The sequence below is a fragment of the Halichoerus grypus genome, chromosome 4 (assembly GCF_964656455.1).
Source record: "Halichoerus grypus chromosome 4, mHalGry1.hap1.1, whole genome shotgun sequence".
Taxonomy (NCBI): domain Eukaryota; kingdom Metazoa; phylum Chordata; class Mammalia; order Carnivora; family Phocidae; genus Halichoerus; species Halichoerus grypus.
Genome location: NC_135715.1, coordinates 50,801,912 through 50,874,000, shown reverse-complemented (window position 1 = coordinate 50,874,000; position 72,089 = coordinate 50,801,912). Strand labels below are relative to the sequence as shown.

Sequence of the window (72,089 nt, the reverse complement as noted above, 5' to 3'; positions counted from 1 at the left end):
TAACACTGCAAGTACTTGGCATGCTTTGATACCTCTTTTGTGTTGAACCTCTTCCTCTGATCTTGTTAAGATTGTCTAGAATTTTAGTGCTAGATACTATGGATATACATTTTTTTCTTTTCTTTGGTCATAACCCTTTCCTCTTTTTTTTTTTTTTTTTCCAAGACAGCAATACATATCATAGAGTGTATAATGATTCTTAGTTTTCAAATCTGATGTAACATCTCCTAGAATCTTTTCTTCAGCTATTTAACTATTTTTCCCCAAATATGGGTCTTTGTGTGGCAAACTTGTAAGGTCACAGATGCATGAGAATTTTTTTTTTTTTTTTTTTACCTCTTCATAGCTACATAATGAGTTGGCTGTATATTTTAAAGAATTTAAATTCTTTAAAATATTATTCCATCATTTTCTTACATCCTGTATTATGGCTGAGAAATCTGATGTCAATTTTGGTGTTTCTTTCATTTTTCCCCAGCTTTATTAAGATATAATTGGAAAAAATATAATTTGACATACAACATTGTGTAAGTTTAAGGTGTACAATGTGTTGATTTGGTGCACTTATATATTGCAAAATGATTATCACCATAGTTCTAGCTAACACCTCCATCACATCACATAATTACTATCCTTTTTTGCTGTGAGAACATGTAAGATCTATACTCTTAGCAATTTTCAAGTATATAATATGATATTATTACTGTAATCACCATGCTGGATGCTAGATCCCCAGAACTTATTCATCTTATAACTGGAAGTTTGTAACATTTACTGACATTTCCCTCCTCCACCCCCTACTCCCTGCCCCCAGCCATTGGTAGCCACCATTCTACTCTCTGTTTCTATGAGTTTGACCTTTTTAGATTCCATACATAAGTGATATCATACACTATATGTATTTCTCTGCCTGACTTATTTAACTTAGCATGATGCCCTCAAAATCTATCCATTGGGACCATGGAGGGAATCCACAGCAGGATTTTCTTTTCTCTCATAGCTGAATTATATTTCATTATGTATTACATAGCACATCTTCTTCATCTATTCATCTGTTGATGGACACTTAGGTTGTTTCCATATCTTGGCTATTGGGAATAATTTTAGAATAAACATGGGAGTGCTGATATCTTCCATATCCTGCTTTTATTTCCTTTGGATAAATACCCAGAGTGGGGTTGCTGGATCAAATGGTAGTTTAACTTTTTATTTTTCGAGGAATCTCCATACTGTTTTCCATAGTGCCTGTACTAATTAACATTCCCACCAACAGTGCACGAGGGTTCCTTTTTCTCCATGTCCTCCCCAACACTTGTGATTTCTTTTTAAATGATAACCATTTTAATAGATATGAGGTGCTATCTGATTGTGCTTGATTCTTGTTTTTTTAGAGGTGATCTTCCCCCCCCGAAAGCTTATAGAATTTTCTTTTTAATACTCTTAGATTTCTCTAAAATGTGAATTTTTTCTTATCCTACCGTTTGCTCTATGAGTTCTTTCAATCTGAGTTATTTTGGGAAAGTTTGTCTCCAGTATTCCCAAGATGTTTTCTCTTTTTCATTTGGAGTCCTCATTTTTTAATTCCTATTACCTATATATTGGTACCTCTACTTTTAACCTCCGTATCTCTTAGTTTTTGTTTTATGTTTTTATCTCTGCATTTTGACTGTTGCCTTCTCAATATGAACTTCCAGTTTACATGTTCACAATTCCTTCTTTAGTTCCAAAAGTCTAGTTTTATTTCATTATCTTGTTTGTTATTACAGTTTTCATACTTTTATGTATAATATTTCTTTTTTTTTCTTTTTTAAAGATTTTATTTATTTATTTATTTGAGAGAAAGAGAGAGAGACAGAGAAACAGCATGAGAGGGGAGAGGGTCAGAGGGAGAAGCAGGCTCCCCGCTGAGCCAGGAGCCCGATGTGGGACTCGATCCCAGGACTCCGGGATCATGACCTGAGCCGAAGGCAGTTGCTTAACCAACTGAGCCACCCAGGCACCCTAATATTTCTTTTTTAAAAAATGAATTCATATTCTTATTTCAAGTGGCTAATATCTTCCTTTATCTCCTTAATATATTCGTTGAGCTTCTCTCAAATTAGATCTAATAATTCTGCTTCAATATATAGTCCAACTCATTGAATTTTTTTTTGATGTAGTTGTACTCTTTGAGGGTCCAGGAGAGTGTATTGAAAAGGGACTGAAGGTTGGGCTCGAATCTGTCAGGTCTTCAAATTTAAAAAGAAGGGAGGGAGCCCGCCTGTAAGGAGAGTCCAAGCTCCACAAGCCACTTATGACCACCTCTGCTTTGCTGTCATGGCACCAGGCAACAGCTGTGGTCACTGTTTCACTTTAAAACTTTAGGGAAATGCCACACTGGGAAAAGGTAGCCCTAACAGCTTGTTATCCACCAGCTCTGGGGCTTTGGAAGGCAAGCTGTGGAAGAATTAAGGCTGTGGGTAGATGGTCAGTTAATGCCTCTTTTCCTCAACTGCTCACTTTAGTGGAGCATATGTACATGTCCCTTATTTTCCCTCCTGGACGACTGAACTTGCAGTGTGGACCATTTCCATTGATTTCTAGAGAGAAGAGAGAAGCAAAGAAATATATCAAGGCAGTTGTGGGAAGACAAAGGTGTAGAATTTAAAAATCTTCCTACCGATCTATACTTTACTTCTATCTCTGCCTACTCCCAGCTCCAGGCTACACCACTTACATTCCCACCTACCCTCTGACACCAACCTCAAGTCATACTTCCATCTTTCCAGAATTTTCTCATGTTCTGTAGTTTCTGAAATCCACTTTCCCCTCTTGCTTCTATAGATTCTTTGCAATTGTTTTTGCTGGAGGGATCCAGCAGCACATTCTAGTTTGACATCCTGGCTGCCCATTCATATTTATTATAATGGCTATTATTTGGATATATTTCCACCATCTTCTTTTATGCTTTTGATGGTGATTATTTTTTTATATTCTTTCTCTCTCCCTTTTCCTTTTCCTTCCTTCCTTCCTTCCTTCCTTCCTTCCTTCCTTCCTTCTCTCTTTGGATTGAGTAATTAAACATTTTTTCATCTTCCTCTCTTTATTTTCTGGAACTTAGACATTCTACCTATATTCCTTTATTGATGTAGTAATTAGAGTTAGTTTTGACTGAGTGACAAAACCTTAAATGGATAGAAATGGCTTAAAGTCCAGGTAGAATGTTAATGGATTGGATAAATAAATAGTGTTAAGATATTTTTCTCAAAATGACCTGTTGACTCAGTGAACTCTCAATCCATAGTTCAGCAGATGCTTATGATGAAACTGCCAAGATGAATCTATGATTTTTATGAAAATACAAAAGATCTAGCAAAATAATCTTGAAAAATAGAACAAAATTGGATTCACACAGATGATTTCAAGACATTATACAACTATAATAAGAAAGTTTAGTATTTATGTAAGGATAATATTATATTGTTATAGGATAGACAGGTCAATGAAATAGAACAGAAACCGAAAACAGACCCACATATATATGGTCAACTGATTTTTAGTAAAGGCACTGATGCAATTCATTTGGAGAAAGGTAAGTGTTTTTTTAAAAGATGTTGGAATGACTGGATATTTGTATGAAAAAATGAACCTTAACCCCTCCTCACATGATCCACAAAAATTAATTCATGATGGATCACATACTTAAAACTTAAAGAATCATAAAGCTTCCCAAAGAAAACAGGAAAATATCTTTGTGAACTTGGAGTAGGCAAAGAATTCTGGATAGTGCACAAAAATATACTGATTTTGACTTCATCACAATTAAAAATTTCTATTCATTAGACTGCCTATATTTGGAAAAATATTCATATTTACAATATACAAAGACCTATTAATTAACAATAGAAAGAGAAACTAATCAATAAAAATGGACAAAATAAATAGCGATTTCACAAAAGAAGATATATTAATAGCTAATAAGCACATGACATCATTAGTCATCAAGGAAATGAAAATTAAAACCTCCACTAGAGTGGCAAAATTTCTTTCGAAAGCTGATAATATCAAGTATTGGAGCATCTGGAATTCTCCTACATTGCTGGTAGCCCTGTAATGATTTCATCTCCTTGGAAAACTGGCAGTTATACATTCATAAGCTTACACTTACATATGACACAAGAAATTCCATTCCTATGTATTTACCAAAAAGAAAGCATGCATTCCCAAAAATCTTACACAAGATGGTTCATAGCAGCCTTATTACAATAATCCCAAACCAGAATGTCCATCAGCGGGAGAATATTAACCCAAACGTCCATCAATAGGAGAACAGATAAATAAGTTTTTTGTGTCTTCATATAATGTGATACTACTCAGCAGTAAAAAGGACATGCTGCTGATAAACGACACAGATGAATTTCAAAAACATTATGTTGAGCAAAAGACTCTAAACACAAAAGAATAATTCACATAATTCCATTATATGAAGTTTCAGGAATGGGCAAAACTAATCATAGAGTTATAAGAATCAGAAGAGTGGTTACCTCCAGAGGAGGGAAATTGAGAAGGGGCGTGAGGGAGCTTTCTCCAGTGAGGGAAATAGTCTGAGTGATGATTATGTGGTTGTATACAATTGTCACAGTCCATTGCACTAAATGTTTAAGATGCATGCATTTTATTGCATATAAATCATACCTTAATTCCACTCACTCACAATATTTTCAGAAGAGTCCAAGTAGGTGCTCAGAGATTGAAATGTTATAAGATACCAGGGACCCAGACTGTATTTTTTTCCTTTACATGCAGCAAGGTAGTTTGTTTTTATGTATTTTATATGGCATGTGTTTGGAGTTAACTGTATATTTACTGTTTTCTTTCCTCATCATATTCTTCTTCCATCTAAGATATTTCATCCAAGATAATGTTTTTTTCTTGACTGAAGTATCTTAAGATTTGTTTTAGTGAGAGTCTGTTGTGGCACATTCTTTTTTCTTTTTTCTTTTTTTTCCTCTGAAAATTTCACCTTTATCTTGAATGATATTTTTGCTGGATACACAGTCCTGGGTTGCTTGTTATTTCCATTTAAGTGCATTGCTGTATCATCCCCTTGTCTTCTGGCTGCTGTTGAGAAGTCAGCATCTCTGTCTCATAGTTGTTCCTTTGTAGGCAACATGGCTCTTCGCTCATCTCTGTTTTTGGTGTTCTGCAAGCTCACTATGATGTGTCCAGGTATGGATTTTTTTTTTTTTAATTTAACCTGCTGCTTGAGATTCCTTAGATACCCTGAATCTGTGATGTCTTTCATGAACTCTGGAAAATTCTTATTTTTCTTGATTATTTTCTCCTCCTTATTCACTGTCGTTTCTTCTGCAACTCTGATTGGACGTATGACAGACCCTTCACTCTATCTGCTCTGGCTTTTAATGTCACTTAACGCATTTCCCAACTTTTTGTCTCTCTGGGCTGAAATTCAGATAATTTCTAAAGATTTCTTCATTATTAGTTATGTTATTAGCTATGTCTAATCTGCTGTTAAAGCTATCCACTGAGTTTTAATTTCAAATATAACTTCTAGGAGCACCTGAGTGGCGCAGTTAAGCGTCTGACTCTTGGTTTTGGCTCAGGTCATGGTCTCAGGGTCGTGAGATGGAGCCCCTCATCGGGCTCTGCGCTCAGTGGGAAGTCTCCTTAAGACTCTCTCTCCCTTGGCCTCTCCTCTCTCTCTACAATAAATAAAGAAAAAATTTTTAAAAAATTTAAATATAATTTCTAAGATTTCTACATGCATGTTTTCCCAAATAAGTTTGGTCACTTAGTTTCCTCTCCCTTATACATATTTTAAATCTCTCTTTTATTTTTTTAAACATGTATTTTTATTTTGTAGTCTGATTATTCTAGCATTTCAGGTTTTTCCATGACTGATTCTGTCAAATAATTGTTTCTGTAGGCTCTTTGCATAGACTGCCTTATTTCCTTGTGCATTTTATGATTTTTTTTTTTTTTTTTTTTGCCATGATATCCTATTTCTTAGAACTTTGTCAGTTGGAATTCTTTAAGACCTGAGTTGAGGTTATTTCAAAATAGAGAATCCTTGGTTTGTTTTTATCAGGCATCAGAGACCACTTTAGAACCACATTAGAACCACTTTAAACTAAAGTCTTGGCTTAAGGTTCAGTGAACTTGGACTGAAAAGCTGTGTGAGGATCAGTTGCTGGTTAGGAATTCTCAAGACTTTTCTTTTCTTCTCTACTTCATGTCAAGGTTTAAAACAGGCAAAGTCCTCTGCTGTACCCTAAGCAGGGAGGTGATTTACCTTGAGTCTGTCCCTACATGGAGATTATAGCCCTTTGGGATCCCAGCTTTATAAGTGGGGACTCACATCAGACTCTTATCCATAACTGGAGAGGTCTGAAGGTCCTTATCTCCTGTGCCTTTCGATTCCCAAGGCCGTGAAAACTGAAGCTTAACTTCACCAAAGTAAGCAAATGTCCTCAGGTGGAAGCTGCTTGCATGCTCCATTGACTTCCTTGGGCTCCATCTTCAGTTAGTTTTTGGCCTCTGAAAACTTACAACTTTCTTGCCAGTTTATCCTCACATTTACATAGATTTAAAAAAATACATATCTAGCATCTTTAGTTGTTTTTGCCGAAAAGATGGCTTGAGATAGCTAGTCTGTGTAGAAACAGGAGTCCTGTATTTGTTTTATCTCATTGTTATAAGATGTCTGTTTTATGTATAAATTTTAAAAAATGCACATGATAGAGTAATATAATTGTGTTTAGTTTAATTTATAAATGAATAAATAAATGTAAACTTACCAGGAGTGTGTGCTCAGAATGCTTATGGCTGGGTGTGCAATAAAGAAAGTTTGGGGAACTCATCTTAGGGTCACAACATGGGCCATTCCCTTCTTCTCAATACCTGGGGAGGTGACCACAGCAGAAGGGAGCCTTGCAAGGCCTTCATTGTCTTGGGGATCTCCAGGCTTTTCTCTTGCTTTCCTATTATGGAGCAGAGTCTAGGAAAATTATGTAAATATGACTGGTTATTTATAATTTCCTCAAAGAGTCTTGAAAGCTTCCTAGGGAGGTATGTCCACCTCTTCATTGAGGGTGGTTGGCTGGTTGGTGGACATCACCCTATGGATCAATAGCACACAGGCCTGCAATGCTGACTACGGATGACTTGGATGATTGGCTCTCTAGATAAAGCCAGCAGCTCAGGCAGCTGTGTGCCCCCACCCGCCCCCATTGCACTGCTCTGGCTGGTCTTACTTGAGACAAACCTCTTTCACTCTAAAAAAGGTTTTTATATTGGAGATGATGCTTTTGACAGAGAGATACTTGCTTTCTTTTGACTGATAGGACCTTGGCAAAGAAAGTCCATTTTTCTAGTTGCTGGCTAATGTCCTGACTGGGAAGAGCAATAACTTCATTAATGAATTATCTCTTACTTACAAGACAAATTTGACTCATTTGTTTCCTTAAAAAGATGGTGTCATTGATTAAAGATGGCCATTAGTGACCACTAATAAATGTATCTGTTCACCCTTCAAAGATATTTGACGTTTGCATTTTATGCTAGGAAGCAAAACAGTTCTTTGGCTAACCTATATGTCTCCAAGTTAGCTTAAGGTCTCAGAGTTCTAAATAATAATCATTAAAGGAGAAATTATTTAAATATACCTGAGTTTAGTGAATAGATCTGGAGATATTCATTTGTAACCTTTAAATTGGGAGCAGTGCTAACTTTTGGCTAAATTACATGAGGAATCTCCTGGCAGTGATCATGTTATTAGGGTACAATTCACAAGCATGGTGATATCCCAGATAATGAGTCTGAGTATAACAAAGTACTTAGCAAAAGCTTCAAAGCTAAAATGGAATATATCACACCAATTGTGGAACCTAAAACCAAAGTCAAATGCTAATTTTTACAAAAAGGCATCAAAGTTTCATTTTTTTAAAAGTCAACTGAACGAGGCTGGATTGAAATTCAAGCCTATGTATTATTAAAATAATTGAATTGGGATATCAAACTATCAGACTGAACTCGAATCAGAACTCCATACGTTCTCGATGGTAGATAACAGGTGCCTCCTTTATAAGCTAAATTGGACTTTTTGAGAGGGAATGGCAGTTACGCTATCAGCCAACAAAATGATAGGCCTCACAGGATTAGCCTTCAGAGGGAAGGTACAGATGTGCCGAGAATGACAAGGTGCTCCCTGGCCCTCCTGAAGTGAGCAGGAGCTGACGGTTTTCCTTTGGCACAGCATATATGTGTCCATTGGATCTTTCTACAAGGTATCTTTGGCTGAATTGAGGTTTGGTCATTGCAGCCAGGTTAGGACTGACCGTATGGGGGCACCAAATCGGCTGGACTGACTGTTCATAGGCCACTTATTTGGGGGCATAGAGTTACATCCTACTAGTTGTGCTTTTCATGAATGGGTGAGGAAACATTGGCAGATGACGTGGTTCCTGAACCCCCACCAGCTGTGATGTCTTTTCTGGGTGAGCCTGATTGCTTTTGGCTCTGTCCAGTGCAGTGTTTTCCATTAAATCAATCTTTCCTCTGTGGGGGTATTTATTATGTGTCATTTTGAAAATAAAAGGGACGCGGAGCAATCATCCAGCAAAACCATAAAACATTTTATTATCTGAGACGGTGAGGGGACAGGTTTGACGTACAACACTGGGAGCCGCGATGGCCGAACAATGTGGTACTAAAGCGTGATTTAATGAGGCTTGGAGGATTGAGTTCAGTCAGAAAAGTTCCACTGTGTCTTGGGCATAGGAGGAGCAGGCTGGCATGGGCACCTCACTGAGCAGCATCTCACCAGACAGGCTTCAGCCAGAAGCCCCCATTTGTCCTGCTGTCCCAGACAACCATTGTCAGGGCAACTTTAGCGATGAAAACTTCTGACTGATTTAGTGGACCCCAAACTTGGCAGAGCTTCCCAGTGGCTTCTGTTTTACAGGCCAGCAGTTAATCCAACAAAAGCCTGAATTCATTTCCCTCTATATCCATTGATTGCCAACCGAGAGCTGGATGTTGTCAACTTGCTTTTAAAAAAAAATTCCGTTTCACTGGAATTCAAGTCCTTTGCCCTCTGATAAATGGCAGTGTGCAGTCTTGGGCAACATTTTTGTTTTCCACTTTTCCAGAGGAAAAACTCATTAGTAGATGGTGGCTGGTCATCAAGTCAATCATTGTCTTTGGATTTAATCATACACATCTTTCTGATCCAGCTGAATAAACCTACCTGTTATACTTCATTATAAAGTTGGCACAACCTCAGCCTTTGAGTTATGAACATAAGACGTTCATGGACAAGTTCAAGCATCATTTTATCTTCTTCATTGAAGTGGAGGTGTTTGCTGAATATTTATCGAGTAACTATGGCACGCTTGGTCCCCTGGGATTGAATAAAGCTGTGGAAGAGTTAAAAGCCTAGTTCCTGTCCTGAAGGGGCTGATGATCTAGAAGGTGAGATGTGGCACACACATAGAAAAACAACACCACTTTATTACATAAGCTACGGGCTTTTGTCGAGGCAGCCTTGGCTTAGTTTAATATGGTGGTACTCCACAGGATAGTGCACCACAGGATGATCTGAGAAGCTTTCAAAAAGGATGAATGTTCAGGTACTTAGTCTGTTGGGGCAGCTATAATAAGAATATCATAGGCTGGGCTTAAACAATAATCATTTATTCCTCACAGCTCTGGAGGCAGAGAATTCCATGCTCAAGGTGCTGGCAGTTCTCCTATGTTGTGAGAGCCTACTTCTTGGTTTGCAGATGGCTAGCTTCCCATTGTATCCTCACATGACAGAGAAGGGAGGGAAGGAGGGAGAGAGACAGAGAAAGAGAGAGTCAGAGAGCGAGAGGAAGAGAAATCTTCTGTTTATTCCTCTAAGGGCACTGATCCCACTCATGAGGGCTCCACCCTCCTGACCCAGTTACCTTCCAAAGGCCCCAGCTCCTAACACTCATTGCATTGAGGATAGGATTTTAGCATATGAATTTTAGGGGGACATCAACTTTCAGTCCATAATAGGTCCTTATACCAGAGACCCTGATTCAATGAATCTATGGAGGGTCTAGGCTTTGGTACAGAGTAAAGCTCCCCAGGTGATTCTAATGTTCTGCTAGGGCTGAGAACTGCTGGGCTAGGAGACAGATGACTAGGCGTTTTTGTTTGTTTGTTTTTTAATTAACATTTACATTCTACTCGGGATTTTGTCCCTCTCCAGATAAATAGAAGCTTTCTCTTCTCTTCTCCAATAGCTCCTCATACACATCAAATGATAGCCTCACTACCTCCCTGTAATAATCTTTCCACGAATCTCTTCATCCCACCTCGTTGCCCCTCTGGGGGTAGGGACAGAGTGCTAGCCGTTGTTTTCCTCCTAGAGCTTGGCACAGAAAAGATGCTCCACAAACATTTGTTGGATGAAAGAGTGAAGGAATGAGCTGGCTGACCTTGAACAAGATACATAAACTCTCTGCTTAGGAGTCTTTGTCTCCATCATAAAGATGGAGGAAAGGAGGAATTATGCTATCATTCTGTGGGGCTAAATTAGATGTGGATGCCTTCCTCTGATGACTTTGGAGCCCTTTTAAAATAAAGGTGCAATACAAATTCTAGGCATTCTCATGGACAATTGACCCTGGAGTAATACCTTTGTTCTCCCATTTTGTGTCAAGACACGAGTGAATTTTGATGAGATTATAGCAGAGCTGATGTTGGCACAATGAGTCTACTAATGTCATCTAAATGAGATGGCTGACTTTTAAAGTAGTTCAGAACACAAATAGGGCCCAGAGTCTGAGAAGGAAATAAAAGTCCAAGAGGGCTTGGACGAAGTCAAGGCCTTGGTAATGACCGACGGATGGGGGCAGGGGGTCAGGGGTCTCCCCACAGTCCTCAGTCCCAGGGCATGGTTGACCTCTAAGTGACTCTTTCATTAAAATTCTCTTTTCAAACCCTGTTTGCAAATCCATTTATTTATTTGGGAATGGGGTTTAGGTGTAAGAAGGTCAGTATTTTTTTTTAAAGATTTTATTTTTAACTAATCTCTACAGCCAACGTGGGGCTCAAACTTACAACCCTGAGATCAGGGGTCACACGCTCTTCTGAATGAGCCAGCCAGGCGCCCCACGAATCTAGTATTTCTAAGAGAATGTTTAGGATACTAGTATTTCTAAGGGACCAGTGGTTAGAACTCATTTACAGTGACAAATTAACTATTGATGTCTTTTCTTTTTATGAATTAGTTTAAATATGCTGACAAGTACCTTCCTCATTTTTTCCTGCCCGCAACCTTCATTGTAATAAAAATTAGCACTCAAAGCTCTAAGCCGCGTATTCTAGATTACGGGAAGGCTTCTGCTTCTCAGAAAACATTCAGGCTATTTAGGTGACGTAAATTTTGTGCTAAGCATTTCTGAAATCCAGGCTCATTTGTTTACTTGGGGTTTAGAGCCTAGAGAAGAGCCTCCTGCAATGTTCTGACCTCTGCTCTCTGAAGCCGAGGCCAAGTGCTGACTTCCCTCCACCACTGATGAGAAGGAGCAGACCTCCTGCCTTATATTTCATGAGCAGATTTTCTCCTTTGAGATCAAAATGCCTTTAAAAAAAATTTCAGGTGGGAAAACTAAGGCCCAAGGACATCAGAGGCCACCCTTTATGTTGTTCTGTCTCTCTGAAGTGGGTCTTTTCCCAGGGTGCCTCTCGCCTATTTATTTTGGAAAAAACATGAGTTCAGACTGCCATTAGGGAAATTGGTATCATTTAAAGGTGAATTAAATATTCCCCTCTTCTAAACTGCTGTGGGGAGAGAACAAAGGAAGTGTCACATGATGGCGGTTAACACAAAGATGCTTTTTTTTCTAGTGTAAATGGTAACCGGGTAATAAGAAAGGCAGTTTTGTCAAGACAGCGGGGCATAACCAGTGACAGTAATTTCAAGGACTTTGAGTGAGCTGTGTGGTTAGGCTCGGTTGTCGGTCCCTGAAGTGTCAGGCTGGAGTCAGTTCCTAACATCACTGAGCTTCAACTTCTACCTTTAGAGCAGGGCGATTCTGCATGTCAAATCCTGAATTTAAATGAACGTGAAGCTCTGTTGGAGAAACCTCATTCCTGTTTGCAGCCACAGCTGGGCGGCCACCAGAGAGTTTTCAGGCTAGACATGTTTTTCCCCAACATCTGTCAGCTTAGCTAAATCAGAGCTCCAAATGAACAGTGTAATACCCAAGATCATTATCTGGATCTGTGGCACTCTTTCCCTCTTCTCCCCGGAGGGTTTAGGATTCAAAATGAAAAACAACATTTGTAAGGGATCAGGGAAGGGAGGATTTTCATCTTTATTATTATTACTACTAATAATACATTTTCATTAATATGGTTTTAATAGTATGAAACAAGAGAAATGAAACATGCCCCCTCCAAGTCAACACATTCCCCAGTGCCTTTTGCATGGGGTACTGTATCTTCGACTCATTCAATCCAAGGTAAGCCTATTAATTAAGCTTCCGTCTACAGGTGTCGTCTACACAGATGTAATTTTCCACTCTAAGCTAACTGAAAACTTGCAGATGGGTTCTGGGTTTAGCACTTTTTTCACAACATGGAAAAGATGCGGTCTGTGTTCCAGGTAGAAGGAGAGAGTTAATCTACTAATCAAGCCAACAAATATTTATTGAGTGCCTACTTGATACTCAGCTAGGTGCTAGTGCTAGAAGGGATGCATGATGAGAAAACTTACACCTTTAATGAGGAAACATGACTCACATTACAAGCAGCATGGCACTGTGGACAGAGCACAGCATCTGGAATCAGGCAGACCTGGTTTAGAAATCCAGTTCCACAGCTTAAAAGTGCCATGACCTTGAAAATTTTATTTCATATTGTAGGCACCTGGTTTCTTTTTATTAAAACAGGATATTAATACCTTTAAGATTATTGTAAGCATTAGCAATAAATTTGTAAAGTGTCTGTCCCATCAGAGACAATCCAAAAATATTACAAGGTGGAATATTTTACATACATATTATAATTCAGTTATAGTTATGCAAATCCTCAGAGTTGGGAGAGAATAGTGCAAGCCAGAATAGATGGGTAAAGGCTGAGCGTAACTAAGGTAGCACTTAGAAATGACAGAATCAAGGACTCTTACTAGAAGGAATCTTACCAGCTAACTTACCAATCAGACACAGAGGCTCAGATAAGTTGACTTGCTCAGACTAGTAAATAAATTGAGAGTAGAGCCCAGATTGGACTTGACATGTGACCCTGCTTTTGGAGATGGTGCTATGTGATATGATGGTTCCCAAACCTGACGGAGCGCTAGGATATCTTGTGAGCTTTTTAAAAAAGATAGGCTTTCAAGAGAGTCTGCTTCATGAGGGATGAAGAGAGGCCCAGGAAGGTGTTTCCGCAGTGCGTCCCCGCTTGCAGACCAGCTCCCTGGTGAGCATAAGGAGCACTGAGCTGGGAGCTGTCACCCAGTTCTTTCTCTCTCCTGCTGTGGGAAAGCTAACCTGGGCATTCTTGGTCTTCTCATATGTCTCTTTCTCTCTGTCTTTTTATTTATTTTAGAGAGAGAGCACAGCGGGGGGGCGGGGGCGGTGTGGCGGGGGAGAGGAAGATGGACAAGCAGACTTTGCGCTCAGCATGGAACCCCATGTGGGGCTCGATCCCAGGATTCTGAGATCATGACCAGAGTGGAAATCAAGAGCCAGATGCTCAACCAACTAAGGCACCCAGGCACCCCTCATCTGTCTCTTGAAGGGGTAGCACTGGTTGAAATTCTGGGCACCCCCATTGCTCATAATCACTCTGTTATACCAGTTCAGCTCAGGCTGGGGCTGAAGTTGGGCTAGGGTCTGGCCAGGAGGTGAGGGGAGGGCTAACAGGAATTGTGGCAGGAAGGCAGGGCCATGAGATGAACCTGGCTGGGGAGTCCGTTCCTGAGGGAAGGAGAGAGAGGCCTGGTCACATGGCTAGAAAAGGGTTCCAGAATGGAGGGCTCCATGGGGGGACATCACTTTATAGAGGAGCACTTGCCTAAATTGTATTCTGTGGAACATGAGCCCTTTGAGATGCCCTAAAAGAGATCTCTGGGTACATAAGTTTGGGAGATGCTACATACCGCATCATGGAGAATTCATAATGCACACTGAGAGCTCTGAGGAATCTGATTAACTTCACTTAGACTGGAATGTTCCAAATTTATTTGATCACAGGGCACTTCAAAAAAAAACCCTATTAACTAATGTTCCACGGAACACATTTTGGGAAACACTGTTATAGCAAATGGAGTCATTAGGAGTTCTGTGCTCAGTTTGAGAGAACTTTTAGAGGAACTTGGGGAAGTGATCATTAGAAAGAGCACTTAAGAAGAGCAGGAAATGAACTGGAATTTCTCAACCTAGAGGAGAGAAGCCTTACGCAATGCATTTTTAGTTATATGAATTGGTATAATGAGGGCTATGATTGATTGTTCTTCATATTCGCTGAGCATCAAGCCAGAAGGAATGGGCTTAAGATTTAGGCCTAGAGATTTAAGAGGAAGAAAGTGGAAATCTTTCTGAGAAGGGATAGAAACTAGAATAGTTTATCTAGGGAAATAACGCAATTTCCAGAGTCTCATTCATTTCAAGGAATAAAATCAGAAAGTGAGCCTAGATAACAAGTCAAGTCCATTGCATTTTCTTCTCTGTCTTTGGATATTCAGGGATCCATGCACTTACACAGGAGCCACGGAGCAGCCTCATGTCTGAACAAAGATCCAGCAGCGTGCAGAACCATAGATTTGGAAAGAACCCAACCTCTGGCCCAACTTCCTACCAAAGCAGGAGTGTTTTCGGCAAGCCCCTGCCCCCTGGCCGTCAGGAACACACTAGGAACACCTCCAGTGCCAGAGAAATCATTGCTTTTCCGGGCGGCTCATTTCATTTATGGATGGAGCCTTACCACGAGCCAAAATATGTTTCATCTCATCTTACACATTTCAGACCTGGTTATTTGTGTTGGAGCTCCACAGAGTATCCTTGTTACTTTTCCCCTATGAGATGGCCATTCAGATGTCCAAAGACAAATACCCTATCTGCACTAATGCTTCCCCGAGACAAATAGTCCATCCCCTTCAGCCATTTCTCCTATCGTACATCTCTAGAAACTTCACCACTCATCCAGTGAATAAGGGTTGATCGTTATGAACTGCAGCTGGATTATGTCCTCTTTAGATGTGGACAGAGTCTTGCTGCAGAGAGGCTGTGCGTGCAGGGCACGCCGCTAAGATGGAGCGTTCGGACCAGTCCAGCATGTCTGGAGGGCTGGGCGGGCAGATCCATTTGGTCTCTTTACATGTGGGATCAAGGGGCCACAGAGAGAAACCCATGCTAATGTAAAAAAAGGGTGGTGAGCACCAGTTTGGCAAGGTAATGGACTCTCTCAGGACTGGGCATCGCGGCAGAGCTGTATGGGGTAAAGAGGGTCGGACCTCAAGTTTCTCCAAGTCACTGAGGGCGAGCGCTGAAGCTGCTTTGTGAACCTATTAATGGGGTGAAATGTGGAAATGCAGGAGATGTCCCCGCAGCATCCTGTGTCACATCTTCCCAGCAGTTAGGCCATTGCTAGTGGGAGCAGGAGAGGAGGTTTGGAGGGGCATTGTATCGAGGGGAGTATATGTGAGGTGTTCCTGTGGGGGTGGGTGGGAGTGACTCACAGAAACACTCTTCCTAACCCTGCCTGGGACCATCCTGTCCTGGACCTCAGCAGCCTGAAAATACAAGCCGGATCTTATTCATTTGTTCACTTCTTTCCTGTTTCCATAAAAAACTGCTCTTCTCCATTTGTGTTGTTTAGCAGTTGTGTCACGCAGTTAATGAAAATACTTTTTTTTTTTCTTCACACCAACCACTATCAAGTTCTTCCTCATATTGCAGTGAATTCTTTGAGTCTAAATGCAGGATTTTACATTTGTCCCTTTTACATTTAATTTTATTTATATGACTTTATTGATGTTTTTAAAATGGTTTCTTCTGAAGTGCTGAATACTCCTGCTATCTTGGAGTCATCTTCACTTTGGATAAACAAGCCTTCCATTTCTTCCTCAAAGCCTTGGCCTGTGCCCACCAGAAAAGGATCAGGGGGAGAGAGTTTGGTGGCATGCTACTAAAGGCTTCTCTGGAGTGAGACACCAGCCCTTTAATCAACTCTTTGGATTAAAATGTCCAGAATGAAAATAAAATTCATTCACCGAGTAGGGCGATTGTCCCATCTATATTTCTCCATCTTGTTCCCAGAGAAGGAATGACTGCTGAAATCAAGATACATTATGCAGTAGTTTGATTTCTTCCCCTGTTTGTCTGATATTCATGGGAAATTGATGGGAGACTGAAAGTATATTTTAGCAGACAAACATTGCTGTCTCTGGGTGATAGAGGTCTTTCCCACCCACTCATGGGCATGTTCACTGTGCAACAAGCAACGACTGCCTTTCACAGCATGGAGTTCACACTCTTGAAACAGTTTACACGTCCTTCACCAGTTTGCTTCCCTTTCCAGCCTGGTCTTTCTTTGTTTTCCCCTCCTGTTCTAGTTCTCTTAATAGGCCACACTCCCTAAACTTCCGGCTATTGACACCTTCCTCCCACTTCCTGGACACTGGACACTCTTCTCCTTCCACTTCATTTGACTAGCTCCTGCACATCCTTCAGCTTAGACCTATCTTCCTCCAGGACGCTAACCTCCATGTCTCCAGGCTGGGTTAGGTATCCTTCCCGTGCGCTCCCTCCCATCCCAGGCTTGTCCCTGCAGTAGCACCTGCCATTCAGGTGTCCTTGCCTGTGGACTTCTTCCACTTGGCTGTTCACTCCTTCAGAGCAGGGACTGTGTCTGGTGCATAGCAGGCTCTCAGTGCATCGATTAGAAACTACAGGCTGGGAGTTCATAGGCATAGGGCACGAAGACATGTTAGAGTATTCTGAAAGAGCTCGAGGTCCTTTCTTGATATTTGGAATCTGGCCTTGAGCCAGTCATTGTCTTTTGGGGTTTCAGTTTCTTTATCTGCGAAATGAAGATGATCTCTAAGATTCTAGGCTAATGCAAAGAGCATTCAACTGGAAACATGTAGTCCTGACCTTGATCTGCAGAGAGATTGGGAAAGACATTTAACCCATTCACTTCTCTGAGTCTCAGTTTCCTTATCGGATAAAGAGGCTGAACTCTGTGCAGTCATGAGGGTGGGTTTGGAGATGGACAGGTGGCTGCTGAGCAAGTCACATTGTGCCTCCGTTTCCTCATTCACAAATCCTCATTACTTGGCAGCATCCCAGGTGAGGACTAATAGAGGTAACCCCAGTAACTAAGGAAGAGGATAACAATATATTGAATACCAGCCCTGTGTTAAGTGCATTTGTCATAGCACTTGATCCTGCCAACAACCTATACAGTAGGATTTACAAATCTCCATTTTAAAGAAGGAGGAAGTGGTTCAAGGTCACACTGTTTGTAACTGGCAGGACTGGCTTCCGAAGGCGACTCATGCCCGTCCCATTTCACCCTGTGGCTCGGTTCCTCCTTTGTTCAGTGCTCAGCACTGGGCTCTCTCCACCTTTCCAGGTCCAAGCCTGGCAGTAGGACCTGCTCCAGCCCCAGGAAGGAGTCCATGCTAACAGGAGCCTCTCTGGCCTGCAGATGGAGCGAGGTCTGGCCGGAGCCTGCTGGCGCGGATGGCACGGCTGGCTTGAAGCCCCGCTCACGATCTCTCTCCGGAGCGGAGGCGGGGGAGGCAGGGAGCGGGCACAGAGGCGTCCAGGCAGCGTGCATGGTTTATAAAAAGCCATCAGGAGCACTGTCCTGGGACTGCAGTCATTTATCCGCACTTTTTCCTTGTAAAATGTTACTGACTGTTTTACACCAAGGGCAGTTTATCCTGAATGGGATGTACAGGCATTCAATTCACCTCTACTTTTTGCCAACTCTGCTTTTTTACCCCCCTTGCTTCTGAAGTTATATATGGTTCCGAGAGAGGAAGCCATTTTCTATCTGAAGGGAAAAAAAGAGCTGACGGCTTTAAAGAGAAACCTTCCATCATAGGAGAGAACATTTGGTTGGAGAGATAATGCCTTTGTTTTTAAAAATGGGATCCTGCTTCGGTGGTATTACATTCTTCTGAAATTGACCCCATTTCCGGTCAGATGCTAAGAGCATTACAGAGGCGATCTGTATCGGTGTTCCCCGTGAGGGGAAAATGGAGGCGAGATATGATCAGGCCCATTTTTCAAATGGGAAAATGGAAGCTGCAAGAGGTTAAATCACTTGTTTCAGAGCGCGGTGGAAGGCTGCTGGGGCAAATTGGGGTTAATAATGGAGAACAGAAAGAGGGAGAGCACCTCTGAACCAGACGCACCACCCCCCTTCCACCGCCTCGTCTACGTGAGACGGGTGTTGCTTTGTGCTCCATTTGCAGATGAGGAGAACGAGCTTCTGTGACATCAGCGACTGGCTGAAAGTCACACACTTCGTTATGGCAAAGCAGGTCTCCAGCCTGAGCCTTCTGAGTCCAGGCCCTCCAGCTTGCCGCCGTTAGTACCCTCCACTTGTCTGCCCCGCTTTCATGGAGAATCTAAATGTAATGGATTGCTGCTGCAGAATGCCAGGATATTTTAATTTATAGAAGAGAATAATGGGGTTCAGGTGAATGCCCTCTTCTGCATATTCTCTTCGGAACGAGGCTTAGCTTTATTGTCCTTTCACTTCCTGTTAGTTCTAGCTAAAGTGATTCCATAATGACGTATAAACCCAAACATGAGTAATTGATGGCAGCCTCAGGAGCTTGAGCAGAATAAAACCAGACGGAACTAGAATCTCCAGGGTGAAGAATTAACATTTATTGGTTTAGTGAAATGAATTTATGTCCCAATAAAGCCGGTAACGGACTAGACTGTGATTTAATGAGGTACCTTCTGTAGAAAGAGCAAATATGAACTTCTGGGTTTGGGTTAGGGTGTGACTGAAATGCCACGTACTAAACCAGTTTTTCAGATGTGTTCAGAAAAATCTATGAAATTTCCTTAATCCATGAAATTTGTGTTTAACCCATTCTGCTTCTATAGAGTTGAAAGTGGAAGGGAAATTCAATCAGCCTCTCCAAAACCATGAATAGTATGTTTGTTCATGGCTACCACCAGATCAGGACTCTGAGCACTCCTGGAAGCTTGAAGAATGATTAGGACAAATGATGTCAGAAAAGAAAAGAAATGCTGAATCTGGATATGCACGACACCCTTTAAGGCTAGAGGTTGTTGCTCTGGGTATGTAGGAGGATGGGAGGAGAAGGGATGGAGAGAATAAAGGTCCATGGTGCCTTCTCGGGGGTGGGGCCATGGGCAGAGAAGGACATCTTTGGTAACTGTCCCTTGGCCATTGGACAGTCCATATCTGCCATTATAAGCTGAGACCATCCCTGCTTCCCACTGCTCTCTGCTTCTTCATTGAGATTTGATAATAAAATTTGCAGGCCCAAACCCTGAGTCATCTTGACTCTTTTTCTCTTATATCCCATATCTTATCCCATAGGAATTTCCCTATCAGGAAATACTATAGGCTCTACTTTCAAAATAGCTCTAGAATCTGTCCACTTTTCCCCATCTCCACTGCTACCTTCCTAGTTCAGCCACCTCCCCTCTCTGCCTGGGTAACTTCAGTGGCATTCTAATTGGTCTTCCTGCTTCTATTCCTGATTTCTCCCTCCCAACCTCCATACACGCATTTACAATCTGGACTTAATAGAGAGGGGGATGCTTTTAGAATAAAAGATGGTGCCTCCTCTCTGCTCCAACCTGCCGGTGGCTCTCCATCTCACACAGAGTGAAGTAAAAGTCATTATAATGACTCACAAAGCCTTCCACAGCCAGGCGCCCCCACTTTCTGACCCCTGTCCCCTACCACCACATTCCTGGAGCTTTCTGCTGCAGCCTTGTTAGCCTCCTTGCTTTTTCTCTTCTTCTGCCTCAGTGCTTCTGCCTGCATGGCTCTTCTCCCAGATGTCCACATGGCTGGCTCCTTGACCGATTTTACTGTTTTGCTCACTCTCACCTGCACAACTAAAGTCCACTCTGACTGCCTCGTTTAACGCTGTCACCCCTCCAAGCCCCTCAGGTGCTCCTGATCCTCCATATCCATCTCTGCTTTTCCCAGAGCACCTGTAACTTTTTGATATGTTGTCTAATTCACTTATTTATTATGTCTTTGTTTATTTCTGACTCCCTCGTTTGAATGTAAGCTCTGCAAGGGTTGTAATCTTCCTGTTCTACTAACTGCTACAGCCCAAAAGTCTAGGACAGTGCCTGGCACATTGGAAGTGCTCCATAAATGCTTGTTCAATGAATGAATGAGTGAATGAATGAATAGGAAGTCTGCTGAAAGCCAACTTAAAATAGATTGAATACTGAGGTGAGAAGCACGACCGACTCAATTTTGTTTTCACAGTTGGATATTTTTGCAGCCTGATTTTCTTATATGTTTGTTTTTAACTCTGGAATATAAGATATACTGAATTGGATTCAAGCCATATTTTCTATGTCTGTGAAGTTTTGAGATCTTGGGCAAAAGAATTTCAGTTAGATGAAGAGGATTTTTATTTGAATAATTCCTGTTAAATTCTTTCTTATTGGAGCATATTAGAAATTTTGAAATTTGAAATTAAGTGGAATAGCATTAGGAAAAGTGTACCCTCTTGTAATGTCACCATTGACACTGACAAAATATTTGAGCGCCCACTGGGTGCAGAGCAGTGGAAAAAAAAACCCATTAAATGTGTGGCACACACATCTGTGCCGCTGTGAGGCCAGATGTTCTAGTTGTGGGAGTTTTATGTTTCCAGTACTTCTAAACAGGAATGTCAGATTTCGTGCGTTTAAATTAACTTTATGAGGAGTGGCTGTTAAGTGTAAAATGTGGTCAGTAGTGAAGAAAGCAGAAAGCCGATTCGTTCAAGCGGAAATATCCTGTAGCATTTGGCATGATTTTTTTTCTTATTGTTACCTAATCAGGCAAAACGTAGACTATAGCTGTCATCCTAATTCACATTTGTGTAGCACTGTGCAGCTTACAAAGCATTTGCTTATAATAGGTCATCTCAAGTGTACAGTCTCTGGGAAAAGATTTGCCAAAGCCATTGTCTCTGCCGTTGTAGTCGGTATGTCGAGTTTGGTTCTGTAGCCCAGGAGGCAATCCGTTCAGTGTTGTGTGGGTGAGGAGAAACCCAGGACCTGGGGAGGGGGGAGGCTGGCGGGGGGGTGGGGAGGATGAGTGGTAGGGGGTTGGGGGGGTGGGCCGCCAGGCAGCCACACCCGTGGTGCTGCCGCCAGAGCCCAGACTTTGCCGCCATGCTGCCTGCTTTCAAATCCAGGTTTGCCTCTTCCTTGCTGTGACTCTTAGTGTCTCATTTTCCTCATCTGTAAAATGGAGTCAGTGATGGTAGCTCCTTATAGGACGCCTGTGAGAATGGAATGAATGTCTAAGTGGAGAGTGCTTAGAGCAATTCCTGGCACCTGGGAAACCTCCCTCACGTGTCCGCTGTTTGTACTGGGGCACAGTGAAAGGACCTGCTTGTCTCTCATCTCTCCTTCAGTTTTTTGGTCAGACTGTTGGAAAATTTCTCCTTTGGATACATAAGTTTAACATCGTCAAGGAAGAGAACCTTAGGAGAATCAGATGAAAGCTGTGGATTTTCTCCAGAACAACAGGCATATTCACATGTGTGTACAGTTTTGCTTATAATTTCAGGAAGCTTATAAATTCCTGAAGTCCAGATCAAGAATCTCCCGGTGAGGGTATTGTGTTTCCAGAGGCTGAGCTTTGCTTCTTCCTGGTTGAACCATCGTGTATGCCAACGACACCTGTGACCGCCTGTCACATCCAGAACCTGGATCACTGGGAGGGCAGACTCAGGGGATTCTGCTGTGTCCCCTGAGGGGTTTGTGAGGAGTGACTTGAAGTAGACAGAGGGGACACAGACAGTGGAACAGGTGTCTATAGAGACCAGCTTTCTTCACATAATCACTCTCCTGGGACACCCCCTCTCACCGCCTTCCAGCTGCCTGGCTCTGCTCCGAAGCTAGGGTGAGCCTGACACTCTCCCCTTCGGCCTCCTCCCACGCTCAGTCACTTCTCCCTGGGGGCATCCAGTGGCTGAGAAGCGCAGAGAGGGAGAGAGTCATCCCGGTGAAAGTGAAGAGGGTCTGAGCAGATCCTAGCAGGGAGAGTGATCTGACAAAGGGAGTTACACCACAGAGGCAGAGCTGTGTAATTGGATGTCAATATATGTATTTCAAAACACAGTCTCCAGGTATCCCAACTTCCCAGGGAGATGAAAAAGAATCTTTCAGTATGAAAGCTTGTTACATCTCAAAGCACACTGGTGCTTCCCAAGGACAGAGCAAGAAAGTAGAGTCACAAGAGCTGCTGTGACGTGGCATGTCATTGACACCTTCTCCCATCACAGTTGGAGGGGCCTTCAGATTTATGTTGTTTGTCCCTTCTTCTGCAGCTTCCAAGGACAGGTAAGGGTTTGATGGTCAGCATTTGGCTTGTGGAGGTAGCAGCCCCGTACTTTGGGCCCAGATCCACTCCTCGGAGGAAAATGCTGATTCTCCATGTTTTCTCTGCTGCTGGCAGAGGATAATAAAAGCCTTTTTTTTTTTTTCCCTCTTGGGGACTTGGTGAAGATTAATTAGATGCTGCCTATGAAGTGTTTTAAGCTCTGGCAGAAGAAGGTGCTAAGCATTATTTCTAAAGCTAGGTTCTTTAACCCATTCTGTGTAATAGGGATCTTCATCCATGAATTGGAATCTGGGTGGATGCCACCCATTGTCCAGAGTAAAATGGCTAGTAGGGGCTGGTGGTCACGGGGGTCTGATGGTGGAAACAGAGGTCAATTTCGTTCACTTCCTTCAAACAGAAGACCTCATCACGACCTGAGGCCTCTAGTTGAACACACCTGAAAGAGACAGTAGGTGCAGCCAGGGCCAGAGCAGGCAGGACCCTTCTGAGACTTCTTGTCTTAGGGATTGGTGAGAAAGTGGGGGGACATCATGACTGAGAATGGGGCAGCCAGAAGCCCCAAAATGGGAGTTTCTGTCTGGCTTCCTGAAAGGCAGAGGGCAGACTGGAACACCTGGGCTGGGAAAAGTCAACTCTTCTTCACTGTCCAAGCTTAGAAGTTGGCCTAGGGTGGAGCAGTTGTACCCACGCTATCCCAGTGTGTGGTGAGGCCCAGTGTGAGAAGGATCCTCTCAGGTGGTCTTCCACGCTTGCAGAGGAAAGCACAATCAGACACATGTTCTGAACAGAGGACAAGGTCTTGAATCAAGAAAATTTCTTTCATTTATTCATTTAATACATATTTATTCGGCATCTATGATGGGTCATAGTTCTATACAGCAAAGGTACAGCTGACCAGGATGGTCAAAGTCTTTATTCTCAAGGAGGTTGCATTCTAGCAGAAGAGAAAGCCAATAAATAAGTCAACAAACTCCCTAATTTGTCTGTATCTTAATGTAAGCTCTACAAGGGCAGGTTGTTGGTTTTTTAAATCTGTTTCGTTCATTGCTGTGTTGCCAGCACTTAGAGTAGGCCCTGATAGCTAGATATTGGGTGCTCAATAAGTATTTGCTGAATAAATGAATGAGAAAGATCGTTTCAGACATTGGTAAGTACAATGAAGGAAATGAATCCGAGTGTAGGTGGGAGATGAAGATGGAGAAGTAATCAAGAGTTGGACTATGTAAGGTTTTGTAGGCTTTGGTAAAAGTTTGGGTAAGAACAAGAGGTTTAAAGCATAGGAAATATGCAATTTACTTTTCATTAAAAAACAAAAACAAAAACAACAACACTTAAATGCCATATAACAATGGGGGGAGGAAAGGTGGCCGGGTCGTGATTATGAGTGTAAGAGATGGGGCAAGGTCTAGGGAGAATCGCCAGCAAGGAGGAGGGGTCTTTGTATGGCAGTCTTGCTAAGTCCTGTTGAATTTGTATTGCATGGCCATTTTTGCCTTCTGGGTTTTCCCTTCCCCCCACCATCTTCAGGAAACTTTCAGTGCTTTCACTTCCTATTGGTTTTGATAAATTTTGCTGAGACACTGTATCCTTCTTCATCTGTTCCTGGGCAATATTTTATGTTGCTCTTAGTGCCAGATAATTCAGAAGAGCTTAGGTCTTCTTCCAGGTAAGACACTCATTCTTCTTCCAGGTAAGACACCAGGCTAGACCCCTCCACCCTGCTCTCATGTCATCCACCAGTTACAGAGATAATCCAGGGGACTACTGGCAAGAACAGATAATGGTTCTTTTACTTGGTTAACTGTAAACCCCCAGGGACCCTTCCGGGCCCTACCAGGTGGCTTCACATATCGTGGTAGGAGGGAGATATTCTCCAGGAAATGATTGCCAACCAGGTAGTCACCTCAACACTGCTGTTACACATTCGTGAGAGCTATGGAGGGCTGTAGACACTTCTCCCAGCATATGCACATCCACCAAAATTGTGTGCTATTTTATTTTTATTTATTTATTTATTTATTTATTTTAATAGTTCCATCTCTAGAACCTCAAGGGGTGCATGGAGACCAGGATTTCCAAATACTGGAATACTGGAAATCAATCTCTGAAGGAAGCTAGACCCTACAGGCCACCACTGTCTTGGAGGCAGTCACTGGTCATTGCCGCCGATATAACCAATCCAAGCCCCACAAAGCAGGCTGACACAGACCACAAAAAACCATGATTGAAAATGGAGTCACTTACTTCTTCCCTGAGCTTCAGAGTCTTCAACCACAAAATGGGGATAATAATACCTTAACTCATAAGCTTATTATGGGCATCAAAGTAATTTTAAATTGTTGCATATCATGCAAGAATCAAAAATCCAACTGCCCCTCGGGGTGGGGGTGGGGGCCAGGCAAGTAACATGTGCCAGGTGTAAGACAATAGGGAACAGTGAGGCCTGTGGCACATTTGAGACATGCATTTTGTAAAATTCAAGTTTTATGAAACAATGCGGAGTCAATCGTGGATATTACAGAACATCTGTGGGCTGAATTTGGCTTTGGGCCGCAAGGTTTAGATTCCTGAAAAATGTTAAGTAGGGCACTCTATTAGCTGTCATGTGGGGAGTCGATGGGACAATCAAGGCCTGTTTTTTATATGCCTAGAGAAGAAGGCTGACAATTTAGTGTGGTTTGGAGGGGCTTCTCCTTTGAAGAGCTCCCTCTTCGGCCTTCCAGGACCTGAAATCCTAACCATTAGTGTATGGGGAGGGGGGTGAAGGGGTGAAGGGGGGAACAGTGGTGATTAATTAGGGGATTAATGGTTCTCATTAAGATATAAATATGTTATCTATAATGGAAAACCTATTGATTCTCTTTTGGCCATTTACACTTAAGCATTTTAAGACAGTAATCAAAAATCTCTGTGAACTGTAATTATACCCTTTAGCTTTAATATTGCAATTTGACTACATACTATGTATCAGGTACCTTAAGAGGGGTTGGGATTACATCCATGAATACAACCTGACCCTGTCTTCAGAGCATTTGACTGTAAGGGCCACGGTGCTGCCTTTTTGGTCATCACTGGATACCTGGTCCCCCACGTTGCCCTGAACATAGAGGCAGCTTAACAAATGGATGGGAGCTAGGCATCACCACAACCCTCTGTGATGTGTGACAGATGCAGGAAGTGAGCTGTAGTGGGGACTGTGGGTGAGTTTATCAGATTACCTCTAGAAGGGAGAGGAGACTGGGGAGAAGGACACAGACCGAGGGGTCAGGGGCTGGGGGTTGATGAGCAAAGAGAGGATCCTGCTGGGATGGTGGGGTCCCTGGGGGAGGAAGATGTCTGTGAGCAGGGGGAGTCTGGTAAGAGCAGGAATTGGGGCAACCAGCTGGAGCAGAGTGGATGGCAGGACGGTTCTGGGGACCCAGGGGGGCTGGTGGTGGCCGGCTGAGAAGGCTGTGCTAGGTGAGCCCCCAGGCCGGGCTGCTAGCCTGGGAGGGCTTCCCAGGTGATGCTACCAGGCAAGCAGAGAGTCACAGAGGCTGGACATGCAGGTGGCACTGGGCTCTGATGCTGTAGTCGTACCTCCTTGGGTACAAGTGACAGACTTTCTCCTGAGCCCAGTGTTCTGAGAATTTCCTGGCACCTGGTGAAAAGGGTTATCTCACAATCCTCCCAGAATTAAGTGATATTTTTAATAACTGCCGGCTTTTATGTTGGTAATTCGCCCCTGATAACAGAGCTGTTAACTGCAGCTCTTATCAATGGCTGTTAGGGCAAGATGGTTTGAAGTGAAAGCAACGATTTCGGGTGTAACTTGGACTCTCTCCCAGGTTTGGCAACTTGAGTTAGTTCAAGGTCAGAACATCCTGTTAGAGCCTGGAGGTGAAGATTTGAGCTTGACTCATAGATTGTGGGTAACATTAGCGGTTTTTCCTGGTTCCCATCATCCCACTTGCAACATTTCAGCCTTGTCTCCTGCCATTCCCGCATTTGGTACAAGGAGCCAGAGTGTTTGCTGTTAGTGCACATGCCTGATGTTTTCAAACCTGGAACTATCAAATGATTCCACTTCTCTAGCCTCTGAAAGCCTTGATTTGCTCATTAAAAATGGGGGCAATCATTTCTAACTCATAAGTTGCTGTGAGGAAGTGTGATGTGGTTGAAAGAGCATGGCTTTTGGAGTCAGATGGACAGAGGTTTTAATTTCTTCTCTCCCATTTACCACCTTACGATGTGGTCTTCATTATTACTAAGTTTTTAGGAGTCTCAGTTTCCTAAGTTGGTAAAATGTATATAATCACAGTGACCTTCATTTGGCACACAGAAGGAAATCTTAATTGATAGCGCCCTCCCTTTCTTCCTCATCCTTATGGCTCATCCTTAAAGTCTTAATTCCCTTGTGGATGTGTCCTAAGGCTTCTTAGGGAGTCTTACTCTCTCACTTCCTTGGGCTCTCAGGATGCTCCTGCACCATTTCTACCTTTCTCAGCCTACTATTACCCTTTGCTGCAAAATGACCATTCCTCTCTCCTTCATTCCGCTCCCTCAAGAGGTTGGCCTCAATTAGGTGTTGGGAGGAAAGCAATCTAATTAAATTGATTCATATCAATGTGCTAATGAATGGTCCACCTTTAAGCTTTACAGGAATATTTGCATTTTGTAATGGAATTCCTAATCAATGGCAGAATCACCCTGGTAGAATTTCTGGCTAGAGGACAAAGGAAGGTGAAGAATTTCAGGCACTGGAGAGAAGACAATGGCGTTAAGGTTTGGAGAGTAGAACAGTGTTCGAGTTGGTCAGTGATGTGGCCTCATTGCCTGCAATGCCTTAACCTAAAGCTACTGCTGGCAACACGTGCCAAGAACACAGCTATTTGGGAGCTAAATCTAGAGAGAGAGATGCTATCTATTTGCACCCAAGTGCAGTTCCTCCAAAGATCTGAAGGATTAAGATCTGGCCTGCTGTTAAAGTTATTGTTTAGAATTTGGATGGCCCATTTTATTTTCAGAGTTCTTTTTATTCATTAATTAGTTATTCATTTATTTAATGCAGTTTTTAATTGTGTGCTTATTCCATCTTGCAAGGTGGAATTATTCAGAGGAACATTTAAAAGAAATTAACAGTATGACAGGGCTTATAATTGTGCTTTAATCTTAAATTAATATCCCTCCTGTTTTCACGTTACCAGGACAATTATCCCGAACGGTACCAGAAGCAGGAAATTATGTATTGCCCTATATATGGCATTCCCTCCCGGAGAGCACACCATTTATCATGGCTTTTTAATCTCCTCCGTGTGCAATAGAAGATAAAACATCTCAACAATATTTCAGTGTTTGGAGAAGATTAAAGCCCTGCAAACATTCCTGTTTGTTTCACCCAGTTCCTCTGCTGCATCTAACTGGGTCAGAGTTGAGGTGGGTTGGATATCCCTCTAGGAATGTGGCTGTTTGTTTGGAGTTTCTGGGGACTCCCAGAACAAGTCTTATAAGTAACCCTAGCTGGAAAAACTGGAAATGTGTTGGTTTCTCTTAATATTTCTTTCTCCCAGCACTTCCTTTTTTTCAGTACTAGCTAGAATGTGCCTGGTGACATTCACTGAGTTGAGAGAGGACAAAGCCAGCAGTTAGATGCTTGGACTGACTGTAGCTTCCTTTTCCTTTATGGAAGAGCCTCTGACTATAGGTTGTAGCCCCAAAATGAAAGTGCTGCCCCCACATTGTCTGCTCTCTGGGGAGGCCTGAGAAAGATGCTTTGAGATTCTGGAAAACAGCCGATTGGAAACTGCCTCAGTCAAGGTTCTCCAGAGAAAAAGGACCAACAGGGTAAACCAATATAAACAGGAACTCTAAAAACCAATATTTATATAAATTGGCTCATGTGATTGTGGGGGCTGTCTAAGCCAAAATCTGTAGAGCAGGCTGGAAATTCAAGAGCCGATGTTGCAGTCTTGAGTCTGAAGTTTGGTAGAATTTCTGTGTTGCATTCTATAGGCAGAATTCCTTCTTTTTGGGGGAAAGTGCTCTTAAGTCCTTCTTCAACTGATTGGATGAGGCCCATTCGCATTATGGAGCATAATCTGCTTTCCCGAAAGTCAACCCTTTGCGAATGTTAATCACGTCTAAAAAATACCTTCCCAGTAACACCCAGGTTAGTGTTTGACCAAGCAGCAGGTCACCATAGCCCAGCCAAGTTGACACATAAATTTGATCCTCACAGAGACTGGTGTCCTGCTGATTACAGAGTCCATGGTGCCTTCTTCGTGTGACAAGCAATGAACGGCAAAGCTGCCTCTCACCCTGACCATGCCTGGAGAGCTTGCCCAGTTGGGAGTTTCCTCCATCAACCAGATTCCCTCCTTTGGAGAAAAGCTAAGTGTGGCCCTTGGAGGATGGCCGTGGTTTTGTTCTGTGCTCCTCAACCTCTCCTTGGCATCACTTCCCTCTTCCTGTCCCAGGGCTCCTGACCTCCCACTCAGGAGCGCAGGGTCCTCTTCCTCCATAGCATTTTTAAAAAAGCAAACTATCTCATATCTATATGATATACATAGAGAAAAATGCACAAGTCCTAAGGCTCCACCTTAGATGAATTTTCACCAATTCTGCCTCCTCATGTAAGCAGCCCTGGACCAAGAAACAGTATTCCTACCCCTCAGAAGCCTTTCTTGTGCCACAACCCTGCCACTACTCCCTGGCCCCAGGGGTTACCTCCATCCTGACCACTAGCCCCACACGTTGGCTTTGCTTTTATTTTGAGTTTTATATAACGGAACGATACGGTATGTCTTCCTTCACCATAGTGGAGTTTTGTGTAGAGAAATAGCATGATGGCAAGTACTCTGAGTGGCTCAGTCCCCTCCTTCCATCCATCCTTGCAACCGGCAAACATGGCGCATTGCGCCGGAGACTGTGGACATGCACGGTTGCCCAACTGACATTACAGAACAGCAACCTGGAGGCTCTTGGGAGAAACCGGGAAGGGGCCCTGCCTCAGCAACCTCAGAACTCGTTCTAGCCCCTCGTCTGTCCCCTCAGAAGGCCCAATCTAAGTGAGGGCAGCACTCCTGACTTGTCCTGAGGAGACATGGCATGGGGGTGCTCTCTAGAATTCTCCCTTCCTGGCAGAGCCCTAGGCTGGGACGTTCTCTCACTCCTAGCCCACCTGTTCTAACCTCTTAGCACCCTCCTGGTTCTCTGTGGTTTTTTGATAGACTAGTTGCTGATAAGCACCCTGGTTGATAACAGTTTACTGCATTACCTCTCTGATAAGGTGTTCGTATCCTCATAGTGCCATAAACCACAGAGCAGCTCTGCTCCAGCCCGGTGGCCCATCGGGTTCGTTTGCTTCTGTCCCCCTCTGACTGCTTTCCTCCTCCAGACCCCTAAATAGGATGCTACCCAAGGTCAAGTCCTCACGCCCCCCTCTTTATTGCATTGCTCTTGATCGTAGACATTAGCTCCTTCCGTGCCTCCTCCGAGCACCTCTGACACTTCCCCAGGCCACAGCCTGTGTTTCCACTGCCAACCAGACCACTTTCTGGTGGGGAGCTTGCCCATGCCTCCTACTCTTGCTCCTGAGATGGCTTCTTTCCCTCCACGCCATCCCCTGCCACTTTCCACAACCCATAATCCTCTCATTTGCCTGCAAGAAGCCCACGTGCCTGTACCTTTTTTCCAGCCCTCTTGCTGTCCTCCTTCTCTCCCTCTACCATCCATCTGGATTGTTGAAAATGCCACCCCTCCCACCTCATCACTGTCCATCCCCATATTCGCCACATCACCATCAGATGCATTTTTTAGTTAGCCCTCGATTGCTGTTCAGTGCCTTTGGGACAGAGCCCCACACTGGTTGGCCGGGCATCTATGCCCTCCGCGACTCGTCCCTGGGAACGCATCTTGGTAGAGATCCCGTAGTTCCTGCAGCATCCTCAGCCACAGCACGCCCTTTCCCACTCCTGCTATTTTGCTGCCACTGCTTCTGTAGGACAGAACGCTCTAGCACTGGCCAGCTGTGAGGGGTCACAGAGATGAAGCCCCTCATCTCCCGCATGTCCTGGTGTCTCCTGCACCTCACTCGTCCAGTGACCTGGAGAGCCTCTCCGGTTGTCCCTGCAGGGAGTGGTCTTTCCTTCCTGAACTTGGCTGCACTTAGGATCCATGTGGCTCTTACTTATGTCAGAATTAATTTTATATCTGAATGTTTAACCTCCCTGTGGTTGACAGAATAATGTTCCCTACTGCCCACCAAAGATGTCCACGTCCTAATCCCTGCAACTTGTGAATAAGTATGTTACATGCAAAGGGGGAGTAGGTTGCAGATGGAATTAAGGTTGCAGATCAGCTGACCTTGAGATAAGGAGATGATCCCGATTATCCACATGGACCCAGTGGAATCACAAGGGTCCTTAAAAGTAGAAGAGGGAGGCAAAGAAAAGCGTCTGAATCAGAGGGATGTGAAGTGGGAAAGATGGAGGAAGTGGCCATGAGCCAAGGAATGCAGCGGCCTCTAGAAGCCAGAGAAGATAGGGACATGGAGTCCCTCTCAAGGACCCCAGCAGGGAACACAGTCCTGACAATGCCTTTGATTTTAGCCCAGTGCGATGTGCTCTAGAACTCTAGGACAGTCTGTGTTGTTTTAAACCACCCATTTTGTGACAGTTTTTTTACAGCTGCAATAGAAACCTTATATACTCCCCAACTAGATTTTAAGTATGTAGAGGGCAGTGTATCCTTATACTTCTTTGTGTATCCCACAGGGTATGTGGCTTAGTGCCTTATATGCGTTAGGTGCTCAGTAAATGTTTGCTCTATGGCCACAGGTTGTTTCCAGGAAAGTGGAGAGGGCAGAGCCTGCCTTTGTGCCTTCCCACAGCCCTGCAGAGCTCCAGTGTGGCCTCTTGGGCTCTCATTCTGGCCCCTGGTCATCAAGTCTTTCTGTACCCCATTCCCGATCTCATGCAATCTTAGTTAATGGAAAATATTTTAAGATTGGATCCTTTCTGGAAATGTTTTCATTTACAAGGGTGGCCCTAGAGCTATGAACACATCACACCCACAGGTTTTAAGCCACATAGTGGAACAACTAGATGATGATGTGATGATGCCGTGGCCTTGAACCAGCTTCCTATTGGATCGTTAACTCCCCTTGCACAGTACTACTTTGGGGGATCAAGGAGCCAGGAGACGTGGGTCCTAAACTCGGCTTCTCCACCAACTTCCTGGGTGTCATTAGAGGAACGTCTTAACCTCTCTGAGCCTGAGATAGGGATTAATAAGCTCTCCCCATTTCACAGGCTGTAACTAGAGGCCACCTGTGGAGATGGGGATGAGGCCTGACCCTTCCCAGAAATTCAGCAAGTGAGATAGCAAGTCCGGAGTGTGCCTATGTTTGTTTTAATATAAAAATAACATTTAAAAGCGATACACCTAGAAGTTACACCACAGCCATCCTGCAGCTTTCCACACTTCTGGCACACTGAGGGTAAGAATATCCCAGTCTAGGATGCTTACCCTGTGTCCATCTTCAATGTTATTTTAACATTTGCACTTTTCCTTCTCACCAGATGGGACTTCTCTCTTTATCCTGATTCTGCTCAGAGCAGAGAACCAGAGCTGACTGCCCGCCTCCCCTCCTGGACAATCACACTTCTCCCTTTTCCTCCCCTGGGGTGTTAGTTCTTGACTGTCTTTGCCTCACCTCCTGGTGCGATCTGTTCTGTTACCACATCTGCTGTGGCATTTTCCCTTTATTTTTTAAGTTTTATTTAAATTCAGTAAATTAACATCTAGTGTATTATTAGTTTTAGAGGTAGAGTTCAGTGATTCATCTGTTGCATACAACACCCAGTGCTCATTACATCAAGTGCCCTCCTTAATGCCCATCACCCAGTTATCCCAGCTCCCAACCAACCCCCCTCCAGCAACCCTCAGTTTGTTGGCATTTCCCGTTCTGCTCAGACACTCCTGTGTCCTGCCTGGTGGGAGAGTGGAAGGATCTTGGGGGATCAGGGTTACATTCAGGGTTCCGGTCTCAACTCTGTCACCAGCCCGCTGAGAACTCTAAGCAGCTCACCTCGCCTGTAGGGGCTATCCATTCCACAATGAAAAAGAGGGGCTTAAAGTAGATGGACCTAGAAAATGGGGTGACCAAGAACCCCCGCTCAGAATTCTTTAAAGACTGCCATTACCCTCAGGAGGAAGCCCAACCTCCTCACTATGGCTCACAATGCCTTTTGTGATCTGTTCCCTCTTTATCTTGAGGGCTTCATTCTTAGTCGCCTAAGACTCCGAAGTTCTGACAGTAATGAATGACTTGAAGTCCTCAGACATGCCATATTCTCTCTTAGTGCCAGGCCTTTGCAATTGCTGCTCCTCTGTCTTTACCACATTTTCTGTGCCCTGTCCTACCACTCTCTCCCTTTGATTCTTTCTTACTTTTGAGAGGCTCAGCTAAGACTTTGACTTCCTGAAGTAGTCTTTCCAGCCCTGCCCTCTCAGATCTGATTAGGTGCTACTTTCTTGCAGGCTGCTAACACGCTGCCTCTCTCTCTCCTTTGGCATGATTCTGATAGCCAACTTTTTTGTCTGAGTCCTGTCTACTCCTGACAGTCTTCTGGAAGTCTTCTTAAATCTTCTTGAAGGCAAGACATGATTTGTTCACAAGGGAATCCCCAGTGTCTAGAGCTGTATTGGCCAATTTGGTAGCCATTAGCCACAGATGGCTACTGAGTACTTGAAATGTGGCTACTCTGAATTGAGATGAGCTAGAAGTATAAAATACACACTGGATTTAAAGACTCAGCCGCCCCCCCCCCAAAAAAAGAAGAATGTGGAATAATTTTACATTCTCATTCATAATTGTTTATATGGATTACTTGTTGGACTGATAAGACTTAGGATATACTGGGTTAAATAAAATGTGTTATTGATATTAATTTCTTTTTTTATTGATATTAATTTAATCTGTTTTTTAATTCTTTTTTTTAGAGATTTATTTATTTGAGAGAGAGAGAGTGCGTGTAAGTGGGGTGAGGGGCAGAAGGAGAGGGAGAGAAATCCTCAAGCAGACTCCCTGCTGAACGTGGAGCCCGATGTGGGGCTGGATCTCAGGATCCTGATATGACCTGAGTCAAAATCAAGAGTCAGATGCTTAACTGACTGAGCCATCCAGGCACTCCCTTTTTATTCTAATGTGGCTACTAGAATATTGAAAATCACATATGAGGCTTACCTTTGTGGCTAGCATCATATCTGTATTGGGCTGTGCTGGTCTACAATGTATTGCCTGGTGCATCTGTCGGGTGAATGAGTTGGTAGAGCTATAGAAGAGCATAGATTCCCCCCTCAGCCTCAGCTCATGTTGCTCTAAGTGCTGACTTTGCTCCAAGTGTGACCCCCTCCTCCTCTCATGCTCAGTGCTCTGAGCTGGGCAGCCTGGCTCTAAGTGGTCTGTGGGCCTGGGTCCCCAACGGATGGAGCAAACTGGGGTGGAACACCCTGCCTTAGCCTGTGGACCCATTCCTACAGGGACATTGTGCACCTTCTGCATATCTCCAGGAATAAAATACTAACTTGACATCCCAAATTGGGAACAGGACAGATGCTCATTTTGAACAATTGCAACACCCTTCAATTGTATCAGGGGTGTGCATTCTCAATAGCAGAGGGTGAGGACACTTCTCTTACTGGAAATTTCTTCTTTTATAGTATCTCAATACCGTAATGAAGGAGGATGTATTTATTTGTTATTTTGGGAATTTTCCAAGGCTCTGCAACCTTGAAGAACAAAGAACCTTTTATTAAAGTATAACTGTAGTTTCCTTTTTGCCTATACTCTGGCTTTTTCCTCATCCTGTACTTTGTGAGCTGATTGTAAAACTAGGTTGGAAAGGTAAGTTTAGTGGACCATGCTTATCACCGTCAGGAGTCTTTGAACTTTGATTTTTTGAGGATTTAGTGATTGCTTGGAACAGGTGTAATGAGAACACAGTCTTTTGAGGTGCTAAGGCTCAAACTGGGCACAGAAATCCTTGAGTCTGGCTGACATTTTGAAAGCCATATTCTTAGAACACAACACGTTTAGGTTTCTACATTCATAGCCAGCATTTACAAAGTGTTTTTATAGTTTTCAAACTATGCTTGTACCTACAATATCTCATTTGGTCCTTGTATTTATTTGGTACCCTTGTAAACAAATCTCTTTGATAGAGTTGTCTATACTTACTGTCTTCAATTTCTTTCTTCTCACACTCTATAAACCTCCTCACAGGCTTTCAGGCTCAACTCTCTGTTGAAACTGCTTTCACAAAAGGTCACCCTGACCCACATGTTGCTAAATCCCATTGTCAATTTTCACACTTCTCATTTTACTTGGCCCTTTTGAGTCATTTGACATAGGTGATCACTCTTTCCTTGAAATTCTTTCTTCATTTGATTTTAAGATGTCACACTTGCCTGGCTTCCTTCTGACCTCACAGGCAGCTTCTTCTCCATCTCCCTGGCTGTTACCTTCACAGCTTCCTGACTTTTAACTTTAGAACCTTCTAGAGCTCAGATCTGTAGTGATCTGTAATCACTCCACTGATGATTCACTGAATCTCATGGTTTTAAGTATCATTGCTATTGATAACAATTTCTAAATATTTATCATGGACCTGAGCCTCTCCTCTTAATTCCCAGACTCATGTATCCAGTTATCTACACAACATCACAACTTGGAGGTCTAAAAAAATCTCCAACTTTGCATTCCCAAATGTCCCTGAACTTCTACCCTAAATATGCTCCTTCTAGTTAATGCCCACTTCATCCTTCCATTTACTAGGACCAGAGACCTCAGAGTCAGCCTTGACTCCTGTCTTTCTTTTTTAGCCCACAGCGGATATATTCACTCTAACACCATGTCTCACTGCCTCCACTGCTATGACTCTGGTCCGACCACGTCATCTCCTGTGTGGATTCTCTCAGAAGCCTCCACAACTTTCTCAGCACAGTCTGTTCTCAACACTGTAGTCAGTGATCCTGTTAAAATAAACATCCGACCATGGTGCTCCTATACTCAAATGGCTCCCGCTTATCCAGAGTAGAAGCCAACGTCCTTCTAAGGGTCTTGAGGCCCAGTGCAGTGTGGCATTTCCTCTGACACGACCAACTCACTTCCACTTCATTCCCTGCCAGCCATATAGCCTCCTTGCTGTGGCATTCAGTGACATGCCTGCCCTGGGGTTTTGCATTTGCTTTTCCCTGGAATTCTTTCCCTTCAGATAGCCTCATGTCTTTCTCCCTTACACCTTTACACAAATGTCTTCTTCCCACAAAGGCCTTCCCTGACCAATCTACTTAAACATGCAACCCCTGCCCTGAACTTTTCCTATTTCTCTTTCCTATGTATTTTTCTCCGTAGTACTTAACACCATCAGACATCATACATATTTTACTTATTTATATTTTTTATTGTCTGTCTGATATTAAACTGTTCGATCCATGAAAGTGAGGACTTTTATTTTTGTTACTATAACACTGGGCGCCTAGAACAGTGCCTGACACATGGGACATGATCGTTAAAGATTTGTAAATAAATGAATAGTCCTATTAAATAAACATTATTATTATTATTCTTTCCTCCATTCATACAATTGGGAACTCAATAACACCAAACATTCACATGCACACATAGATACCTACTCATACAAAACAAAACTCAACTAAGAACAGGTAGGGCATAATCAATGTGCTTGATCCAGGGAATGGTGGGGGACTCTGGTTCAAGATTATGCAGAGACTACTTGTATTTGGTAATAGTTGGTCTAATCACAAGAGGGTTGTAATGAAGCAATACACTAAAAAGATTCAGGTCAATGTTTTAGAAATGTTACTTATTTAAAAAATCATCTTGAAAACTTTCCATTAAATATTAATTTTCCCAATGACATCAAAGTTACCATCATCCTAAGTATAATAGCAAGCTTTCATATAAGGAATGTTGAAACTGTAAAATGTCATTATGTAGCAATTGGAGTGAAAAATTCTTTTTTTTTTTTTTTTTTAAGATTTTATTCATTTATCTGAGACAGAGAGAGCACAAGCAGGGGTTGGGGCAGAGGGAAAGGGACAAGGAGACTCTCCACTGAGTGGGGAGCCCGACATGGGACTCGATCCCACGACCCTGAGATCATGACCTGAGCCGAAGTCAGACACTTAACCAACTGAGCCACCCAGTTTTTACTTCTTAAAAGTACGATGAAATCAGAGAAGGCTCTGTACCGCTCATCACGGTATTGCTAGGTCTCTCAGGTTCGAGCAGGGAGTTGCCAATTGCTGCTTGATAGGCACAGGTTGGCAGCTCCAAGAGTATCTTTTCCATCTTGCTGCTGCCAAGTCCATTTTTAGATGATAGAGATTAAAAAATAATGTTTCAGGTATTGATTGTCTTGGGACTTAACCCTCCTGTAGGAAGACTTAACCTCCCCCAGAACTGATTAGATGCCCCTTTTCATAGTCACGGCCAGCTTCATGGACACACATCCTGTGCAATCCCACAGGGCCCCACACTTAGGAAGGGTTCACGCTTGCTTTGATGCTTTGCTATGACTTAAAATTCTTTATCATTTTTGAACAAGAGGCCCACATTTTCATTTTTCCCTGTGCCCCACATGGGCCAACTTACTGCTAAGTCATGGCTGGGCTGGGTAGGGTGTGTCAAGTGAGGCCCAGGATGGACAAGCCAACAGCCAACTTCAATTATGTTTAAATGATCATAGATGAGGTTGAGTTATTTGATAGTTCTGTGATCATATTTGCATAAATTTCCTGCACATGTTTGGCTATTGCTTCATTTTATGATTCATTAAATTTTGTTCTATTTAAATAGCAGTTTCAAAATTTGTCTCGTTGTGTTCTGATTGTTTTCCAAAACTCATAAATCTAAGTTTAGTAATATGGCATGTAATCCGTGGTAATACATTTTAACATTATGCTGTTCTGATCAAACGGGGGAAATGAAATATCCAAATTGCCACATTCTTGGGTTTTGTTTTGTTTTGTTTTTTTGAGCAAATTTTCTTGGCCTCTGAAAAGGTGGTTTTTCAAATGTGAAATCTTTGGAATAGTAATTGTATATCTAAAAGGACTATAAAAGCTAGCTAGGTCACGCACGTAGAGGAAAGAGACCAGGTGAATGATATGGACCATGGCCAGCTAGGGAGTAGGTGTGTGGTTTAAAGGGGCACTGCCTCCCAGCTCCAGCTCCCTGAGATGGGGGATGTAGGCCTGCCACTACTGTATCTTTCTTTTGCCCCAAAAGGAACTCTAAACATAGAAGTTTATGTGAAATATCTTGGTCTTTAATCTCTTGAGCTCAAATAAAACCCATGTGACTGTTGTTGTAGAGGTAATCCTTAACATGATTCCTTTACTTTGTCTCAAATAGCTCTGAAATATCTTTCCTTTCTTTCATATGATAAACTTTTTAAGATAAAGAAAAAATTATCTATAATTTCATTTTGAGACTCTTCAGAGAGAATCTTTGTAACATATAACACTCATGAAAAAATGTTAAATTTGAAATCCAATGACAGTAACCCACCTCCTGTCAGTGGGAAGAGCCAGTTGGTACAACTTCTGATGTGTCAGTAACCTCCAGAAGCTTCTCCATCAGAGTTAACAGTGCTGGATGCTCTGCAACACTGTGCAATAGAAGTATAATGTAGGCCACCCATGTAATTAAAATTTTTCTAGAAGCCACATTAAAAAATTAAAAAGAGACAGGTGAAATTAATTTTTATAAAATGTTTTATTTAACTCAATATATCTAAAATATTACCACTTCAACATGTGATCCATATAAAAATTACTAATGAGATATTTTACATTCTTTTCTTTCATGCTAAGTCTTTGAAATCCGGTATGTATTTTATACTTATGACACATCTCGGTTCAGACTAGCCACATTTCAATGGCTTGACAGACACCTGCGACCAGTGGCTACCATGTTGGACAGCTCAGGTTTGACATGTCCTGCTGTGCTTAAGTGTCCAAAGTCACTCAGCTAGGAAGTTGGCAGATCCAATAGTTTTGCTCAGTATTTTGGACTCTTTGTCCTTCTCACTACATTGACTTGTCTCTAAGTGCAGAATTCCTAGCTTGGACTTGGCATTTATAGGGTTTGAAAAGATTCAGGCCAGGGAAGTAACAGAAACAAACACACAAACAAAAATTAAAAGATATGACTAAATCTGAAAATTCTGTAGTTGTTGCTGTGGTCACATACAGAATTTTCAGGTGACAGCTTTTCTCGAATGCAGAAAGAGTTTGACTCTTTCTCACAGTGACATATGTATGAAGCTAGACAGGTACAACTAACTATAGACCTAGTGGAGAAGCCTGATGTCATGCCTCACATCCATAACTTGGATGTGAGGCAAGCTTCTGCAATGGGACAGATAAGCAAGAGAAGGAAGCATCTTCACCTCTGGTTGGGAAAACCAACTCACCTGGCCTTTGAGGGATGGTGGGTGGGTGAATTACAATATCCAATAGAAAACTCAGGTGTTGCTATGGGGATGTAGTGAGAAGATGCCTTAATGCAGTGGTCAGAAGATGGCAAGAGGAATTTAGGGAGCAGTCCATGGTCCTAGGTCCACTGGGCAGAGACTCTCCTGTGGAGTCCAGAGATAAGCCTGTGAAGGTGGGTATATCCTGACTCCACACTAGCATCCCTGAGGGAAATACTCTGAGCACGCCTATGGCCCATTAGTCTAAACTTTCTTTGTAAAAAGCATAAAGTCTCTCTTATTACTGAAAAGTTGGTACATTATATGTTACCTCCCAATGTGTTTTTGTTGGTGGTGCTTTTCAGCATTTGCACAGAACCTTGCACTGGTTGTATTAGTTACGTTATTTTTTTTTACTAGCTTGGTTCTGCATTTTGTCAACATTGATGATTTTCCTGTGGATTGAATACATAAAGTTTTAGTTGAAAATTCCATAATTTGTGGTTTGAATCTTCTAAACCGTTGTGGGATGCCTAAAGCTAGTTAGTTCCTGATATACAATATGCTTATGGAATTGGAATGTTGATTTTGGGTTTTGAGTCAGGCTGAGGAACAATATGAGGAACTATGATCTGAGGATGAATTGCTAGGGCTGGTTACATGAGATTGCAGAGGCATGGGCATAATGTGAACCTCAGAGAACTGAGTTTGCCTGAGTTCTTCCACTCATGCAGTTTCTCTTGCTGAGAACCCATTCTCTTTTCCTTAAGAGTCATTGACAAAATTATTTTCTCCAATAGTAATTTAAGAATTTCCTTCACAACTTTTTTTTGGGGGGAGTGGGCAGAAGGAGAGGGAGAGACAGAATCCTAAGCAGGCTTCACACACAGCACGGAGCCCAAGGTGGGGCTGGATCTCACGACCCTGAGATCATGACCTGAGATGAAATTAAGAGTGGGACCCTCAACTGACTGAGCCACACTCCTTCATAATTCTTTTTAAATCAACCTATTCAGGGGCGCCTGGGTGGCTCAGTTGTTAAGCGTCTGCCTTCAGCTCAGGTCATGATCCCAGGGTCCTGGGATCGAGCCCCACATCGGGCTCCCTGCTCTGCGGGAAGCCTGCTTCTCCCTCTCCCACTCCTCCTGCTTGTGTTCTCTCTCTCTGTCAAATAAATAAATAAAATCTTAAAAAAAACCATATCCACAATTATTAAAAAAATAAATAAATAAACCTATTCATTCATGCATTCATTCATATATTTATTAAATATATTTTTCCAGTGAGCAAATATTTATTTACCACCAAGTGCCAAGCACTGGGCTAGGTTTTTAGGTTCAAAACCTACAAGGCTTTCATCTCCATCCTTAAGAAGCTCACCACCTGGCAAGATTTTCCCTATCACCACTTGGATTCGGTCACCATAGTCTATCTAGTCATTCCTCAGTATTGATGTAATTGGTTTTGTGTTCAATTTGTTGTAATTATTTCTAGAATAGTCTTTGATGTGGCCTGCCTCCACAGAGGGCTTAGACATTGTCATTTGCAAAAATTATGCTTTTCTCTTACTTGATAACTCTTCCCAGGGCCTGATACTTGGCCCAGAGTGGGCCTACTACACATTGTGCATGAGGGCCTAATACACATTGCTAACCTTCTTTCTGGGGTGCATGGGTGGTAACCTTTGATTATTGTTTTTACACATGATTACTGACATTGCTAATAGAGATTTGAGGGTTTTGGGGGACATAGTCAACAGACATGAAAATGGTCACCCCAACACAATCTCTGTAATCAGTCTGTGGACTAAACATGAGTTCTATCATCTTTTTATAGACAGAGACTCTAAAGACAAAGACTTCTGAAAGTACCACAGTTATGCTTGGCATTGGTTTTTAATGACAAGGGAATTAAATTAAGGCTATATTGATATGGGCATCTTTCCTGTGTGTTGCAACTGTTCAAGAAGGACATCTTTAGGGATTTCCCCTAATGAAGTGCATAAACAGTAACTTTCCTTCAAGCTGTCAGTGCGGAACGCGGTGTTACTCAAGTGAATTTCAGTGACCTCTTACTCTAGAGAGAACCCAGTGTCAGAACACATTTTTATAAATAATACACTGTTTGCTTTGCAGTGCTGATAATTTTCTCCAGTCTTTGAGGCTGTCAAATAACCAGGAAGCTTGTTTTTTTCTTAGGACAAAGATATTTGCAGAGGAACTGATCAGACTATTATTATTAATAATCTCATTATTGAGCCATCACCAAGTCTTTTGTGCATTTGAGGCTACCAAATAGATTAAAGTTTTATTCTGAGAACTGGAGGCACACAGGAACAAAGCAGCTTAAGAGCACTGTGCGGGGGATGGGGGGGTTCTTTTCTGGCTGGGGCACATTTGTGTTTGGGAGAATTGCTGCCTCATTCCTGTACGAATGTAACCCCTCTGGAAAGGGGTCTCCTAAAGGATTGGTCATAGAAGTCCCTAAAGGTAGTCATGACTACAGACTATTATTGTTAATGAGGGTTTTTTTTTTTTCTTTTTTTTCCTGGCAAGGGCACTGACATGCTCGTTGATAAAAGGGAAAAGGAAAGCTCATTATAGCCACAGACAGAGGCTACTGGCAAATGAGAAGAGATTTTGCCCTTTGCTGTGGTGGGGATCTGGAGGAAGAGGGGAAATGTGACGGCAGGGAGAGGAAAACTCTCCTCCTTATGACCATAGTCATAGCCTTCAGTCTCAAGATAATGCATTTGGCATGCCAGTGTTCATTCTCACACATGGCCTATGCTTCTCCTGTTTTGGACTGGGCAGCTAATGGCTAGAACATTCATGCAAAGAGGCCGAGGCTGAATTGCTTCCCATAGGGACCAGTGACCTTGGCAGCTCATATCCTGCCCCAGGAGGCTCTGTCCAGGTGGAGTGAGCAGCCTTCAATAGTAGGGTTCCAGATAAAATATAGGACATCCGATTCAATTTGAAAGTTAAGTAAACAACATCCAGTTATTTTAGTATAAGTATGTCCCAAATATGGCATGCGATATACTTGTATTAAAAATTATTCATTATTTATCCGAAGTTCAGATTGGACTGGGTGTCCTGTATCTTTATTTGTTAAATCTGGTAACTCTATATAGGGCAGAATATGAGAGGCCAGGGTTACAAAATACTCTTCCTACCCACTAACAGCTGGCCATGGATTCCCTGCCCAGGACCTCAGTCTCCACCCCAGATTGCCTTTGGAGCAGATAATGTAGGGGGAAGCGTTTCCAGAAAGCTTTGGAAGATGTTCCTATGCTTCCTGGTTCTACTCAAACTGCCTCTGATCACCACATCCACATGAATATGGGTGTAAGAGTGGCTTGTGAAGTCATCCTGTGTGGCTCAAGTGTCGCTCAAGTGATGGGTTTCAATGGGGAGGCAGCAATGGCAGCCTGGTTGGCTGGATCCTAAAGTTGGGGAGACTGACTTAGGTGGGACATCTGCTCAGCCCCCTGAGGTAAGGGGCAATGTGGGGCCCTGGACGAGGGATGCGGCCCCAGTGGCCTTGGGTGCACCACAAAGAGAGAGACTTCATTACCCCTTTTCTCCTATCCTCCCTCCCTCACTCTTCATTCATTCATTCATTCATTCATTCATTCATTCATTCGGTTGTTTGTTCATTCATTAATATTTTCCTTGCCTGTCCCCTCCCCTGAGTATCTGAATCGTGTACTAAGGGTTTAAGGCTCTGTTTTTCACATTAAAATCTGAGACTTTATGCGGTGAAAGAACCCTTCAGGGCAAGTTTTCCAAAGCATTCCTGTGGCAGGATGAGGAAGGAAGTGGGACAGGGGCCTTCCTTCCCTGCTGTGAACCCAATAATCTTACATACCGACCCAGGTTTTAGGAAATTAAAGATAAAACCAAAAAACATAAAATCTGACATTTGTATAGTGTTTCAAAACTTATAAGCAACTTCTCATATAATATTTCATTTAATTCTAACAATTTAGGGATTGTTACAACACTAGAGGGGCTAAGTGATTTGCCTAAGGCCACAAACTAATGAGTGAGAACGCTGGGATCACGACCTGAGCCGAAGGCAAGACGCTTAACGAACTGAGCCACCCAGGCACCCCAGAAAGCTGGTTTTTAATATTCAGGCCCACACTTTTTTACTTTATAAGGAAGAAGGCAGATTTTCCAAATGGGGCCTCAAGATGCATCCCTCTTTCTCAGTTTCATGATGAGCATGCCTTGACCAGCTCACAAGAGGGTCTGGACCAATGGAGGTCAGTCAGATAGAGCTTTCTGGAGAAACTGCTCACCATGCACCCCCTTGACCGGTCTGGGCAGCCTCCTGTTTGGATTCTTTCTCATTCATCGAGCTCACCGTGGTAAGTGCTCCGTAGTGTGGAGCCCTCACTGAGCATCCAGGGTGAAAACACTGCTGGTCTCTCCCTCAGTGGGAGGTTGTTGGGAAAAAATTGTCCAGAAGCAGACTCTCTCTGTAAGGGGACAGTCAGAGACAACCTGGGGAGTAGCAGCTAGAGAGGGAGTCCCCCTGGGGAGATCCACAGCCTCTAAACCAAGTTCCCTAGCTTTCTCTGGAAAGCGTCATTCAGTAAGATGGGAGGTGGGGGTGGGGGCCAGGGGAACAACTGGAAACGGCTTCTGGGCGAGGGACTGAGGCTTGCTTTTCCCTCCTGGGACCTCCAAGCTCTGTTTCGCCCACAAAGATTGCTTTGAACCCATCTCTTTCAAGGAAGTAACAAGTTGGGAACCAGATACTGGGCATCACAAAACGCCTTTGAGTTAATATTTGGCAGGAGATACCGCGATCAAAGAAGAGCTGGCAGGGTGGGGCTCGGTGACAAGGTTCCTGGGTGTCCTGGCCCTCCTGGGGTGGTCACATGCTCCCTGGTGGCTTCCTCTTCCCACAGACTGGATGTGGGGAAATCCCCACTGGGCGCTATAAGAAGCCCCTGGGCTCTGGGCAGAAGCCAGTGGCTTGGGCTAAGAGCACAAGATGACATCAGGCCTCCTCTGCCTCCTCGCCCTTCCGTTCCTCCTTGGCCAGGCCACAGGGGATTTGGAGCCCCTGATCGCCAGCACCACCTCCAGCTCTTTCCCTGACCCTGTGTTGAGCTCCAGCTTCATCCCTGGCTCCAGCTCCAACAACAGCTTTGGTCCCAGCCCTGGCTCCGTGACTCAGGTGAGAAGGCCCCACAGTCTGAGAGCTCTGTTCATTCCCTTCCTCTCGCTTTTTGGGGAGCGCTCTAGAAGAGTTACAGCTCCCTTTGTTAACTGTAGGCACCCCAGAAATGAATTAAAACCTGGATAAAATAATTAAATTGTTTGCAAGGGAGACGACATCTTGGTTCTTCCACTGGAGGCTTTAGGGAAAGAATCGAAACTTGAAAGAGGTTCTCAAACTTGGCTGCACTTTGGATTCGGGGGTAGGAGGCGAGGGTGGGAGGGGGACTCTAAAAATCGAGATGTCCAGGTTCTATCCCAGATGAGAACTCTTAGGCCGCATTACTAGGCCGCGTCCTGAGCCTTGTTCCTTGGGAGCTGAGTCCTCTTTGTATCTCCTTTGAGGAGCTGAGAAGAGCAGGGAGGATATGAGACATTACGGGTCAGGAAGCATATCCTCACTCCAGCTCTGCCCACGTGGGCTCTGGGCCTCTCTGTAGGAGCCCTGCTCTGTAAAACCCAGGCTTTCCTTGCTATAGTGTGCCTTGGGGTGGAGGAGTCTTAACTCTCCCAGAGGCTGTCCCTGTGTGCCTCTGTGATCTTTATTCACAGGTCAGGTTGCTGCTTACATGCTCCCATCTGAATGGAAGGGCCATTGGGAAAAGGGGAGGAAAAGGCTCTTCTGTAGTTTCCATTTTGCCAATGTAGGCAATGGAAACTTGTTGATTAACGAATGGTTTGGATAGGGCCCAGATAGAAACTGCCACAACAATGTTCATTGAGTGCCTAATAAATGACGGGGCTCGCTTAAGTACATAATATGTGTTATCTTATTTAACGCTCAGAGGTTGGTAAAATTAATGGTCCCATTTTAGAGATGTGGAAACAGAGGCTTAGAGAGGTGATGTCATTGGCTTAAAGTCACTAAACCAGCAGATTATGTAACTCAGACTTAGTCTGCCCATCCTCTTCCCCATCTCTCCCTAGGCAGCTTTCTATATTTTGGGGGAGTATAGATGAAAACTTATTTTTAAGGGGAGAATGGTTTTGGGAATCATAAATATGCTGATAGTCTTTGTAGTCATAAATCAGATGCATTATTTTATTCCATGATACTAAGTAACTTCTGGGGACAATTAGAACTGGTTAACATTGAAGAAAGAGGTTAACAATAAATAATTTATTTTGAAGCTTCATCACCAATCAGAAACCAGCATTTGGGTAAGATGATCAGTTAAAATAACAGAAAATAAAGTATAGGTCAAGAAACAGAGAAATCCAATATGCCTGTTGTCTGATAAAAAGATAACTGTTTTGAAGTAGATAAGGAATGGTAGTTAAATTGCACTTAGAGGTTTTAATTTCCTTCCTGGTTTACTGATCTCCCTCTGGTGAGTCAGTATCACTACCCAAACTTCTTTTTTATAGCAGGCTAGGTGTCACTTCTACTATAAACCCAATTTCCTAGGGCTGGCTGTCAGCTTGATGAGCTCTTTGGAAAGTGGTGGAAAACCCCTTTATAACTGTCATTGAGCAAGTTCCAAACGTATCATTTTCTGTACTTGGAAAATGTTGAGTACCATTATTTTATGCCTTGAATCTTTACAGGCACTTAGACCTGGCTGCTAATTAGAGCCAATTGCAACCTTAAATCACAAATGTGAGTCACACCTTCAGCTCTAGCGCTCTGAACACTCCACATGCCTTGGATGGCTCCCTCCAAAGAAGGAGCCGCTCTCAGGGTCCTCAATTCACAGACAAGAGAAGGCGCCATGCTTTGTTCCACACAGTGACTGGCAGAGTCGGAACATGGAGTCGTGTGCTTTTGTCATCAGGCTAAGGGGCTTGGGTTTGTTGAAAAAAAAGGACACGAAACCTCTCTCATGACAATGGGCCTGATTCACTGGGCAGGAATTGGGTCTTATTTGTCTCCCTAACACCACAGCCTGGCAAGCTGTAGACACCAGTAAATGTTAATTGAACACATGCTGTGTGAGACCCCATCAGTGTGAGGTGTCTTGTAAGGTACTGAGGATCCTATTTGTCCCTCACAAGGGAGATTGCAGACCCTCTCAAAGGCCAAGGGGACAAGCACATGTCTGTGTCTCCCATTCCTCTTGTTACACTCACATAGAGTTTAAACATTCACTGCAAAGAGAGAGACCCATCACCATTAGCTTCATTGTCTTTGAATATGAGGAGCAGAAATATCTCTAATGGGAGACACTGATCAAACTTATGGACCATTTTGATGTCAGCTGCGCACGCTGGGCTGATGATAAGCAGGTTGGAAGCTGGGGAGTCCACGGTGCTGGGACAGAGATGTTCAGTAGAAGACAATGGAATGGCTGTCAGCAGGCTCATAATTATTTGCCTGCCTTTCAGGTGAACTTCAGGACTAAAAGTTGTTAGCTGGTGGTTTCTAGTTGATTGTCTAGAGACTGCTTGATGATCTTCACTATTTTCTGATTTGACAGAGCTTTTCAGTGAACTCTAAGTATGGTTCACCCTGTCTTATGCAGCTAATTAACCTCCCCTTGTCAAAATGCAATGCAAGATATTTTTTGAGGGTAGACAGTTGTTATAATAAGCTGGTTTTTTTTAAAGTCCACGATACGTTGGTCCTCCTGTACAAGCCTTGGCGTGCTTGAATGGGAGGGAGTCTTTCTAGCTTCGGTGGGAGTGATAAACCTGGTTCCAAGGGAAGCTGGTCTCTCTGAGAGACTTCTGGTGTAGCTTGTCCAGGCCTTCTTCATCCCTGGCAAAGACCCTTATCTTAACCCCTTCCCAGCCCCTGTGTTCAGCATAAACCTGCTCGTCTCTCCTCCTTACTCCCCAGGTGTGGGATGTGATTGGCAAAGAAAATTGAGACCAATGTCAAGAATTTACCTGGCATCTATATATATAAACATTGTGTGTGTGTATGTGTGTGTGTGTGTGTGTTTGCTCATCTTAAAGAAGATTAGGTTAAATTGACAAGCAATTTAGTTGCAAAAAAGCCTGAATTAATTGGTCCAGAGGTCACTGCCAGAATACATCTTGATTATAGAAGCATCTAGGTCCAGCTTGTTTGGAAATCATGGAGGTTGATAGATACTAAATGCACAGAGCACACAATCTCAGCTGCGGCCAATTGACCTCCTAAACTTTGAGAGGTGTGGCCTGCATCTCTGCAAATTCTGCAAGCCATTGCTCTGCCCTTGGTAGTTTCGGAGACATTTCAGTCTGATGTTCCACAGGTGAGCTTTGGGCTGACCATCAGATGAGATCATTGTAAAGCTCAGCCAGTTGGCTGCCAAGAGTTCCTCTGGAAGGCAACAGTAGTAATAAAAAAATGTTAATTGTGCTGGGATCCCCTTGGGGAAGTTCAAAGGGGACAAAGGAAAAACAGGATCTTTCAAACCTGTCATTTTAAAATATGCAGCGGCACCAAAGTGTGAGCCTGAATATCTTAAAGAAACATCAAATATTTTAAAATGACTTTTCTGCAAGTGGTAAGCTGGAAAACTTAAAAAAAAATTTTTTTTTGCACAAAACCTTCAAACTCCTACATTATTCTGTCTTTTAAAAATGGCTGGTTTGTTTCCATTTTGAAGAATGTTAATTATACAATTTCCTGGGTGAAGAGAGGATGTGAATTTGCACTGTGTTTTTTCCCTGTAACCCATATCCATGATGGTTTTCCCGTTCCATTCGTTGGAAGGCATTGGGTTGGGGTTGGGGTAAAGAAAATGAGTGCATGGAAGAAAAGGGAAAGTGACATCTACTGATCACCGACCACATGCCAGGGACTTGGTTTACATTACGTAGTTACTCTTGGGGATGACCCTCTGAAGTCGGTTATCTCTATTAGACAGGTGAGGAAAGCAAGACTTACAGAGGGTTCATGTCCAATAAGTGGTAGAATTGGAATTCAAACTTAGGATGCCCATCACTTCTTTCTTTCCCTTTCCTTACATGGGAACAGTAATAATTTCCTTGAAGCCTCCTCAAGAAAGGAGAATCTTCCTTTAGGTAAAGGTGTCTGACAGTGGTTTGGCCTGGCTGGTGGAGATGTGGCTGAACTGAGTGTAATCACTGCCTGGGAAACATGGCAGTTTTAGCTTGTGTCTCTGATCCGCTTCATTCATTCATTCATTCATTCATTCATTTAAGATTTATTTATTTTAGAGAGTGAGTGTGAGTGGGGAGAGGGAGAGAGAGAATCTCAAGCAGACTCCCCACTGAGCATGAGCCCAGCGGGGCTTGATCTCACGACCCTGAGATCAGGACCCTGCGATCAGGACCTGAGCCGAAATCAAGAGGCGGGCGCTTAACCGACTGCATCACCCTGGCTGATTCTGTTCATTTATGTATTGGACTCCACTTGCTTGCCTCTGAGCACTCTTGACAGGCCAATTTCTGTCACTCCAGTTACCAAAAAGCTAATTTCCCAGCTTATTACTGATGTTGAACTTATTTTTATTTCAGTCGCTTTCCAATTTCACTGGATTCGAGGATGACCACGGCACCTGCCAGTGCTCTGTGATCCTCCCGGACACCACCTTTCCTGTGCAGAGAGTGGAACACTTGGAAGTCACGGCTCACATTCTCTCCCAGAAGTTCGAGAAAGAGCTTTCTAAAGTAAGCATTGCTTTTCTTCCTCTTCCAACCAAATCTTGATAGGAACAAACCAACCCTTTTTATTCAGGATTTGATAAGCAACCTTCGTTGTGTCAAAGCCAGCATGCTTGCATCCTGTGGAGATGTTAGCATTTGTTTTTACAGTACACCTGTGGAGCTCTTTATAGCAGGAAAAATGAGGGCATGGGAAGAAAATGGGATGGAGATGGTGCATGCCACGGATAAACTCACTTCAATACTGTGCACGTGTGATTGGAAGGAAGCCCTGAGCTTCCCCCTGCCAAACCCAACCCTGCAATTTTTATTTGGTTTTGGTTCTGTTGTTTCTTCTCCTTTTGGTCTTCTTCCTCCTCTTTCTTCCAGCTTTGCCTTGTCTTTCCTCTCCTCTCTCCTCTGTTCTCTCTTCCTTCTCCTTCACTTTTCCTTCCTATTCCTGTTCACCCCCCCTTCCCTTGTCCATCCCTTCTAATCTTTCTCCCTTTCCTTCCTATTTTTTTTTTTTTTATTAATCTTTCCTTACTTTTGGAAAGCCCCACCTCCTTCTTTGCCTCTTCCTTCTCCTCTTCCCCTCTTGGAAGCTTGTCCTCTTCCTGTCTTTCTCCCTCTTTTCCTTTCTCTTCCTCTGATTTTCTTTTTCCAGTTTACTTTCTTCTCTCCCTCCCCCACCTCCCTCCCTCTGTCTCTCCCTCTAACTCTCTCTGTCTCTGTGTGTCTCTCTCTCATTCTCTCTCTCGTGTGTTATCCTCTGTTGTCTCAGCAGGAACATTACATTAGACATGTCTAGCATTAGACCGAAACGGAAGGCTTCGCTGGGAATTTGAATCAATTCTAATAGGTCACGCCGCCTTGGTAAAGACCCCGCTTCCAACCCCCTGATTCAGGCTTTTCTCCAGCCAGAGGAAGTCATCCCACAGGGTTTGCCTTTCTCTGAGCCGGCTGGAGCAATGTGACCTGGCATTCCAGTTTTGACCCCTTCTCCGTTTTTAGCCAAGTTAAAAATCAATTAGAAAGGCTCCTATTTTCTGCACAGGTGAAGTCCAAGCTAGGCTATAATCACATTATGCATTATTTACTACAGCTCCATTAATCTACAAGGAGCTCTGGCCTTCCTACAAGATTCCAAATAAGTTTTCCTGAGAAATTTAAACTTAGCTACCTCAACATCCAGCACAGTTACCCTTTAAGACAAAACTTATGATGAGGCTGAGACCCTGCTTTCAACCTGAATTGGTAGATAAATATTCTATGTTTAAATGAATGTCCAGGAAAATGTGTTTGACTACACTAGGAACCTAGCTTCTTAAGAAATAAAATGTCCTTGAATTAATCAGCAGAAAAGGCACAGCGCTAAATTATAAATTCCAACCATTAATATTCATAGCCTTATTCCAGCATAATCAAGTACAGATAAGAAGTTATGCATGAAAACATAACAAGTGGAGGAAAATCCTAAGTAAAGATCTTTTCAGTTAGAGTCATTTGCTTTGAAATAGTGGAAGCAACTGATTTGCATGCTTTCTTTGCTGGCAGGAGTGTGAAGGGCAGTTTGAAACCCCATGCTGTTTTGGGGAAGTGTGCAGCTTGCCAGGGTGGAGAGTGCGGGACATTTCATTCCAATTCTGTAAAGAGGGCAGGTGGCATCTGCCTTGCTAATAATTGGCAGGGAGGAAGTGTGGAGTAGGTGGGAGAACTTTTAGTTCTGAAAGCATGAGTAGCTGTTCCTCAAGAAATCTGCGATTGAGGCCAAAGAAAGGAATTGACCTGCCCGTTGAGATTTGCATCATAAATTCTGCGTGACAGATGATAATAACAACAGCAAGAACAGCTTCCCTTTGTGCTTTTCTAAATGCCTCTGGGTCTGTTCTACTCTCAAGCGACTCTTTAAGGCAGATAGGCCAGTGTTCTTCCCATCTTAGGGATGGAAAAATGGAGGTTCATAAAGGTCAAGAGACATCAATGGACAGGTCATTCCTCTCTTGGCTGGGTGAGCCAGGGTAGGAATTTGGGTCTTCAGAATCATCCCAGTTCCTTTTCTCGGCCATGCTGTTATCAGCCTCCAAGAAGAGATGTGGGAAGTCAGGCATGCCTTCAATCCAGAGTTATCTCTTCAGCTGAGGGCTTTTGAATTTTCAGGTGAATGATTATAGCTGTCCCTAAGTTGTCTTGGAAATCACCGTTTATCTGGAGGCCTGGAGGGGATGCCCGATTGGACAGGCTGCCAGAAGAGGGTTTGGTTGGACTGCTTTGCATTGATTCATTATCTACCAATTCAGGGAAGACAGGGAGCTGCCTCTGCATAAGATGCTGAAAGCATTTTATACTTTTCTGTTGTTTATGATATGTCCTCTTGTGACCATACTCAAGAGAGGACGACACAAAAGGCAGCTCAGGATTTTCTTTCTGCGGTCTTTGGGGCAAGTTATTTAATAGGACACATTTGCTGATAGATCCTCATGCACGAGAAGGTTGAGGCAGTCAGGGAGACATTCAGGCAACTTCTAAACAAACAACATTGATTAAACAATGTTTTGTGCAGTGAAATATAATAAATTAAAAGGTCAGATTGAAAAAACCCCCTGAAATCACTGTTTCTCTAATAATTGCAGGCAGTTTATAGACATCCAGTAAGTGAGGCACTTTTTTTTTTTTTTAAGATTTTATTATTTTTAAGTAATCTCTATACCCAATGTGGCGCTCGAACTTACAACCCCGAGATCAAAAGTCGCATGCTCTACTCACTAAGCTAGCCAGGAGCTCCTAAGTGAGGCACTTAATATGTATTATCTCTAGTCTTTCCAATAATCTTGTAAGCTTGATATCATTACCCCCAGTTTATATGAGGGGACTAAGGCTTAGAGAAATTAAGTGATTTGCCTCCTAAGTACTGAAGGCGGATTTGAGTTTAGGTGGATCCAGCTCCAAAGTATTTCATATGTCTTCACTGTCAATTCAAGCTCAACTAATCTTGTTAAAGATATATTAAAATAACAGTTATGTTGCAGAGTACATTTATTTATTTCAAATAATCTGGCCATAATAATGATCACAGGTTTTGAGGCAGAAGCATGAGCCAGATTCTTTAGTCTAATAGCCGGCTGCACTGCACCCCTATCTATTACGAGACTACATTTACTGTGCGGAACAACGACAAATACCCCAAAGTGAACCCCTAAACAAACTTTGATTCTTAGAACCCACCAATGAAGTAGTATGTGCATCACAAACAAAAAAAAAAAAAGGAAATTCTGAATGTTAGGTTGGTGGTTGGAAGGCAAGCATAGACGAGTCTTTTAAAGCTCAAACTTGTAGTGATGAGGAGCTTGTAGTAAAGATGTTGACACAGAGAGGTGTCCCCTTAGGGCTACACCCATATTCTTGCTGCACATCTCTGGGCAAGTCAGGCTGCTTCTGCTGATGTTGCACTTCTGGGAGAGCTAGATGTTCTCAGAATTGCCCATTCTCAACACTAGAGAACCGAACAATCTACTTAAGTTGGTAAAGTCCTCAAATTCTCTCCTGCCTTTTTTTTTTTTTTTTAGAGAGAGAGTGTGTGCGCATGCATGAGCAGGGAAGTGGGGAGGAAGAGGCAGAAGGAGAGGAGAGAGAATCTCAAGCAGGCTCTCAGGCTCCATGCTCAGCGCAGAGCCCAGGACAGGGGCTCAATCTCACGACCCTGAGATCATGACCTGAGCCGAAATTAAGAAGGGGACGCTGAACTGACCAAGCCACCCAGGAGCCCCTCCCTCCTGCCTTCTTAGAACTCCATGGACGATTCTGGTTTTCCTGAACATCACTGAGCTTTCCTTTAAATGTCTGCTGAAAGAACCTCAAATTTTCCCCAAACAGATCTTTTTTTTTTAAGATTTTTATTTTTTATTTTTGACAGAGAGAGAGAGCACAAGCCTGAGAAGCGGCAGGTAGAGGGAGAGGGAGAAGCAGGCTCCCTGCTCAGCAGGGAGCCCGACGCGGGGCTGGATCCCAGGACCCTGGGACATGACCTGAGCCGAAGGCAGACGCTTAACCATCTGAGCCACCCAGGTGCCCCAACCCCAAACAGATCTTTAGAGACCTCATTTTGTGGCAGACTCTAGGTTATGCCTTGGTTTTCAGTGAGAATCTGGGAGAGCCACATTTTATTTAGCAGAGATGACAGTTGGATCACTCATTTCTGTAGAATAACAGCTGCGATGTGCCACCAACATGTTCCAGGGAAGCAGAGGGTGTTTCATGTGTTCCAAGAGCTGGCAAGGCCAAATGCCAACAAGAATACTCATTTCTCAAACTTCCATTTCTGCAATGGATTGGCACTTTATTATTATTATTATTATTATTATTATTTTTACCACAGGCAAGGTTTTACGCTTGATTTTTGTAGAAATTAAAACCTGGCTACCTTATATTTGTGTTTATACTTTTGAGAGGAGGACTCATTAGGTCATTTATATATATTTTTCTAACCTCCTTATCCACCAAAATGTCACCAGCTTTATCAGCCTCCGAGTGATGGCATGGCTGATGGCAGTGAGCATCAGTTGCCTGAGGAGATACACTCACAGTGCCAAGGGCTGCATTTTCAACTTTCATTAAAATCCTCTTTGCCTGAAGCCCTAGCCCTTGAGGTCTGTGGCCTATGAGTCTGCTCTAATTTGCACAGTGGGGTTAAGTGGAAGGGCTAAAACGACAGAAGTTAGGGCTGCCTTTGGTATTAGGAGGATTATAGGCTAACATCTGGCTCTGAATTCATCCAGGCCCCGTGGATCAGCTACTTGACATTAGCACGGTTTGGGGAAAAGTATCACTTATGTTTGAATTTTTAAAAAGAATGTAAAACTAGCAACTTTTAATGAGCAGGTCCTTAAAAAAGCCATGGCATTTCTTTTCGAGATCAGATACAAAAAAGAACCACCAAATGTGTTTATTGAAATATCCATTTGGAAATTCCAATTATACACTGAACCACCAAGGGAATTTTTGCAAGTATTTTAACTTAATGATCAGACATTCAAATATATGCAACAAACGTGTAAAGGTCTGATTGCAGTAATCAGTTCTTGGAATAAATGTGGGTGCTCTTAATGAAATGTGCACTTGACAGTTGCATATACACTCACATATTGTGTAATAAAGTTGGGTCTTTATGCCACTTTGTGAAAGGTGGAGGGGCCCAAAACTCAATGCATGTGGCAATCAGAGAAGGAATTCTCCTTAGTGCATTTCTCCCGCTTCTAGAAAATAGTTAGATTTAAAGCAGTGTTTCTAAATGGAGGGAGGGTGGTGGTGGTGGTGATTTTGCCCTCAGGGAACATTAACAATGTCTGGGGCATATTTGGTTGTCACAGCTGAACAGTCTATGGGTGCTTTTGGTATCTAGAGGCCAGGGATGCTGGTAAACATCCTATAATACACAAAAAAGCCCCCCCCCCCCCCCCCGAGAGAATGCTCTAGCTTAAAATATCAATAATGCTGAGGCTGGGAAACGCTGATTTAGACACGGTGTGTGCATTGAGGGCCTGGTTCAAACCAATTTAGTTTGGAGACCTAATATCTTCAAACATTAAAATGGAAATTAAAATATACTTGTGCATGATGACTCTGAAGCAAAATTATTTTTAGTCTAGGCAAGTACAAAATCCACCCCATGTTTTAGTTTCTTTTTTTAGTTTGCACTTAGATAGATTAAAAAAAACTACTCAAATATATTTTTGATCCATTTCTTTACCAAAAAATAAAAAAAAAAAAAAGATTGACAGCAATCAAACAGTCCCCAAGGGCTTGGTCGTGGAGGAAGACTGCATGGTATTACTTTGGGAATTGACTTAAGCTTTTTGATTCCCTTTCAGGTGAGGGAGTATGTCCAATTAATCAGTGTGTATGAAAAGAAGCTCTTCAACCTAACCGTCCGAGTAGAGATCATGGAAAAGGATACCATTTCTTACACTGAATTGGACTTTGAGCTGATCAAGATAGAAGTGAAGGAGATGGAGAAACTGGTCACACAGCTGAAGGGCAGTGTCGTCGGAAGCACAACAATTGTGGACCAGCTGGAAGTGGAGGTAAGGCATGAGCTTGTTTCTGAGAGCTTTACTAAGAAATTCTCCTCAGCGGGCAGGTGCCAGGACCAGGCTACGGGTCTCTCTTCCAGCTTCCAATTCTGCACTCTCGTATGGCCGCATGGTCACATGGCATGTCCCATGTTCTGCTTTCCATGGACATCTGTCTTTGACCAGTAAGTTCAGCACAGTGGGGACATGTTCATTGAGGAGCAGGTGTCTCCAGTGGTCCTGCCCCAGAACCAAGTGGCCTTTGAACGTCTCCAGAAAGGAGATGCTATGAATCTGAACAACTCCATGGCCAGGTTAGATCAAGTGCCTTCTCTGTTCTGGATTTATGCTTGTGGGACTAGAAAGCCACAATTTACCTGATTTTGGACTTGCTAGGTCAGTTTCTCCTTTTGAATGATCATGTGATCCTTGATCCCTCTTGGAACACTTCTCCACATACTGGCAACCCTCTTTAAAGGAGTTTCTTGGGAGTATGTCTTAATGAAGCCTTTATCCTCTATGGATAAAGACCATCACATTAATGTTATGGTTGGGTAATTCATATCAATGTGAATTTACTAGCACGGTCATGACGTGGGCTGTAGTTGAGAATTCTAGTTACATATGTCAGACTTTAAGTTTTCTCTGGCCCTCACCGTTCATTAGAAACTTAATTATAATACAACATGAGTAAACACAAGTTTATAAGGGCAGGTTATTGGAAATGAACTTTAATGGACTTTTGTGGATGCTTAGACTGAGCCTGTGCTCTATTATTAAATCTGTTAAAATCTTTGCCATTTTCTTCTTGTCACACACATCTGCCTGAGATGTGACAGGCATTCACACTAAACCATAAAATGTATTCTTCCAAGTGAAACCATTCAGAAGAATCTCGGGCATATTCTCTAGCAATGTTTCACTAAGTGACAAATTCAGCCCTGGAATGTTTATGAAAGCAATTGCATGATACTACAAAGTCACTCTGAATTTTTATTTCCTTAGATAAGGAATATGACTCTCCTGGTAGAGAAGCTGGAGACGCTAGACAAAAACAATGTCCTTGCCATTCGCCGAGAAATCCTGGCTCTGAAGACCAGGCTAAAGGAATGCGAAGCCTCTAAAGGTGAAAATGTTCCTGTCACCCCACCTCCTCTTGCCCCTGGTAAGCATGCCATGTTTTCACCACTTGAGCCAGGCCCAGGTAGGAGCTGAGAGCAGGATGGGGAAGGGAAGATGGGATTGTTGCGGCTCTGAGCTTCCTCTTCCGTGCTTTGAAATCTCTCCCTTAGTAGCTCCACTTGCTAGCATGTTCTGGGGTGCATAGAGGAAAAGCACCGACGATGAGTTGACTTAAAACAAGATCCACGCATTACACGTGTCCCCTTTGCATTTGCTAACAAGAAGAATATCTCTGTGGTGATAGAGTTGTTGTCAGGGGGGCTGGGTGAAAGCTTCTGGAATCTGCATGGCATCTGTGCCGTCCTGTGGATTGCAAGGGCTGATTGGCTCCTGTGGCTGATGAGCTGGGTTATGCTTGAATCTTCCTTCCCTCCTCTCTTTCCCTCCCTGCTTCCATCTCTTTGTTTTTCCTTTGTGCTTTCCTTAAATGCACCTGCTGTTTAGCATGTCTTGGGATTGAGGGAGGCATTAATGGATGGCCCCACATGCCCAGGACTTGGGCCTGCCATCCCTCCTGGACGGGAGTTCCTGGAGGGCAGGGATGGCCTCTCACTCTCTAACGGTCATCCTTGGGGCAAGGTATAGCCTAGAGGGGGTGCACCATAATACCTCCAGGGATGGAGGCAGTGGAGTGTAGGGGTCAGGAGTATGGCTCTGGGACCCCAAAGGCCTGAGCTTCCCAGCTATGTGGCCACAGCCAAAGATCCGTAATCTCGGCAGTGATAAAGTGGGAAGAGAGTACCTACCTTGCAGGGGTGCCGTGAGGGTCAATGAAACCAGCCTTGGGAAGCACAGAGCTCTATGACTGGCACTTATGCACTGGAATTTGTTATTATTATTAATGAAGATAGCTGAAGTGGACACCTTGCTGGGAACAAAAGCAGTGCTCCTCGGGTGCTTCAGCACACCCCTCCAGGTGAACGAAAGCCCACTGCTCAGCCTCTCAGGTCTCTGGCACAGGGCAGCTCTCTGCGGCTCGTGCGCGTCTCCACCTGAAAAGGGCCTGTGGCTTCTCATCCCATCATACAGCTCTTGGTATTCTCATTAACTCCTCTTCCCACAACCTGATTCCTTTTAGGCTGTGTGTTTCTGGATCCTTGTCAATGTAGCTGGTTTCTTTAAGGCTTTAATTAGATACTGCCATCGTTCTTAGCCTCTTGGTGGTGGTTAGCAGACTCATCCTTCCCTCTTCTTTGTTGGCAATCTGTCATAGTATGACATACAGAGGTAGTTCAGGACAAAGGCCGTGCCTCGTCCTCCATTACAAGCTAAGGTTAAATTTGGTCTGGGATCAGTGGTGTCAGTGTGCGTTGAAAACGTGAGCTCATTCTGCTGGCCACGCAGGGCTCCCTGAGGACGGGGGTCAAAGCAGTGACAAACCCTGATAACACCTGAGCAAGGCTTGCTTCATTCCTTCCCTCGCTCCCTCCCTCTCTTCCTTCCTTCCTTTCTTCTTTCTTTCTTTCTTCTTTCTTTCTTTCTTTCTCTTTGTTTGTTTGTTTGTTTCTTTCTTTCTTTCTTCACAGCAGATTTTCCTCATGGAATAGATATTTCAAGCACAGTTTTCTCTGCATTCCTTAGAGCGAGGACATTTTAGAACTGGAGGGGACACTCAGAGCCATCTGGCTCAGGTCCATCGTGTCTCAGGAGGAGGGGACTTAGGTGGTGAGGATGCTGCTTTTCCTGAGGCCACACAGGTAGTTAATGGCAGAGCTGAAGCTGACGTGCAGGGCCCCTTACTCTGTGGGTATCGCAGGACCTAGAGTGTCCGATGGCAGTAACTCAAGGATGGCAGTGGGAGACAAAGTACACTGCTTGGTATATCTAAGGAGGAAAACAAATGAGTCTGTTGGATTATTTTTGTTAGAATTCCTTTTCTAGAACTTTCCCCTAGGTCCTCACACTTAGTCTTTTGTAAGCCATCCCAGCCCAGCTGTGTTGTTTAAGCAAATTGGACCCAGATTTCCTCTCACTTTCCCACAACCTTGGCTGTACCTGGATCCCAGCCAAGCCACTTGGCCCTCCTCCAGCTTTGTTCATATTATATTTATGATGTTTATATTAAACGGACTTTTTGTCATGTTTTTAAATCAATTTCTTTTTACTTGCTCTCTTTCTGTTTGATTGGTTGATAATGCAGAATTGGAAACTCCCCAGACACCACAAAGTTGTGAGCCTGTGGAGACTTTAATTAAAGTTACTCACTATTATGCGACCTTAAAATCTGGCCTGTCTGCTTTCACTGCAGAGAGGCACAGAACAAAAGGCTGTATGCAAGTCTCAGCTCTAAAGCAATTTTGTGTTCGCTGGGCCCCTCCCTTGCAGTTGCCACGTGCTACCCCTGTGGTCAGCTTGATCTTCGAACCAGCACATGTAGCTAGGGTTCAATAAAACATGCTTTATATTTGGTTTATGCTGAAAATGGCATCCTTTTCTGCTTCATTTCGTAGAACTTTCTAATCTAAAATAATTGGCCTTCTGCTCATTAACTTTTTTTTTTCCTGAAAACAACTGACTCTGTCTGATCTCCCCTGAATCTAAATGATGGAAGATAGGCAAAATGTACGCACTCGCTCAGGGGTGGATCGCCGATGTGCTTGGCAATGACGCATAGTAGGTGCTCAGGAAATGGTTGATGGAGGATATGGGGTGACCCGCCCAAATCCCAAGCCTTAGGAAAAGCAGAGCGTTGGGTAGTATATATTCAATAATTCAGAGTCAATTTGGTCTTCATCATCTTGTGATTATGACCAGGTTAATTGCCTAATTCTCACAAGTGAATTGTATTCTCCTCTTTGCTCAAAGTTCAGTTGTCCAGGTAGGAGATTGCACCCAGATTAAGTTTCCTCTGCATATAGACTTTGACTTAAGAAAAATGCTGCTAACCATGAGACTTTCTTTTTTTTGTAGTAAAAATTTTAATCAGATAAACTAAAATATCTTTATGGGTTATAATTCTGGAGTTTGGCACCTAGCTTCTAACTTTTTTTACCCATCCTTCAAAATTGGGCAATGCAAATTTGAATTCCCATTTGTTGATGCAAATTAAAAACTCTTTACCACATCACACACACAAATACAACCATGAAACTTGAAAAAAGCCAAGTCAGGGTATGTTAAAGTCTTACCTTACGGTTTCCCAGGGTATTTTCAGAATACCATGGCAATATCTAATGAATTGCGTGATGAAGAGATTGCCAACCAAGGATACCCTTGTGTGGAGGGTTCCTTGCATTATGTTCTGTGGAGTGGATACTAGGCTTTTTGAAAAACTCAGATATGTAGCAGAGTAGAGGGCTAGGGTTTTATAAATAAGGTAAGCTGGGTTTGGGAGATTTGATCAGTCTTTCCTTCCCTTATTCCACGATCCTGATTTGGTACCACTGCATGGCTGGTCCTGTTCTGGGAACCAGGGTTACCAGGATGGCTCCAGGAACCTCCAGAAACCACTCTGTAGGAAGGGAGACAGGCAGGTGAACCTTCAATTCCAACATGATGTGATTATAACGCTGTTAGTTACCATTTATTGAGTTACTGTACATGCCTTCTCTCTCTTCTTCTTAACAGTGCTACAGAGTAGGTATTAGGAGTTTTTTGTTTGTTTGTTTGTTTGTTTTAACATAAGGAAGGTGAAGCTCAGAAGGTTACACAGCCAGTAAGTACTGGAGTCAGGATTTGACTTGGAATCTATCTGCCAGTATTTTCACTGTACCAGGCTGCCTTCCATAGATGCTCTGATAGAGAGGTGCACCTGTGATTCCCAGAGTGACAAGAAAGGTCCAACAACTCACCAACCTGATTAACACCAGGCTATCTTGGCTTCCTTGCTTGTGGGGTAGCTGAAAGGGTGCTTTTCTTCTTGTTTCTGTGGCATGTTCCTTTCTACCAGAAATTGCAAAATGATTCATTGGTCTCTTACAGTCTTGGATGATGGTTGGACATGGGTGGTTGTCAGGGTAAACTTGTGATGGCTGAGGAAGGGAATGGAGTACCCCTAAGACCTTGAAATGAAGGAAGGGGTGGGGAAAGGGTATGAGATAAGGGGGGGTGGGAAAAAGCTTGGCACAGATGGGGTGAGGGGGGTGGGGGCTCTGGCAGGGCTGGATGAGCAGTGGGCACCCAGCTGGCTGTCAGTTTCAGTGTCGTTTCCAGGATAGTTTGCCACCAGGAATCGAGGAAGCCCGCCATGGCCTTTTCTCTGGTCTGTCATTGCTGTAGCCACATCTGTGGTATTGCCAATGATGCTCAGTTCTCTTCTCTTTTTCCACCTCCTTTGACCATAGCCAGGGCCCTAAAAATGGCCCAAGGACATCGAGGAGAAGAGGGGTATGATAAAAAGGACAGGAGAGTGTTTAGGAACGGTTGGGAAGTGAGAAACAGAGACTGTGGTTTCAACAGTTTTGGTATTTATACCAGGTGTAATTTTTAATTTCCTGGTCCGTGTGGAAAATGATGAGCCATTATTATTATTATTAATGATAGTAGAAGTAGTCATATTTAAGAGGAGTTTATTTTGGTTCCTTTATATCTAAGGATTTCCACATCTAGCACAGAACAGTTTATGATCTTTAACACCTTGATAATGCTTGGATACGTGTATGCATCATAACTTTCCCTTAAGTATTTTGTTGCTGTTGGTTTGGGATATTTTCTTTCCAGAAAAGCAAGATTCAATTAAGCAAACAATTCCTAAGTCTTCCTACCTGCAAGAAAAATGTGACTTTCTTTCATTTCCTCAGAGTGAAATGTAGTTAAATAAATAAGTTCTCGGGAAGATGTTTTAACTAGAAAATCCAGTTTGTAGCATTTGGAAACTCAAACAGTTTTTGTTATCATTAAACTGAACACACCACTAACTTTATTTTAATAATTCATGCATTGTTTCATAAACAAAAGCCAACAAGCATTCATCTGAGAGATCACTTTTTGGAGAAGAAATAATAATTTATAATTTTATTTATTATTTCTTTGGTGGAGAGCAGTCTCTTGGCTGAACACACGTTGCTTTTTTATTTATGAAATGGTGCATGCATTATTAAAATAAACCTGCGACTGTGTTCTGCTTAATGATATGCAAAATTATTTGAGGTTGGGTACAGAATGGTTTCATTTCTCTACCTCTTGTATGGTTGGCTGGCTTTCCCACCAACTGCGGATTTATGAGAGCATTTAAGGAGCACGTATGTAATTCTGGGACCAAAAAGCCCCACCAGATTGGAAAAATAAAAGCAGGGTTTCTAGTAATGGTTTCACCTCTGAGCAGTCCTTGAATAAGGAGGGGAGAAGGGGGGGACATTTAGCAAGGAGAGGAATGGGTCTTTCGATATCGGTCAGAGGCACAGACTTACAGGCAAAGCTTTGCTCCCCCTTAACCAGCCTCCCCCCTGCCCCCCACCACCACCCTATGATAAATCAGGTAATTCTTTGGAGCTCTGCTTTTGGCTCCAGCTCACATCATGTGCTCTCCACGGCTCCCTGATTCCCTCCAAGCATTCAAAGCCAGATCGAGTGATTCAGGTTCTGTTCCTCCTTCCCTCACCTGCTCTGCTCCAGGCAGTCGGATGAGGGAAAATGACCTCAAATGTACTTGAAGTTGAATTTTCTTTGTCATCCAAGAAACAATGTTACCCGTTTGTAAAGGTTATTTATTAAGATCCCAGAAAATGTGTGTTCAACTCTGGATAGTTATTATAAAAATCCTGGAGGAATTTTATTTTATTTTTGTAGCTCATAAATGGTTTGGGTTGGCAGGCATTTCAGAGTGCAGTGTGAAGGGCCAGTTGTCCAGTCTGGGTCGTTCACTGGTGTTACAGGGAAGGTGGATTCAGTGGACCAGTGAGTCTGGTCCCACTTGATTGTACACATTGTAATGGCAGTGTCCTATTGGGAAAGGTGAAGTACTTGTCTGGCATTCTATGGCCCAGTCGAAATTGTGGTATGAACAGCAAGACCTACCTTATTACTCTACAGCAAGATGGTCACCGAGTGTTCTAGGTCATGGGCTATGCTTTGGGCACAGAGCAGGCAATATTGCCCTAAAATAACTTCCATGCCTTCTCAAGGCTAAAATCCCACCATGATAGGACCATCTTTTTGTATCTTTAAAATCCCATATTTAAAACCTCCTCTTCTGAGATTGGCTTGGGCCGGCATTGGTACCTGGTGTGGGTATGCACTTGGGGTTCCAGGGAGGGAGGGCCAGAAAGGTGAAGGGCGTGGACACTTGCCCAGGACAGTCTTCTCCTTCATCACAATTGTCCCTGATCCTGGGGAATAGCAGGCTTTATGGGAAAAAGATAGGATCTGGGATGATCTTGCTTTCTTGATTTCTCTGTCAGAAAGATGAAATTTAAAAAAAATTTGCAAAATGCTTTCTGACAGAAGAAAATCTATCAAATCCACCAAGTCCTCCTCTCCTCTTTCTGGGCCCTCAAACCTTTTTAGTGTGGCTCTTGGCAGCTTTAGCATCCCCATTTCCAGAATGAAAGCCCACTCATGGAAACAGAAGGTTGTTTTCTCTAGAGCCCACAGCGGGTTTGCATTGAGACTGACACCGAGAAGGTTTTGGCTCTTCTCCGTCAGAACCACTGTCGTCACTGAACCTTGACAAGACAAATCTTTATGGATTCCTTTGGTTCTTAGGGTATTAAACCATTTGTGTCTTGTCGTTCATTTTTCTCTAAGAATGCCCTTTTATGTTCTTGTTTGTACAGGGAGCTGTGGCCATGGCGGTGTGGTGAATATCAGCAAGCCGGCTGTAGTTCAGCTCAACTGGAGAGGGTTTGCCTATAAGTATGGTGCCTGGGGTCGGGATTACTCTCCCCAGCATCCAGAAGGGGGGCTGTATTGGGTGGCACCTTTGAATACAGATGGGAGAACTCTGGAATATTACAGACTCCACAGTACGCTGGATGATTTGCTATTGTACATAAATGCCCGAGATCATCGGATTACCTATGGCCAAGGCGGTGGTACAGCGGTTTATAACAACTACATGTATGTCAACTGGTACAACACCGGGAGCATTACCAAAATTAACCTGAGTAACAACAGGGCTGAAGTGACTCAAACTCTCCCTAATGCTGCCTACAATAACCGCTTTTCATATGCTAATGTTGGTTGGCAAGATATTGACTTGGCTGTGGATGAGAATGGATTGTGGGTGATTTATTCAACTGAAGCCAGCACTGGTAACATGGTGATTAGTAAACTCAACGACACCACACTCGTGGTGTTAAACACTTGGTACACCAAGCAGTATAAACCATCTGTTTCCAATGCCTTCATGGTGTGTGGGGTTCTGTATGCCACCCGCACTCTGAACACCAAAGAAGAAGAGATTTTCTATTACTATGACACAAACTCAGGGAAAGAGGGCAGACTAGACATCACAATGCATAAGATGCAGGAAAGAGTGCAGAGCATTAACTATCACCCTTTTGAGCGGAAACTTTTTGTCTATAATGATGGTTACCTTCTGAATTATGATCTGATCTTTAACCGGGAACCCAAGTAAATGTGTGAGGGTGAGAGAGAGAATGTTCTTTGAAAAAATGGTCTTTTCCACTTCTTTAGCTATCTGCAGGGGGATTTGGAAGTGTGTTTGCTTAGTAGTGATATTTAGGAGCATAGTTCTATCACGCTGGAGACTTGGGATATTTGCCCTGATTTGATGAGTTCTTTTGGAAGCTGTCTGCCTCCAGAGATGTATTTCCCTACTGGAAAGAAGGTCCTTCCAGGGTGGATGGGATTGTGGAGGTCTAGGGGCATTATGGGTCCCAGGAAGGTGTCAGTGGTCCAGGCAGCATCTGGAAATTAAGGAACTTGAAGAGAACTCTGCATGGTTTTTGGGGATTCTTTGTACCAACGTGTCTCAGTGACCAGTTCTCCCCCATGTAGACAGACTAATTCATCCATACTTGAAAGAAACATGGGCTCAATTAGGCAGATTAATACCCAGAGCTCCTCGAGGGATCCAGTCTCCATCGTTGTATTTCTTACTAGCACCTGGAACAATGTTTTATATGTAGCATATTAGTAGATTAGCATGCTTTATTATATCTGTAAAATGCTCAGAGTTTTCTAAAGAAAGGCTCTTTTATGCATTAAATTGTACCACTGTAAATCGGTCCCAAATGGACCTACAGGTGAGGCACTTGCTTTTTCTTTGCTCCCTCTGTCCACCTATATAAGAGTCAGTAAACCCTCCTGCCTCATGACTTCATTCCAAAGGCAGCTCAGAAGATTAGAACCAGACTTACCAACCGATTCCCACCACCCCCATTCTCTGCTCTCCCTGTTTCCTACCTCCTGCTTTTATGAAAAGTAACTTTTTTTTTTTTTATGGCGTGGATATAAGAAAAACAAAATCACATTTTTTGTTTCTTCATGAAATTTCACTTCCGTGACTCTAAGACCATAGGAAGATCACATGGCAGATAAAATAATAGCATATGTGGTTATATGATAAAGCCCTTGGAGCGTATGTGAGACTTGTATTAATTCATAGCAGTTGTTTCATTGCAATTTTTGTCTTTAGCCTGAAAGCTGTGAGAAAATGAAGTTTTTTGAGGAAGAAATATTTTAAAAACCACTGATAGTATCTAGCAAATCAGTGCAGTTTGAGAACCTTCCAGGTGTCTGTGCTTCTGTGCTTTTGGATGGCGTTATCATCTGGTCTTGGTCTCTTTCCCTTTGATGTTCATGAGTCCCAGTCTATAGGATTGGCTCCCTCAATGCTATAATTGTCCCCTTTTAATAAATGATTAAAGTGGGTTTTGATAAAAATGTTGTCCTTTGTGTGTTTTTAAACTCTTTTATTTTTCTTATAAAAAAGCCTCTAATAGGGTGGTCCCCCCCTTGCTGTGAGGTACCGCATGTGCCTGCCTCCCAAACAGCAATACCCAGGAGATCGTACACCTTACAGCAAAGAGCATCAGGGGCTTTTAAAGGAATCCAAAGTCAGGGCTGGCTCTTTAGTTTTCATTTCCCTTTAAAATCCATTCTTTCTGGCAGCTTTTTTTTTTCTTTTTTTTTTTTTGGTATGAGACTGCACTCTTTTCTTTTGGGATATGACCTTCTGTACTTATTAATTTGCATGACTGATCTGGTTATTTCCAATGTTAGACTATATTTGTGTGGTTTATGTTCCTTTTCCAATTGAGCTATTAACATAAGAAGCCTCCAGATCTTCCCCAAACAGAAGGTCTTGTACAGAAAGCAAAGGGACTAACCGGCCACACTGGGGAGAGAGATACCTTTACCAAAGAGAATGTGTAGGGGGACAGGTGACCTAGAGCTGGTAGGATAGATAGACTAGGCTAGTGTAGTTAGTCTTACCGAAATGCTCATTTTTAATGCATGCCACACTTTTTGAGGCAGGCGGTAGCTACAATATTTAGTATTTCCAGCAGTATTATTCTGTATTTTTCAGGCTGAGCAGAGACAGGTATGGCCTTCAAAATGCAACAAGATATGAAGATAAAGATGAGTAAGTCATGTGAGATACAAGTTAAAAACAGTGATGTTATATTAATCTGGCTCTGGGCAGTTTTCCAGATGAATATTTCTATCACATCCACGTCTGACATCTGAAGATCTGGGAAAGAAGGTAGGAAGCCAAGGTAACCCTAACAAGCAGCTTCTTATCTCAATGGCTACAGAAGCGTTTGCCTGGAAGTTCCCTTCTGAACCCACTGGCCATGGCCTGTCCACCTGCGGTGGCTGCTTGTGGGATGTCTCCCTCCTGGAAGGTGGAACAACTAAACTGGGGGATTCAGCTACGCAGTGGAAATGTTAGCTCAGGATTCATCAGCTAGTGCCCTTTGGGGGAAAAAATTGTGTATATATATCTAAATCAGCTTTTTTTTTTTTTTACTGTACCATATTTATCAAATCAGCTTTATTGGGATGCCTGGGTGGCTCAGTCGTTGAGCGTCTGCCTTCGGCTCAGGTCATGATCCCAGGGTCCTGCGGGGCTCTTTGCTCAGTGTGGGGCCTGCTTCTCCCTCCGCCCCTCCCCGCCCTTGTGCTCTCCCTCTCTGACAAATAAATAAAAATCTTAAAAAAATAAATCAGCTTTATTGAGATGTAATTTACATGAGATAAAATCTGGCAATTTTAAGTGTACACTTAAATGACTTTTGGCAAACACATACAGTTGTATAAAGGCTACCACAATTAGGTTGTAAAATATTTCCATCATCCCCCCAAAGTGCTCTCGTGCCTTTCTGTGGTCAAATCCTACCCTCCCCTCCTAGCCCCTGCCAACCACTGATCCGTTTTCTACCTCCACAGAATCATATAATACGTAGCCTTTTGAGTCTGGCTTCTTCAGGTTTCCTCTTGAAAAAGAGAACTTGTGGACTCAAATTACCCTAGCTGTAACTGAGCATTAACAGGTGCTCTCAGGGTTCCCTCCATTTTTATTATTTTGGGGGAGGTGGAGAGGGAGAGGTGTGGAGAGCTGAGGTGACCTCCTGCTCTGTAAGGATTCCCTCCTGGCCTGGAATTGCCATGGGAGGGGCCTAGCTCTGGGTGTCAATCAAGCCTACCAACCTGGCAGCACTGGCCAAACCTGAAACTTCCCTTGTCTCCAGCCTTATTCAATGTCTCTTCTCCAGTCTCTAGCCCTGAGCCGTAAGCATCTCTACCCAGATGAGTCCTGATACTAAAGATGCACAGTGGGTAAGAGTGTAGGATTTGGGGTCAGGCAAAACCGGATTTGACTCTTGGTTCTGCTGCTGACAAGTGGTATGGCTTTGGGCAGCTTCCTTAATTTTTCTGAGACTCGATGTCATTCTCTGTATAATAAAACCGTGTACCTCCGGGTCTTGTTGGGTGAATTAAATGATATTAAATATAGAAAGTGTTTAGTACAGTTTTTGGCACATGCTCTGCCATCAACAAAGAGCTATTATCCTGGTTTCTCATTTTGAGACTTAAGTTCAGAGTGGTCATTGGGTTGACAAGATATAAAGCTAATTGGGATCAAAGTTTACATCTTCTCTATAAGACTTGTTGCGAGTAGCAACTCTTTAAGCAGGTGCCATTTTTGTCATGAAAGAGTTCCAAAGGCAAGAGCACTCTCTCTTTGTCCTCAACTCTAAGGCGGGCCCTCAGAGCTGATGTTTATTATGTTCTGACACCAAAACCACCAAAACACAGACAGATGAGCAGCAGAGACTGAGACTCCTTTCCCTTTCTTTTGAGCCACTGAAAACCTAAATGAAGACTGGCTTCCATCAAGGATGGGACCAAAATAGATGCAGGGGATCTTCTACTTGCTTTTCTGTAGTCAACAAGAACATCAATCTTCTCAGAGCAGGGATGGGTATTTATTTTGTACTCTACTTTTAGTACAGAGTATTTCTCTCTCAGAGTTTGTTTACACTGCCAGCCTGAAGAACGTGTTTTCCCTCTCTTCTTGATTCGTGAACCACTGAAAGGGAAATGGCAGGGGATGGACAAACGGTGATCGTGTGGCTGCCTTCAGGATGACGTAGGGAGGTTCTGGGCCTGAGCCCTCAATCATCTCAAACAGATGTCACACCATGAAGGATGATTAGCCTCCCCTGCTCCAGAAAGTTCCGAAACAACAAAAAGGTGAACTGTGACACATCAGAAAATAAAAGGCAGGCCTGTTTCTAAGGCACGACGCTCCCAGCCAGTGGAACAGACCAGCTGGCCTGGCTCATCGATGAGAGATGCTATTTGAGTTGTCAGTTCAGTTGCCAGGCCTCACATCTGTAGCTTGGGATGCACCCACTTGTCTCTGAGATCTGCATCTGTTCCTGGAGCTCGTTCAAAGGGAACAGCTCTTGGAACCAAGGTCCATTGTGGAGAAAGATGGCCTTTCATCTGTCCAGTGGGGAGGCTTCTCCCTGGGTGCCACCTCTGGACATCCTGGAACCTGGAAGGCTGGTTTCCCAGGCCCCCAGCCCGTCTATGGAATCTGAAAGAAAAACTTATGGTGTGTTTGGGGGCTTCTCTGTGGTTTTCCTGGAGCTCAGTGTGTGTGGCCGGTGCAGGAGGATAAGGATGGAATGATGGGCAGGGATCAGGGTTTATATGACATCAAAGGAATTTCATTCCTGAAGCTCCACCCAGCAACTTTAAAATGACTCCAGATTTCTCTTTTTAGGTAGATTCTGCCAGCTCACGTACGTGTTCTTTTTGGTTGTGGCCTATGTTTTTATGCATTATTAGTGATTTACTTTTTCACCTTGGGAGCTATTATCAGTCAGTTCAGTGCAGGGACAGAAACGTCTTTTAACTGGGGTGCTGCTAACTGCCATATTAGATAAACATCCCAGCCTCAGTGACTTAGCACAACAACAGGTGTTTTTTCTCCCTACCTTCAGTGACCACTGCTTTCAACCATCTTGTCCTCAGTCATTGTGTCTGTAACCCCTTCCTCATCTCTAACACCTTTCTGTGCACCACCGTGATGGCCAAGAGCTTCTCTTCCAAACGGTGATGCAGAGACGCAGGCTCATTCTATTCCATCCTGTGGCTCCACCATCTCCACGTGTAGCCCTTCAAGGTCGTTGTGCTCGTCTGCGTCAGACAGGTAGAAGGGAGAAGAGCATGGAGGCTTTGAGGTGTTGGCTGTTTAGCTCAGATCTGAAAGTGGTGCCCACCTGTGATGGATTGTGATGGGTCACAATCCATGAACATAGGGTCACACCCAACCCTAAGGGAGGCTAGGAGACATCTAGCTTGGTTGGGTACACAGGAGAAAAGAAAATGGGTTGATGAAGAGCCAGCCAGTCTGTTTGCCACTCTAGGTATTGCAAGAAGAAAAGGATTTAATATAGAGAATGAAGTGCTTACAAAATCCCTGGAAAGGCTGGAGGCGTGGGTCCTGGAGGCTGCCATTTAGCCTTTGGCTATGAGGTCACACCTCCGTCAACAACACAGAAATCAAACTGCATCTGCCATTACCACTGGTGACATCTTTACGACCCTCCAAACTGGTACCAGCCATGGGAATGTGGAGTCCATCTGCTGCCAACTCTCACCTCTGCTGGAGCCCACTTACCCTCTAGCACACTTGCCAAGTCTTCCACCTTTTGGAGCTCACGTAAGTGGATTTTGTTCACTGGACCTAAATAAACCCAGAAACGTAGCTCTACAGGAGACTGGGAGATGCAGTTTCAATCTTCCTTTTTCCCTGGGATACAGGGAAGATGATAAGAGCTGGAAATGGATACCAGTGCCAAGAGACTGTCTGTGGAACAGCGACCTCATTCGGTGACTACTGCATCGAGGCTCTCTCTTCGAAGCGGATGGGGAAACAGCCATTGGAGCGAATGGGGCGCGAGCCCAGAGGAGGTACAACCGGCTGCACACGGACCAGTCACTATGGTTGTTACACGTCTGGTAGGTAGTTCCACAGCGGCACAGCTAATGGTGCTTTAAATGGCCATTAGTAGACTCTGGGTGCTGCGCACCGCATTAAGACGACCCCGGAAGCTCTCGGTGCGGCTCGGCTGTCCTTCGGCTGCACACCGGCTGGCCGAGCGCTGTTCTGCACGGCTGTCTTCATTGTCTGCAGGGAGAGGAACTTCATTTTTAACGGGAGAGAGGAGATTCTGGAGTGGGGCATCTCAAGGGTGAGCCTTCTCAGAGGTGCTCCTCCCCTGGGTCCTCTCCTGCGTGGAAGCCAGCCTGACACGTCGTGCATTCGCAGCGTTTGGCTCCCATTAACCCCGAATTGACGAAACTTAGAGCCAGTTAATCCTAAGGATTCAATATTCCTCAGTGCCAGGTTATTCCCTTTAAACCCTTTGAAAAGTGAAGCAAGGCGGGGGGGGGGGGGGGGGTGTGTTTTTTCTTCTGAAAAAAACCCTGCCTGGCGAGGAGGCGGAGTAGGCTTCCCCTCTATCTTTTGTAGGATTCCAAGGTCCGGGGCAGCTGAGAGCCACTCCCTGGCCTTAGGGATTTGTTCCCAGTTGTAATGCAAATATCTCCGACCAGGAGAATTTATTCAGAAGGGTTCGTTTTTTTAACATGTTGCCTGAGAATTTTGAACAGCGGAGAGCTTCGAGGCTTTGAGGTGGGACCAAGCACAGAAGAGGGATGTCTCTGACAGTTTAGTTTGCAGGGAGAGACAAAGGCAGGGGAGGACACTCTACTTCCTTTTGCACCGCCCTTGAAAACCACCACCACCACCACCACCACCTCCGAATAGGCTGCAGGCTGCACAAGAAAGAGACATCCATGATCCAGACCCTGTCTGCAGAGAATTTCATTCCGCCCATACATCTTGGTTTTGCTTGGACCCATCCCGTGTGTGCTTATTGTCCTGGTGCAATTACTCATAGTGGGCCCCCCTCCGCTCTCAGAAGGTTCCAGTTCGAGCTACCCATGACATGGGCCCTCTCTCTGTAGGCACATCATAGGACGATGCCCAGTGTTTCATTTCTTTTGTTGAATCTCTTCATTTTCTTTCTTGTTTTGGCAAAGCAGCAAGGAGACACAGGATTCTGGATGTGGTCTGAAGGTTGGGTTTTGGAGCTGAGGGCCAAGAAAGAATTCTTGAGACGTCTTCGGTGCAGAAAGGTGGTTTTATTAAAGCCCGGGGACAGGACCCCTAGGCAGGAAGAGCTGCGCCGGGGTTGTGAGGAGCAATTGATTATGTACGTTGGAGTTGGGGGAGGTAAAGACAGGGAAGTTTCCAAAAGGACTTTCCTATGCTGAGGAAGACTCACAGGCTCCTAGAGGCCTGGCTGTTGTCAAGCTAAGGTCGTTTTTCCCTCAAGCTAAGGTCGTTTTTCCCTCTAGCAAAGCATGAACATTGGGACAGTTGGGGGCGCCTGGGTGGCTCAGTCGTTAAGCGTCTACCTACGGCTCAGGTCATGATCCCAGAGCCCTGGGATTGAGCCCTGCATCGGGCTCCCTGCTCGGCCAGGAGCCTGCTTCTCCCTCTCCCGCTCCCCCTGCTTGTGTTCCCTCTCTAGCTGTCTCTCTCTCTCTGTGTCAAGTAAATAAATAAAAAATCTTTAAAACAAAACAAAACAAACAAACAAACAAACATTGGGACAGTTGGGAGTTTCCCGGAGAGGAACGTCCTACTCTGCCTGCCTCGAGGACTTGTCAATGGGCCGCAGGTTATAAGGACATTCAGTTTTCTCTACATCTCCTCCCTGCCTTTGTTCTCCACATCACTTCTACTTTTACACAGCAATTTAGTGACAACCAGAAATGGGAGCTGACTGGGGGAAAACCAAGGCAAGCCTAAAAGAAGTGAAGCTGCAGAAAACTGCAGAGCGAAGTGCAACATGGGGTCCCTGGCTCCTCCTCAGGCCTCTGACGCTCCCTGTCACCGCTACTCCGCGGCCGCAGGGGAGAAGCTTTGCGAGGCTGCTGTGTAGGCTGGTCTCCTGATGGCCCGGCGGCACGAATGGAACTCGTTGGGGTGTCATATGCTGAAGAGGTGGCTGTGTGGTAGGGGTAGCACGTGAGACACCGAGGGGGTAGGTCACAGTCACACCGGCTTCCATTAAGTAAAGGCTGGTAACTCGGCCTGGCTGCCTCCGCGGGGGAGGATTCTTGGAATCAGGAAAGATGGCCAAGGAGAGGTTTGGGCAGTTTGCTGTGCTGGACTGACCTGTGTTCAGATCCCAGAGTGTTTGGAGATTTGTATACATACACACACATGCAATATCTCTGTCTCTCTGTCTCTCTCTCTCTCTCTCACACACACACACTTCCATCCATAGTGTTTACTATGTAGCAGGCACTCAACATACGGATGGGAGGTGACCGTGTGGCACCACGGGACCAGATCTGGTTTGGGTTCCAGCCCCCCCCCCCCCCCCCCCCCCCGTCAGTGATTTACTAGCTTGGTCAGGTTTCTTAAACTTTCTGAGTCTCAGCCTCCTTAACTGTGAAGTGTAGTACCTATGAGGATTGACTGGTAAAATACCTCCCATTCCATAGCACCAGGTCCGACCCATAGCATCAATCAGGAAATGGTAGTCACCAGTCTCTCCCCATCCTCATCCCAGCTCTAGTCT

General features: G+C 43.7%; 1 protein-coding gene across 1 annotated transcript; it reads left to right on the top strand.

Moving 5' to 3' along the window:
• The first annotated feature begins 44,054 nt into the window (after positions 1-44,054).
• Positions 44,055-65,218, top strand: OLFM4 (olfactomedin 4). The gene is made up of 5 exons (XM_036069301.2): positions 44,055-44,240; positions 48,692-48,844; positions 54,685-54,897; positions 55,891-56,050; positions 62,781-65,218. Exons 1-5 carry the CDS (start codon positions 44,055-44,057, stop codon positions 63,581-63,583), a joined length of 1,515 nt encoding a protein of 504 aa, XP_035925194.1. The 3' UTR covers positions 63,584-65,218.
• The last annotated feature ends 6,871 nt before the right edge of the window (positions 65,219-72,089 follow it).

Bases quoted from the DNA above. Each gene is read 5' to 3' on its own strand.
- OLFM4 (XM_036069301.2), top strand. From the start codon at position 44,055: ATGACATCAGGCCTCCTCTGCCTCCTCGCCCTTCCGTTCCTCCTTGGC. The intron at 48,845-54,684 runs GTAAGCATTGCT...ATTCCCTTTCAG, and splicing joins TCGAGAAAGAGCTTTCTAAA to GTGAGGGAGTATGTCCAATT. The intron at 54,898-55,890 runs GTAAGGCATGAG...TTATTTCCTTAG, and splicing joins TGGACCAGCTGGAAGTGGAG to ATAAGGAATATGACTCTCCT.